Source organism: Cavia porcellus, unplaced genomic scaffold (genome assembly GCF_034190915.1).
Source record: "Cavia porcellus strain 051 isolate PalLab524CR breed Dunkin Hartley unplaced genomic scaffold, mCavPor4.1 scaffold_23, whole genome shotgun sequence".
NCBI lineage: Eukaryota > Metazoa > Chordata > Mammalia > Rodentia > Caviidae > Cavia > Cavia porcellus.
In genome coordinates this window covers 54,135,821-54,198,362 of record NW_026947506.1, presented here as the reverse complement: position 1 = coordinate 54,198,362, position 62,542 = coordinate 54,135,821, and the positions used below count along the sequence as shown (strand labels likewise).

Sequence of the window (62,542 nt, the reverse complement as noted above, 5' to 3'; positions counted from 1 at the left end):
GTGCTAGGCCGGTCAGGGGCGGCAGAGGGACAGGGTAAGTTCCAGATTGTGAGCCTTCCCTTTGCCACCCAGTAGCAACTGGTCACACAGGACAATGCCCCAGCCCCCTGAACAAGCAGCTTCGATGTCACCTGGGTGGCTAGCAGCTGGGGAGAGCTCCAAGGGACACCTGGCCTCCTCCTCTGCCCTTCCCACCCTGTCTGCCATGCCTGATGAAAATGCAATGCTGGACATGGAAAAGCGCTTTCCAAGCAGGCCCAAGAATGCCACCTCTGCCCCCAGACAGCGCTTCTCAACTGGCTATGCTTCCCTGACAGAGGCCATAGTGCCACCCTGAGGCGGGAGCAGGGAGGGCACTGGGGACTGACCCGAGGTGGGCACACAGCGGCTTACCTGCACTAAGGCTTCAAACAGGGGCACGTTGAGCCACCTGAGGAATGCGAAGGACGTGGCACACTGTGCCATCTCACCGGGTGTCAGGCTGGGCACGAGGGGCAGCAGGTCAGAGGCCAGGCGCTGGCACACTTGGCCCTGGTGGAAGCTGAGTTTGCCTGCGGGATGGAGCAGAGCACAGGGTTCAGCTGGGAGGGGAGCGGCTGGCTGCTACCCACCTCAACCCTGAGGCATAGGCTTCAGCTGTCTGTGACTGAATTTATCCCTGCATCCGACAAGGGGCGCAAGGCCCATGAGTCACAGTGTTTCTGTGGCAGCCTCCTGGGCCGGTGCCTGCCATGCAAGGCGGACCCCGAATTTGACACGGCTGCAGGCACGCAGATGGGCCCTTGGCACTCACCGTAGGCGTAGGCCAGGTCCAGAAGCATGCCTTTGGTTAGCGGGAAGGGCTTCTGCACCAGGTGGTAGGAGACAGCCCGCAGCAGGGGCACCGACCGCCGGCTCTGAGCTGCCAGTGTCGTGAGCACCTTCCGCAGCTCTTCAGGGCCGAAGTGCTCCATCAGCTCCAGGCACTGTCAACCACAGCCGTGCGGGAGTGAGCTCGATGGCCTGAGGTGGCAGGGACGAACTGGGGGCAGGGGTCCCATCCAGTGCAGCCCCTGTGAGACAGCAACTGGGCCTGAGCTGACTCCACACAGCTTGTGTGGAGCCTGCTGGGAACCCCAGGACCGCGATGCTCTGTCCGCAGCCAAATTCATCCCCGGGGCCAGACAAGGGAACCGGAGCCCATGAGCGGCGGAGCTCACTGTAGCAGCCACTTGGGCCAGCCTCTGCCACAGTGAGACGAAGGCTGAATTTGACTCGACTGCAGAGTACAGCAGCATTGGGAAGATGAAGCAGATGAGAGCTGGATGGGGGGATGCGTGTCTCCAGGAGAGGCCCAGAGATGGGCCTGGCTAGGACCTGTGCTAACAGCAGCAGCTGCCTGGCTCAGACTGCATAGGCTCAGGGTTAAGAGAAAGAGCCAGAGCCGGGCATGGTGGCTCATGCCTGTAATCCCAGCCCTTGGGAGGCTGAGTCAGGAGGATTGTTTCGAGTTCGAGACCAGCCTGGGCTACAAGGTGAGCTCAAGGCCAGCCTGAACTGCATAGCGAGACCTTGTCTCAAAAAGATAAAAGAGAAAGAGCCAGGAGTGATCTGGGGACGCACCATACACTACAACACAGCTGGTAGTGCTGCTGGACTAAGGTGGCCATAGAGTGACCACCCGTGGCTTCCTGGAGGCCTCTGGCCGCTCCCTGCATGACACCAGCACTTCTGACCAAAGGTTCCAGGGTTTCTGTGGCTAGGCACACGAAGCCCTTCTGCCAGCTCTCAGCCCGTACCTTGTCTTCCAGGCGGGTCATCAGCAACTCCGAGAGATGGCCTGCCTTCGTCATGATGGCCACCAACATACGGCTGTCCTCGATCTCTGTCCAGCGCCTCTCCAGGTGCACCAGGAGCTCGGCCAGAAGCTTGCTCGAGGACTCTGTCTGCATGGATGCGCAGGACTCTGCCAGGAAGGCCAAGTGCTTGTATCTGAGCCTGCGCAGGCGCCAGCGCACCTCCTGCTCCACCGACTGCAGCTCCCGAGTGCTCTCAGGCAGCCTCAGCAGGTACAAGCTCCGCAACAGCTTCACAAGAGTCCCGTGCCACACAGAGGATATCTGGGTAGAGAAGGACATGCAGCATCCTAGTCACCCTGTGTCTGGCTACAGCTGCCTGCAGGGCAGGTGTCTGGAGAATGGTGAGCACCCATTTTTCTGACAGCTTCCCAGGCCTGGATGGCCATTTGCAAAAACATTCTGCCTAGCGAGGCCAGGGTGGTTTGCTCTTGTCTGTGAGCAGATCAAGTCCAGCCCTGGTTTGCAGCAGTGAGCAGCCCAGGGCTATGACTGATGGTGGAAAGGTGGCACTTGGGCTTCCTCAGGTCAGTGTGTCACCAGCTAACTACTTCTACTATCATGACAAACACTTAGCGCCAATGTCTGGCACTGCAGGGCGCAGCTCCAGGTGTCCAAGAGCTGCCAGACCCCTAAATCAGTGTGGCCACGGGAGCAGGAAAATGGGCAAGCAGACCCCTCCATACCGACCCCAGCCTGTCTTTCTCTTTTTTCTCCCTGGTGCTGCGGATCAAACCCAGGGCTGGATTATGTGGAAGCATTTAACCTAATAAAAGTCCCAAGAGAGGGCTGGGGATTTAGCTCGGTGGCATAAGCGCCTGCCTTGCAAGCGCATGGTTGTGAGTTCAATCCCCAGTACCAAAAAAAGTTCCAAGAGACTGCCACTGCATGTCTACCTCACTGAAAATGAGCTGTGGGCTGGGCGAGGTGACAACAACAGCCTGTAATCTCAGTACTCTGGGAGGCCGAGACGGGAGGATTACAAGTCTGATGCCAACCTGGGCAACTCAGGGACTTAGCACGAGACCCTAGCTCAAAGGTGGCTGGGATGTAGCTCAGTGTGCAGGGGCTGGGTTTAAAACCCAGGACTGATGTTGAAAAACGCCTAGCATAGCCTTCTCCTCCACTTGCCTAATGCCCTCCTCGAAGTGCAAGCCGGGAGCTGCGGGCCAGGAGCCCAGGAAAGCATGGGTATGAAACAGGCTTCTGTAGGCCAGTGCTGCCTGCAGCTCAGCCACATAAACATGCCTGCTTTCTTCTCCATGCTCATGCCTGCAAGGTCTGAGAGGGGCCAGATTTTGCTCACAGTGGGCTCAAACTCCAGGGAACCCCCATCAGTCTCATAGTGTCTATTTCAGCCTCCAGGGCTGTGCCCAGTCAGCAGCCTGACACTGGGTGGAAGTGGGAGACCAAGCCAAGGCCACAGGTTTAGGAGGAAAACATCAAGGAAATGAGAAGAACCAGCCTCATCCGCTCAACATCACCCTGTGTTTTGGTAAGATGAGCATGACCTAACGAGGCTAGTGAGGACCTTTTATTTACAGAGAAGAGAGACACACACAGACAGACAGACCACAAGACACAGGGGCTCCTGTCCACAGATGACAGTCCAACTGCCCCAGAAAACAGGCAGCACCAACCTGACTGCAGCCTAGACGGAGAAGCTGCTGAAACCGCCTGTCCTCTAGGATGGAGGCTTTGTCCTCTGACTTCTGAGACAGCAGGCGAGACAGTTGAATGAGGATGAGGGTAGCATGATTGCGATGCAGGCTGTGATCCCTGCCCAGCAGTTGGAGCAGCTCCTCTGGCCTGGTGGCCTTCTGGATGAATTGGTCTATCTCCTGCTGCTCTGGGTAGGGGGTGAACACTGGCTCCTTTTCCACCTGCTCCTTCAAGGAACTCTGGGAGCAGGCACTGGGGGAGGTGGCTGAGGAGGTCAGAGTCTTATGGGCTACTCTCGTAAACCGCAGCTGACCAACCGGAGCCAGGGCAGGGGCCAGGCGGGCGGCTTCTCTCAGCAGGCAAGAGCACCGCTTTACCAGGTGCGCGGCCATGGTTGCCCAGGGGGCAGGGAGGTGAGACTTCTAGCAGGTGATGCCACAGCCCTGGAAAGGGAAAGGAGAACTAGAGAGGCAGTTCCTGACCCACAAACTTAGAAGAAAAACACGACAAATGTCTCAAAGTCACAGTTACGCTCTGCCTTAAGCCAGCCTTCACCTTTCTTCTTTTGGCTATTCATACAGATGAAATGGTACTTTCTGAGGTGAAAAATCTCACGGCATGGGGCTGGGGATTTAGCTCAGTGGCATAAGCACCTGCCTTGCAAGCAGGCGGTTGTGAGTTCGATCCCCGGTACCAATAAAAATGAAAAAGACCCAAAAAAAAAAAAAAACAAAAAAACTCATGGCATTTATTCCAGTAAAAATTCAATTGGATATTGAAACTTGTTACAGCTTGGAATGGTTCAACTCAGATTTTAAGTCTACTATGCTATAAATATAAATCTGATTCATTTGTAGTAAAATGGATGCACCTTGAATCCATAATGTTAAGTGAAATAAATCAGACACGTAAGTTTAAGTACTGAATGTTTCCTCTTATACCAAAAATCCAATGTATAAATAGACCAAAGTGTAAAATAAAAAATAAGCAATAGAAATGAGATAGGTCTTTTGCAAATGTGAAATACACCAAAGTGTTGAGGAGATGAGAGGGATATAAAAAGATTCAGATGCATCATGTACACGTACCGATTACCACAATGAACGTATTATGTACTGGAAATGTGTAATTAAAAAAAATCAGATTCTATCCATCTTCCCAAATGGGAATCTCTGCAGGAGGCTTAGAAAGCATTGCTATTTTCCTTTCAAGGATGGGCAGGCTTAAGAATTACTGATCCACAGGGAAAGCAAGACAGGATTCTAAATCTTAAGGATTCTACAAAACTCAGGACAAATAACCGACATTCCTCAAGTTTCTGAACATTACACAGGAGAGAGATTTCCCAAACCGAGGTAGTACCTATTTGGAAAAAACCAACCCCTGTCTCAACTCGAGAGCACAATCTCCTAAAGCAATCGTAAGAGAGCTTCCTAATATTCCCGGTTTTCTCTCTCCCTTCCTACAAAGCATGCCTCACGCTAACCAGGCTCCGTCCTTCCACTCCACCTTGCAGGGCTTGCTACCTCTCGCCTCCATCATGGGGCCTGGCGAAACATATCTCATCTTTGCAACCCCTTAAAACGCTGCCTCCTTCAAAAAATGTCATACGTCCCTATGATGCTGCTTTTAACAATTCTGTCCGGTAGTCCTGCTCCCTAAAGTGTTCAACCTAGGTGGACTGCATGATCAGGGCCTGGCTTTTGCCAAAACGAAAAGCACCTCTGCTTTTTTATCCATTTCCGGAAGTTGGTACACGCCCGACACTTTTTTTTAATACAAGTCTAAGAGTAACTTACACGAGAAAATTTAAAAGCTGGACTTGATTTTAGGCAAAGATAACCCTCAACTGTGGTCCTAAAATGCGGCAAGAAAGTCGACTGGAAGGAGGTCACCGCGGGCAGCGCCTCGCAGGCCGGGTCTCGGCACAAGGGCGCGTGCGCAATAACGGGCAGGCGCCGCATCCGCGCACCACTGGGCCCCCCCCCCCCGCCCACCGGGCTCAGATCCCAATGCTTTCCGGACCGGCCCTCACTCCTCCTCCTTCCACCTTTACTTCCGTGCCCTTAGTACTCACGCTCAGCAGACCTTTTTCCTCTAGCACGAGACCTGCGCGGCGACAGCCGCCGGTGACCTCCATGCGTCTCCCAGGCCGTCCCGAACTCACGCGGCAGGGCGCGGCGCGTTTGTACGTGTGCGGAGCGACGCCGGAACCGAGGCGCGCGTTCAGCGTACGTCATCGGAGAGCCACCGGAAGTGAGGCTCTCAGGCCGCGGCATGGCCGGACGGAACCTGGCGCCTCTCTTCCGGTTTACTACCTTGGCTGCGTGCACGAGTCACACACGGGGAAGTGCACTGAAAAATGGGTGATGGAAAACCTACAGCTAGGAAGGAGAAAAGATAAGGAACTAGAAATGAAGGCGGGAAAGCTTGGGTTGTCTGGCGGGTATTTCGTACCTATGCGGAGCTAGGGATCGAATTAAGGTCTTCAAATGAAGACCTTAATACATGAGTTTTTGAAACTCGAGTTCTTCAAACTGAGCTCCACTCCCAGCCATCACGCCCGCTCGTTATTTTTAAACAAGGGACAGAGTATCGCAGTTTTGTCTTGGGTGGTCTCCACCTCGCAATCTTCTTACTTTTAGCCTTCCGGGTAGCTGGATTATAGGAGCGCATCACCCTTACCTGGTTTGCTTTGGTTTTTCCTGTTTGAACTGAGACTTGCACACTTTATACAAAAATTAAATGGGTCCGGAATATAAATGTTAGAGCTAAAGCTATGAAACTCTTAAAAAGAAATACAGATGTAAGGTTTGGTGGGGAGGGTATGTAGCTGGATCGAGGCATGTGTGAGTCTGTGCATGTGATCCCCAGAGCTGGGAAAGAAAGCTTCCCAAATGTTCATGTTTTTTGCCATTTGGGGCGTGATGTGAGAAGCTGCTGCTGCTGGTGGTAAAGAGTTTAAGTCAAGGGATATAGAAAAGTTGAGTTTATTGATAACACTTAAAGGAAACAGTGGGCAAGTTCCAAGAGGGAAATGCATAGACTGGGAGAAAAGCAGGGATCCTTATCTTTGATTTTAATGTAAGGAAGGGAGGATGGGAACGTTAGCTCAGGAATGCTTTTGCTGAGTCTTGATGGTTTTATTATCCACCTGTCTCAGTGCAGGGGGTAGGCAAATGTTCGAAGACAGCGATGGCTTCTTTTGATAGAATTTAGTGTTCTTAGTGTTTAAGAAAGAGAAGAAGAAAACAAAACAATTCTTTCCTGAGTAGGGTTAACACATCTTTATAAGTTAATTAGGGTTGTGGGTCAAAGGTGTTTGGAAAAAAATACATATATTGTACTAAAAGGGGCCTTGGACATGATATAAAGACAGGAGGAAAGGGTACTCCCTAAGGCATTGGTGGTGAACTACATGCCAAACAGCTCTTGGCATCCCTGAAAGCTCTGAAAGGTTTGTGGTCACTGCTGTAAGGCAAGCCAAATGATTAGGTCACCTGGGGATGTAGATGGACTTTGCAGCCTCCAGGGTGGAAAGTTAGTTTTACTGCAGATTCATTGCTTAGCTGCAGTTAGGCTAACTGTGACTTTAGTCCTAAGGCTGGGGCTTGGTCTGGGCTAGTGAGTCACAAGGCTTTGACTCAAAGGCGTGGCTGAGGGCTGGGGATTTAGCTCAGTGGCTGGCATAAGTGCCTGCCTTGCAAATGCATGGTCGTGAGTTCGATTCTCGGTACCAATTAAAAAAAAAAAAGGCATGGCTGAAACTGGAGAGCCAGCCTATCAGGATCAGGCAGGTGCCAGGGGCCCGGCAGGTGCCAGGGGCCTGCCAGCTGCCTTCCCAAAGCCCCCTGGTAGCTCACATCCTTCGGTTGGGAGCTATGTAGCCCTAGGCAGCACATGTGAGGCACATCTGCCCTGTGAGTGGCCAACAAGGAGTGGTTACAGGGCTCAGTCCCTAGCCTAGTGGGTCTAGACTGAGCCACTGAACCTGTCTCCTGCTCATCTGTACCCAGACCTGGCCTGGCCTCACTTAGCAAATATATACACATGCACACATTCGCACACCTGCATGTACACAGATCAAATCCACTGGACTCTCGTGGTACCGCCTTAGTATTGGTGCTGGAATAGGCCTGGGAAACTCATGGCCTATCTGACCTGACTGGGGATAGAGCTCTCTGTTTAGGAATCTGTCCTTCCTGCTTCTAGGGGCTATGGCCTGTGAGAACAAAAAGAGTTAAAGATCAGAGGCAAAGAAAGTGGGGTGTAGTGGAAAACACTTGTTTTTCCAGCGTTCGGGAGGCTGAGGCAGGAGCAGGATTGCTTCAAGTTTCAAGGACAGCCTAGGCGCGCGCGCACACACACACACACACACACACACACACACAGTGCTTCTGGTCTGTTGGTCTGGGAGATCTTAGAAATTTATTTTTCTTCTGGATAAAGGCAGTTAGCAGACTCGGGTGGCTGCCTCCATGACCAGGTAGGTAACTGCCACAAGTTCTAGGAGCTCCGTGGCAGGAAGTACAACAAAGGCCCTTGTAATAACCTCACAGTGTAGATGGTCCATAGGAGTGCCCCTCTGGGTCAGTTCAGTTCCTGCTGTTGGGAGCCTTTGTGGCCTTGGCTTCTGTGTCTGGCACTGCACTTGTCACCTGGGTCCACAAGAAACTGACCCCAGCCCAACCCTGAGCAAGCAACTCATCATGGGTCCTGGAGCCTGGCTCTGTGGGTGCTGTTGTCTCTGGGAACATTTGAGTCAGCAGTAGCCGGGAGTGCAGGAAAAGAAAGGAAATTCTATGAATGTGGCAGTCCCTAGAGGAGTAATCTCCAAAGTTAAGGCACTGATTACAGAGTTTGTCTTTTTTTTTTTTAGGGTGGCAAGCAAAAGTTACAAAAAACACTAGATCTGCATAGCTGAAGGCCATGGTACAATGGGTATCTTGTGAGCAGAGCTGTGTGTAGCAAAGTTGTTAGCACATTCACGGAAGTTTACTTTGATGGCAAATCATATGATTTAGCTGAGCTTAGTGGCAGAGAACAGAATGGCTGCAGCTGTATTGAACAAGATTTCTGTTTTAGTGTGATGTGTGAATGAGCTAATGGCAGCTCCTCTGTGGCTGGCAGCAGGGGTCGCTGAAAGATGGGACAGGAGAGGAACTTCTGGCCCCATCCTGATGTTGGGGGCAGCAGACGATGCTGGTGCTAAAGGCCTGTGAGCCAGTTGCCAAGCCTGCTAAGGAAAAACCTCTCAGTGCTTTGGACATTGGAGAATGGGACAGCTTCTGGGTTGGTGACACTTGTCAGTGTGGAGAGAGGGTGGCATAGCCCTGTCCCAGGGGGGATAGACTGGCCCATAAGCCCTGCTCCTCGGCCTCGCCCTGTGTGTCCCCTTCCTGCCGGCCTCTGATCTGAGTCCCCGATGATAAAGGGTTTGGTCACAGTGCAGCCCTCATGGTGGATCGGGCATTGTGGGATTCTCCCTTCGGAAGCACAAGCAGCTTTGGCTTGTAGGACTGAGACTTCAAGGAGTCTGACGACCTGGCTGCTAGCATCAGGGACAGGTGTGTGCTGCAGGACACTCAGGCCCACTTTGGAGCGGACACATGCTCTGCTGGGATTGTACAGCGCACACCCTTTCCGCCTCCTGGACCCTATCCAGGACCCATTAGCCGTGCCCTCTCCATAGCTCAGCTCCAGTCCCCTCCTAGGGCTTGGTCACCCAGAGCAGGGTGGGGCAGCCTCTCCCGGTGCCATAGGCCAGAGTGTGCCCAGCTCGTGCCTGACTTGGGGTGGCCTGTGCCCATGTACCTGCCCCAGCTTCCTGAGATCCCAGGGGCAAGGCCCTGGTTGTCCCTTTTTCAGATACCTGCTTCTGACCCTGGCCACTGCCAAGGGCTGGAGTCCCGCAGGGGTCCATGGGGTTGGCCAACATCCCCTTGAGCCTTGGGCCCTGCCCCCCACCCATGACCTGAAGGAGGAAGCAGGGCGAGTGGGGTGTAGTCCCATGGTACCTGCGACGCGGTTCATACACCACATGGTGCACCCGTCAAAACAACACCACTGGTTTGCCCCACCGTCATTTCTGGCACACTGGTTCTGTGCCTGACACTGCTCGGGTGCCAGGGCAGCCTGTACCCGGGGGCAGTCTTGTATTTTCTGGACATCTGGTAAGCAGAGAGAGGGGTTCCCATGTCACCGGAGGCCTTGCTGGGTCACCTACGGGGCCCCACTCGAAGAACTCCATTTTACCGATAGGAACATTCAGTGTGGAAATCCCAGGCTGAGAGAATCCCTGGGCCTCCCCACCATGGCAGCTCTGGTGGCCTGCAGCCCTTGGGACAGGCAGGGCAGGGGGCTGAGAGGCCAGAGGCCTGGGCACAGAGCTGGGGTGGGTGTCGAGGGAGGCCTGGGGCCCCTTCCTGGCCTCACCTGGGATGGTTGTGCAGGAGCCGCAGCAGGCGCTGGGGCAGCATACAGCGTTGCCGGAGCAGTCCTGGCTGGTGATGCAGGCTTGCGCTCAGGCACAGGACATCTCATCGGAGCTAGACTTGGGGCACATTGCCTCAGCTGTAGGAGGATGGGGGTCCCTGTGGTCACCACTGGGCTCCTCCAGCAAAGGTGTGGACAGACACCAGGGACTCCAGCCCCCGGAACCCCAAAACAACATTTCTCAGAGGGGGAAAAGCTTCTACCATATGTGTGACAGCTGAAGATGTCTTAAGAAGTCAGCTGTGGAAATGAGGGAGTTGGGGTATGTGGGGCTGTACACCTGCCATCCCAGCACTGGGGGCGGGGGGTGGGAGGGCAGGAAGATGTCAGGTTTGAACCCAGCCTGGGCCACTGAGCAATTTAACAAGACCCTGTCTCAGACCAAAACAAAAAGCTCTGGGTGTGTAGCTTAGCATGGAGGTCGTGGGTTCAATTTAGCACTGAAAAGAAAAATTAGGAAGCCAGGTCACAGGTCCACTGCAGGAGGAGCCTGAGTGGAAGGGACCTCAGTCACCTTGCTCCTATCCTGGGCACCTCTCCCCTGGGAACTGTGGCCTCCCTGTTATCCCTGGCCCAGGCCGGCTGTGCCCTCTGACTCTCTCCGCCTCGCTCCTGCAGCAGGGTGACAGGGCAGCAGTGGCATGCACTGGGCAGTGTCAGGAGGGAGGTCACCTGCGTCCCTCCGGGGCTACCTGATGAGATGGAGGCCAGGTCCTGTGCCAGGGCCACCTCCAGGGCGAGCAGGCCGAGGACGAGGCTGAGGAGACAGCGCATGGTGGTAGTTGGTTGCAGACACAGGTGGCAGGTGGAGGGGGCCTGAGAGCATGGGGTGCATTTAAAGGGGCAGCAGGAGGAAGATGGTGGGGGGGAAGGGGAAGAGAGGGAGGGGAACTGGCATGGCCCCAGCTGGGGCAGGCCAGGTGAGGCTGGAGGAAGGAATGTCACAACTGGGTCATTTTTCTTTATTTCATTGCTCTGGATGGAACTGAGGGGCTGGCACATGCTAGGCAAACACTCTACCGTTGAGCTACACCCAGCCCTTTTAATTTTATTTTTAGACAGGGTCGCACTAAATCGCCCAGGCAGGTCTGGAACTTGAAACTCCTGCCTCAGCCTCCTGAGTAGCTGGTAGGCAGCTGTGCACTGTTTCTGATGGCCGTAATAATTCTAAATTTTTTTAAAGGTCCTTTGTAAGATGAGCATGGCCCCTGTGCTTTAAAAGTGGTACATGTTTATGAACAGGATGAAGGGAGCTGAGAAAGGAGACAGAGGGTTTGTGACTGTTACAGCATAGCTCTCCTTTCCAGGGGTTCTGTGTGGGGCCTTCAGCGGCAAAGAAACTTACCTGCCCCAGTAGTCACTTAGGACGCTAAGCAGGAGGTGAGGGCGACCTCTGAGGTGACCTGCTTCCTTTGTGGTGTCCTGCTGTCCTTTGTGGTGTGGTTTTCTGCACTTTCTCCGGGGCTGGGCCCTGGTTCCTGGCCAGGCGTGGGGCCTAGGGCCTGTAGGGCGGATCTTCCTGGAAGGCTGTGTGGGTGCCAGGGGCAGGGGCTGTGGGGTGTCAGGTGCCATCTTCTAGGTCCGGCCTTGAGTGTCTGCCTGCGGGGGCCAGACAGGAAGAAGGCGTGGACCCCAGGGGGTGAGGGCAGCCCCAGGCCAGGGACCCTCTGGCAGGGACCGGAGGGCTCTCAGCTCAGGACACAGAGCCCCTCGGGGCAGGGGAGTGGGGTGGGTGGGGAGCTGACTGTACCTCATGGCCTGGGTGTGCCTGGCTCCCGTGGGCCCTGAGTCCCTGCAGGATGAAAGGTGGGCCAGGTGATACCACCTGGGGGGTCCTCTCTGTGGCTTGCAATTCCCATGCCTGGCCTCATCTTGCTGGGACACAAGTTGGAGACACAGGCTGGATGGCCCCTGCCTGGCCCTTTGCTGACCACGCTCTGTCCCTTCCCACCTATGCCAAGGACAGGCCAAGCTAGGAGGCTGAGTCCTCCCAGCTCTGTGCCGAGCAGTCCAGGGCAGTGCTCACTGTTGCTCAGGGACCCCTGAACCCCCATGCTATGAGTCTCTTGCCCCCATCCTGTGGTCCAGCCCGTGACTGTATCGTCTGGGCCAGCTATGCCTGAGGATCAATAAAGGTAGTAAAAACTTGTTTTCATTTTGTTTTGATTTCTCTCTTTTTTTTTTTCTTTTTTATCGGTACCGGGGATCAAACTCACGACCGCCTGCTTGCGAGGCAGGTGCTTATGCTGCTGAGCTAAATCCCCAGCCCCTTATTTTGATTTTTGACAGAGGGTCTCACTATGCAGCCCAGGCTGGGCTTGACTTTTGATCCTCCTGCCTCAGCCTGCTGTGTGCTGGGACCCCAGGTGTGTGTCCTGCTGGGCCAGCCTGTGTTTGTGTGGCCCAGAGCCGCAGCCCTGCTGGTGCTCACAGACGCTTTGCCCGCCCTTTCCCCTGACAGGGGGCCATTTTAGGCCACTGTGAAGGGCTGTGGACTCCCATCTGTGAGTCTGCACCTGTCCTGCCTCCACCCACAGATGGAGGATGGAGCCCTCGTCTCTTCCCCTTCTGCTTGGCATCACTGCTGCTGGCACCCAGGGCACAGCAGGGAAGATCCCAGCGGGCACCTTGGTTCTCCACTTCTCAGAAGGCTATGGTGAATTTTTTTTTCTTCCTCCTTCCTTTTTTTTTTGAGACCAGGTCTGGTTATGTAGTTTATTTGGCCTTGAACTCACTCTGTAGCTCAGACTGGCCTTGAATTCTCCGAGGTTCTCCTGCCTTAGCCTCTCCGCATGCTGGGATTACTAGAGTGTGCCACCAGGCTGGGCTTCGCTGTAGTTTTTGTTGTGCAATTTTAAAAGTCTCAAACGTTATGACATTGGGTCCTGCAAATACTGTCGCGTGGGGCTGGAGGATGCAGGCATTTCCCTAGGCATAAAACCTTCTTGCAGGAGAAGGGACCATCCGGTTGCCCCTGACTCACGAGGGTGCGGGGTGGGCCTGGTCCCCACCCCCCTGCTGCAGAAAACGCACTGTGTCCTCTTGGTGCCGCACCCCTGCTCCTCCCTGATCTCTCACTGGTGCATCCGTCCACTTCCTACCCCAGTTGTCGAGCCTGTGGGGCGTGGAGGAGCCAGGGCATGGCCAGCAGGGAGCCCGGGGTGCCTTCCAAGAATGCAGCTGCCTGGCCCGGGGCTGTTTCTGTGCCTGGCTCTGCGTTCTTCTTTCCAGATGCCGGCGCTGTGTGCCCTGGCAGATGAAGGGGACACGGAGACCTGAGTCCTCTGTGAGTCTTCCCCTCAGTTTGAACCCTTATATCATCTTTCTTGGCAATGTGTCTTGTACTGTAATAAGTTTTTTTAAAAAAACTAAGCTGGGAGTGGTGGTGCACGTCTGTCATCTACTACTCAAAAGGCTGAGGCAGGAGGATTTTTTAGAGTTTGAGGTCAGCCTGGGGTACACGGTGAGTTTAAAGCCAACCTGAACTACCTAGAATTTGTGTCAAAAGAGTTCACTGTATCTTTTGGTCATCCCTCGATTCACGTGGCCATACAGTTCTCCTCCAGTGTTGGGTCCCGTGACAGGTGACACCATGCCCAGGCTCAGTCAGGCCTGAAATAGCCTAAAGCAACCTCTGCCTGTTGCTGCGAGGCACTGCAGCTTCTTCGGCTCAGCCCCGCGCCCAGCCTGACTGCGATGCGGCAGCAGTGAGCCTTCGCGCCTGCGCGCCAGGGGCGGCTGCTGCCTTCGGCTGGCCTGGGGGTGCAGAGCCTTCCTCCTGCCCTTCCCTGCCCTTTTCCTTCTCTCCTTTCCCGCCCCTGTGCTGCAGATCGAACCCAGGGCCTTCGGGTGCATTTACACCGAGCTGCGCTCCCAGCCCTTTTTATTTTTTGTTTTTATTTTAAAAACAACACAAAACAGCAATACAAAATTTTAAAACAAAATAATAGGAAATTAACACTGGTTAATATATTGTGTATTGTTATCTTCAAACTAGTTGTTCAGATCACAGGACATGAAAAAAATGATCAAAAAATCGAAAAATGAAAGCATAAACTTATTTTTGATGAACTAACAGAGGTTGGTAGTATAGTTATCTATCCTGTATAGATATACATGTGCATATGCATGAATATTTATACAGGCATTAGAATCTTTTCCTATTGACATTTTCTTCTTTCCCCCATCCCAGTTGTTCTTTCCTTTTGAGCAGTTTTTTTCTTTTTCATTGTACAATATCTACTGTACATTTTGGAACATACAAAGAGTTAAAAAAAATCAGGACCCCAGATTCAAAGACCCTATCCAAAAATGAGCGTCTGAGATAAACACATGCTTCTCAAATAAACACATGCTTCATACAAATGGCAAATAAATATATGAAGAAATGTTCAACATCACTGGTCATCTGAGATGGGTCCATCTCATTCCAGAGAGAATGACTGTCATCAAGTAATCAACCAAAAGGGGGCCTGGGATTAGCTCAGCAGTGTAAGTGCCTACCCTAGAAGTGCGAGGTTGTCAGCAGACTGGTGCAACCACTGTGGAAATCAGTGTGGAGACTCTTCAAAAACTAGGATTGGAGGTCCCATTCTACCCAGCTATTCCCTTCCTGGTTATCTTCACAGAAGAATTGAAAACATCATACCATAGCGATATATGTGCATCCATGTTTATAGCAGCACAGTTTGCAATAGCTAAATCTTGGAAACAACACAACTGCCCATGTGATGGTAAAAAAAGATGTGTTATTTTTATTTTGAGGCAGGACCTCACTAAGTTGCTAAGTTACTGGGTTGGGCTTGAACTCCCAACCCTTCCCTCTCAGCCTCCCAGAGAGCTGGATGAGAGGCTTGGGCTGCCCCACCAGGCTCCAGTTGGAGTTAAGGCCGCCAGCCGGCCTTGGGGACTCTACCTGATGTGACTTCTTCTAACCTGAGTTTGCACCACAGGAAATGGGGCCTTCCGGTGGCTTGGACGGAGCAGAAACTAGAATTGAGATGCTGGTGGCTCAGGGGCGGTCAGTTTAGAAAGGCCAGGGACAAGTGAAAGTCACTCCGGTCGCACAGGTAACTCATGTGGGCCCAGTGGCCTTTGGGTGGCCTGCAGATGGCGGCCAAGGATTGGTGTCCTGGGGGCTCCTCAGGCAGACTGGACTCTGTTCTGGCTGGAGCTGGCCATGAGCCCAGCTTCCTGCTGGTATGGCCAGGCATAGTCCTGGTGGACAGGTCTTGAGTCTCTGTCCATATCTTTCTTGGTATGGCTGTCATCTGTTCATATGGCAGCCCAGCACTTGTAAGGTATAGCTGAGACTGGCCTTGAATTTGGGGTGATTCTCCTGCCTCGGCCTCCCAAGTGCTGGGATTCCAGGAGTGTCCCATTATGTCCACTCTGAAAACATTTAATTATGTTTGTGGTCACTTGGGTAAAAGTCACTGCTTTTTCACTTGTAAATTTTGTAACATTGAGAGATCCTAAGATATTAGTCCGAATTGAGGTTTTTTTTAAACTTTTCCCCCAAAATTCATTTTATTTCAAGAAAAAGAAAAATAAAGAAAAAGAAGAAAAAAACTAAAACAAAATTTCAAAACATGTCAATTAGGGGGTAATAATGGCACATACATTGTGCATTGTCATCTCCAAATCATTACCCAGAGCACAAGACATTCAATTATCTGAACAATATATATATATTTTTTGTCTTTTTCCTTTTTATCGGTACCAGGGATCGAACTCACAACTGCCTGCTTCAAGGCAGGTGCTTATGCTGCTGAGCTAAATCCCCAGCCCCTATCTGAACAATATTAACACAGATCTTTCTCTTCAGTGAACTTAGACAAATCAGTACTATAACTATCTTAACTATTTTAATATACATATACATATGTATATACATACACATATACATATGTTGTTTGAGCTTCTCATACTGAGACAATATGATGCTTACACATGTGTGTCTTATTTATTTCACTGAGTATGGTCTCAAGTTGTACCCATTTACCTATAAAAGTCTCCAGTTTATTCTTCTTTATGGTTGAGTAATACTCCATTGTATAAAAACACCACATCTTTTTATCCATTCTTCACTCCCTGGGCTTTTAGGTTGTCTTCATGATCTGGCTATTATAAACTGTGCTGCTATAAACATGGGTGCACATATATCACTGTGGTATGATGTTTTCAATTCTTCTGTGAAGATACCCAGAAGGGGATAGCTGGGTGGAATGGGACCTCTAGTCCTAGTCCTAGCTTTTTGAGGAGTTTCCACACTGATTTCCACAGTGGTTACACCTGTCTGCACTCCCACCAAGAGTGGGCAAGGGTTCCTTTTTCCCCTCAGCCCCTTCAGCATTTGTTATTGGTTGGTTTCTTGATAATAGCCATTCTTTCTGGGACGAGGTAGACTCTCAGTGTTGTTTTAATTTGCATTTTTCAAATGACCAGTGATAGAACGTTTCTTCATATATTTATTTGCCGGTCAGACTGCAGCCCTTCCAGGAGGAGAACTAGCAGTGTCTCCTGAGATCCACGCCATGTTGGAACTTAGGACTCTGGGAAGCCAAGCCAGCACCTCCAAAAGAAAATTATAAAAAAAATAAAAAAAACCATATATTTATTTGCCATTTGTATTTCTTCTTCTGAAAAGTAGGCATTAATCTCATAGAGTCCTTTTTTTTGGTCTTTTTGAGACAGGGTCTCACTACTTAGTTCAGGCTGGCCTTGGGCTCACTTTGTAGCCCAGGCTGGTCTTAAACTTGCAGTGATCTTCCTGCCTCAGCCTTCCAAGTGCTGGAAGTACTGGTGTGTGCCATCACGTCCACCTTCATATAGTCATTTTTGGATTGAGTCTTTAAATTTGGGGGCATCTTTTTTTTTCAATTCTTTATATGTTGTACATACTAGTCCCTTGTCTGAGGGACTACTAGATGAGATGCTTTTCCCCATTCTGTGTGTTGTCTTTTCACTCTCGTGGTGTTTTCTATGGCTGTGCAAAAGCTTTTTAACAGGATGAGATCCCAGTTTAGATTCTTTGTAGTGTCTCCTGAGTGATCAGGGTTTTTTGTTCGTGAAATATTTCCCTGCATCTATGTCTTTAAGAGTTCTGCTTATTCTCTCTGCCAGCAAATTTAGTGTTTCTGTTTTAATATTTGGATCTTTGGTTCACTTTGATTGTATTTTAGTGTGTGAGTTTTAGTCTTTGGCATGTGGAATGCCAGCAGGCACTATGTTTTGCAACAGGAAAAGACAGACATTTGAGGGACTTCTAAGATGAAGCACTGATAAGCAGTATCACCATGGAAACCGTGGAGTGGCAATAGTTATGTCTCAAAGTCCTGGGAGTTCCTGTCCCAGGTATAAAAAGAGACGCAGAGCGTCGCGCAGACCCCTCTTGTGAGCCAGCTGCCGTGCTTCCCACCCACCCCTCTCTTAAGGGGCACTTTCTCCTTGAACTACTTTTCTTTGCAATAGTGCTTTTCCTGATTTCTTCAGCGTTTTAAGTCCACATTGGCCGTACATAATGATCTTGCTCACCGCGGGGAGCTGGTATATCTGCACGGCAGCTTAGTTTTTGCTATGACCTCTTTCCATTTCCACCCTCACGTCTAGGTCCCCTTCGCATTTGCAAAACATCGGTCTTATTTTGTATCATCTATTTTTTATTTTGTTCTTTATTTGAACTTGGATGTCTCATGCAGGAGAAACTGTATGACATTTAAACCTGTGTGTCTGATTATTTCAGTTAACATTATGCTCCTGAGGTGTAGCCATTGTTCAACAGATGACTCAAGTTTATCTTTTTTAATGGCAGAGTAGTACTCCATTGTATGTAAATGCATTTCTTCATCCACTCCCCTGTTGATGGACATACAGGTTGCTTCCAAGATTTAGCTATTATGAATTGTGCTGCTATAAACATGGGTGTGCATGGAACACTATAATATGACATCTTTCACTCTTTAGGGAAGACACCCAACTGATACCTCTCCAGCCTCTTTTTTTTAATTTTTAAAAACAAGTTCTCACTAAGTTGCTAAATTCCCCAGTCAGGCTGGGTTCCGACTTTTGATATTCTTGCCTCAGCATCTCTGATGTGTTACAGGTATATGTCACCATGCTAGGCTAAACAAAAATATTTTAATGAAAATAATATATTAGAAATCAGTATTTTTAGCAAGGCATGGAGGCACATGCCTGTGACCCCAGGACTCGGGAGGCTGAGGTAGGAGGATCACCATGATCTTGACACCAGTTTGGGCTCCTTAGTGAGCTCAAGGCTAGCTTGAACTACATAGTGAGACCTCGTCTCAAAATTTTTTAAAATTTAGTTTTTTAGTACATATTTGGCATAAAAAAACAAACATACACATTTTAGTCCTTTTTACTTTCCCTTCTCTTCCTCTCTTTTCCCTCTTTCTATTCCTCTGTCCTTTCTCCAAAAATCTAGTTTTCTGTCTCCTGTCAGAAGGCTTTATTGTAGACCAATTCAGACCAATCAACAGGCTTGAATTTGGGCCAATCAACAGGCTTGAATTTGGGCCACTCGACATGCTTGAATTTGGACCAATCAACTGGCTCAACTCTGGATCAATCACAGGCCTGTCACTGCTATATAAAGAGTATTCCCCTGGTCCCTCCTGGTTTGAGCCTGGCAGGCTGTCTTTGGTGGTTAGGTTCTGTGCAAATAAATCCTTTCTCTAGCTGTGTCGTAAATCTATTTAAGGTTTATTTCTCGGGCCTGTAAGTCTAGTTGGGACTTCTATCCTGAGTAGTGTGGTCACAGTGGTTCTTTAGAAAAATAAAGCTGTAAATTCTTGGGGCTGCTGACCTGCAGAGCTACAGAGGCCGCGTCCTTCCGAGCGTCGGGCCCAGAGCTGTTGCGCTGAGGACCCTTGTTGGCGCTCAGCCCAGGGTAGTGTGCAGACCTGCGCTTTGCTGACTCCTAGGACCCAGGGCCCGGGCCAGACACCTGGCATCTCACAGAAACCCTCAGTTCACCACACTCTGTTTGCCTGTGTCCTTCGCATCCTCTGTCAAAGTGCCAGCTGGGTGAAGAGCGGTTTCAAGGGGGTCCTTATGGGACTGGAGAAGGCAGAAGGGACCCTCCCCGGCAAATGCTGTGCACTGCACTGGTTCTGCAGAAGGGCGTGCTGGGAAGAAGTGAAAGCACATATAGAGAGACTACCCGGGTTCCTGGCTGGGAGGTCAGGAGGGGAAGCAAGAGTGGCCCTGGGTGCCTCCAGGCAGAGATCTGAGTCTAGGTGGTGGCCGCTGCTTGGGAGTGCGTGCGCCTAGGAAGGGAGGAGATGCTTGCTCCACAGGAAGCAACCAAGCATAGAGAACTGAGTCCTACAGGTCCCCACGTGGGTCTCCATGCCAGGTATTTCCTCCTGGTCTTTCTGCCTCGGGTCTCATGGTGCTGGGTGAATTACTCAACCCTCACAAATTAAAGAAGAGGCTTATACTGTCTCAGTTTCAGAGGTCTCAGTCCACGGTCAGCTGTCTTCGATGCAGAAATGTCTTGGTGGAGATGTGTCATGGAGCAAAGCCATTCACTTCATGGCATCCGGGAAGCAGAGATCAGGGGAAGAACCAGAGAGGAAGGATTTAGGTTCCTGTGACCCACCCAGAAATATCCAGAAGTGTGCTTTGCTAATCTTTCAACTGTCCCTCAAGCACAGTGACCTAGAGATCTGCCGCCAGGTCCTGCTTCCGGAAGCTTTCACCACCTCCCATTAGCACCAAGCTGGGGCCTTTGAGGGAGGCAGGCCTGATGCAGACCGTATTGTTTGGTTTCCCGCGGCGCGCGACAGAAAAGAGAGAAGAGAAAAGGCCTTTATTGAGGGCATAAAGGGCTGCTGAAGAGACTCACACACCCTCTGGATGAGTCAAAAAACTGCGGGTTTTTATTTGGAATTTTACTAAAGGGGCGGGCAGAATGACTCATTGATAGCAGATCGGAGGAGCCTTTATGCGCGTGCGCGAAAAGTGGGCCGTTTGATGTGGGTTTGCAAGAAGAACACAAGGGGGCACTGTCCAGCGCCAAAAGGAGGCGCTTTCCAGGAAAAGCCTGTCATACAGCACCCAGCTTGCAAAGCTCTGTCATGGGGATGGAGGGCTGTGGTGGCGAGGGACCTCCTGCTTTCCCTTGGATACTCATTCTGCAGAGCCCACAAAACACCTCGGGACATACATGCTGTGTTCATGCTCTCTTCTTTCCACTGTCACCTTCAAGCGGGTTCGGCAGGACAGCCCCATGCTCCAGCGGGGGGCGTCTCTCTGTAGAGTCTCATGCAATATGGCCACGGTGGCCATTGCAGAGTGTCCTGTCCATTTGTCGTGTGCCACAAGCCTGTCTGCTCCACCTGGCAGCACACGATGTAGGATCTCACGCTGGTGGCTCATTGCCATGTTCGGCTCCGGATGATTCCGAGGGGCAGCTGTCCATTGGCCAGCAGCAGCTGAGGGACTTGCTCAGGCTGCCTGACCCTATCCACACCAACTTAATGCTGAGCGTTAAGTTAATGCAACTGCCGCCCCTAAGCCTGCCTTCTGTTGCAGACTCCTCTCTCTGGCAAGCTGCCTTCCAGCCACCTGGTTTCTGGCTCGGAGCCCTTCACACATGCAGGACTGCGCCCCTTCTCCCCAACATCCAGAGGGGTTTGGCCACATGTCTGACACCGTGGCTCAGCGGTCAGCCTCAGGAAAGGGGTTCTTGCACCAGTGTCGTGTGGGAGGGGCTTCCCACCTCTCCCCACTCAACGTTGTCTTCTCAGGAGCTGGTAGAGACTCCCCAGAGAACACGCTGGCCCCAGGGGGTCAGCCCAGTTTGGTGTCCACTCCTGACCAGCTCCGACGTGAAAGGCTCCATTCCAGGGGCAGCGCTGCGTCTCTCAGGCACAAGAGCGGTAGCTGTTCTCCCTCTTCGGTCTCTTTATGGCTAGGAGCTGTTGCGTATTGTTTACAGCTCTCTGTGCTGTCACACAAAATGGCATTAAAAACACTGTAGCATCTTCCACTCGGGTCTCAGGGCCCCAAGCAGACTTCTTTCCCTGTGGCCCAGCAGCGGCAGGAACTCCCTGTCCTTGAACCCACACTGTCAGTTAGGAACAGATGTTTTTATTGGTGCATTTAACTCTGGACTCGCTAAGGATCAAAGAAGTGAAGAGCATGCCCAGGGCCACAGTGCCTGCGTACCGGCTGTGACCTTTAACATGTGTCACTGGGCGAGTGAGGGGGTCAGGCAGTTGAAGGTAGGCTGTGTGGTGGGGGAGGGGAGGGCGTGTTCTGGGGAATCACCAGGAATGTTTTGTCCAGATTGGGGTCAGTGAGGTTCTTACTGAAAACACACTCACACACGCATACTCACACGGCACATACGACTTTAGCACTCACAGCACACGCATCATGCATAGCCACAGGGTCACATGTGTGACACACAGCACCCACTCACTCATTCACACCCGTGTAGCACACATGATACATGCATACATCTCACATGCAGGTGTTGCACATGCTAGAAACACTCAACCCCTACCTGTGTACATGTGAGTGTACACACACTCACTCTCACTGCACACATATCTGGCTTGTGTTAGGTGATGTGCACATGCGCCATGGGCTCCCTGCACTGACATATGCTGGAAAGAATAACTTCCTCCAGTCTTTCCAGGAGCAAAAGACAGGGAATTCTGAAAGCTGGAAGACAAAAGTTCAGATCTCATAGGAATTTTTCACTAGCTAGCGGCAGATTTCTCAATAGAAATCTTACAGGCCAGGAGGGAAAGAGATGATGTGTTGATCTTGGGCTAAAATTAAACTATGAAGACCTAGAAAACCTGTACAGACCAGGAACAAGTAACAAGGCTTCTCTGTATTAAAAAATCCCTTGACAAAAAGAATCTCAGAACTGGATGGATTTGCTGCTTCAAACTTTTGAAGATGAACTAACATAAATTCTTTTGAAACTATTTCAGAGTACTGAAAGGCAGGGAACCCTTCTAAATACACTCTGTGAGGCCAGCATCACTCTGAAACCAGACAGGCATATACTAAAAAAAGGAAAGCACAGAACAATATCCTGATATCAAGCAGCGCATGAAAAAAGATTGCGTTTCGTGGTCAAGGGGGAGTTATTCCAGGATGAAAGGATTGTTCACTATGTGCAAATTGATACACAAAATACAGCACATCAGCAGAATGAAAGCTAAAAAGCTGTACTGTTACTTCAAAAGATGCAGAAAAGACATTGGATAAAGCTTAGCATCTCATCATGGTAAAAGCCCTTAAAAAATCAAGAGGAGAAGAAATTTTGTTATGGTTTGTGTCTAGATGTCCCTCCAAAGCCTCCTGCAGCCATAGATGGGGTTTTTGGAGGTGGCTGGGTCTAGAGTGAGTGATGCTGGGATCCAGGATGTGATGCTGGGGTGAAGGGTGGGTGGCCTGGTAAGATACAAGGGACACACAGAGGCTCGTCCCTTGTGGCTTGCCAGTGGCTGCTTGTCCCTTGCCTGCTGTGCTTCCCACCATGAGCTGTTTCTTCTCTGCAGTGCCCTTCTGCCATGCTGTCCTGCCTTGGAGCCAGCAGATTATGGACTGAAACCTCTACATATTGTGAGCTAAATAAACCTTTTTTCCTTTAACTTTGGCTGTTAGATATTTTGTCTCAGCAATGAGAGAAAAGAAACTAAGACAGAATTTGGTACTGGAGAAGTGATATCTTGACTGTAAACCCTTTGGGAAAGGCTCGTAGGAAGAGTTTGGAAAGTTTCAGAGATGTCACCTGAAGAAGTATAGCTAAATTCCTACAACTGTACTTGATGGGAGATACTGGCCAGAACTCAGGAGACCAGAAGGCTGACAGAAATCCTGCCAGTGAAGAGCAGGCTCAGGAGGTTTCTGCTGGGAAGAAGGACTGCCTTGGCCGTTGAACTTCAGATGATGTGTGTTATACTTTGGCATTTTGCTTATGTCCAGAGACTTTACCTGAGGCTAAGATTAAATGTGGTAGACTAATTAATCTGGTAGAAGAGATTTCAGGGCAGTCTAATGTTGAGGTGGTGGCATAGTTACCATTGTGGGTATTTATTAACTTATTTCAAACAGGGTCTCTCTATGTAGCCCAGGCTGGCCTTGAACTCATGGTGATCCTCCTGCCTCAGCCTCCTGAGTGCTGGGATTACAGGCATGCACCACCATGTCTGACAATTGTTGGCTTTTAGTCAGATTTATGTTGGGAATCGAGAGAAAGAGCCCAGAAACACTGTAAGTTGGATCAGGAAGGAGGCTCCAATGAAGCTGTGGCCTGCGAAGATGGAATAAGGAAAAATTGGTCCCTGAAAAGATTAGCAAGAGAAAGCCGAGTATTTCAGATGACAACAGAAAAGGCAACCTGAGGACATGACAACTGATGGGACTCCAGCCCTACAGCCTCAGTGTCCAGGGTGAGAGGCTTTGCTTTGTGAAGGGCCCAGAGCACCATGTTCCAGAATAGCAGTGGCCTAGAGAATTTACTGCTCCAACTCAATTCCTTACCCATGCTTCATCTCTAAGTAAAAACAGTAATCAGTTCATGATTCCACCTACCATAACAGGACTCTCCTGTCTACAACTGGAGATGCAACAGTCCCTTCCTCAAAATCCCAGCAGTTCCAGGATTTTTTGAAAGTTCAAATCTAAGTTTCTTCTGGGATCCAAGGCAAATTCATAGTTGTGAACCTCCATAAAAATAAAACAAGTTTTGCAATCCCTAAGTACAATGGCATAGGACAAACATTCCTGTTTTAGCTGGGGATATAGCTCAGTGGCATAAGCCCTTGCCTGGCAAGTGCAAGGTCCTGAATTCGATTCTCAGTACCCCGCCAAAGTTCCTATTTTAAAAGTGAAAAATAGGGTAACATAAAAGAATTGGATCAGAGCAAATGAAAAACCCAGCAGGAGAAATAAGTCCATGGCTCCATATCTGTCATCGAGGCCACAGTGGAAAAATGTGAGTTCCAAAGGGCTTGGGCATCCCAGTTAAAATCTGCATGGCCTCTGTGTTGGGCTGGCTCTGCTCACAGCCTGCAGCTTTCTTTGACACATGTTCCATATTCCTGGCGTCTCTTGGGGTATTGGCAACACTGTTCATGGCACCAGTTATTGGGACCCCTGCAGTGAGTCTCATCTCCTGCCTGGAGTTACAGTGCACAGGGAGGAAGAAAAAGAGCAAAAGACAAGAACTGAAATGAAACAGAGGAGCTGGAGGTTTAGCTCAGCGGCATAAGCACCTACCTTGGAAGCAGGCAGTCGTGAGTTTGATCCCCAGTACCGATAAAAAGGAAAAAGACAAAAAAAAAAAAAAAAAGGAACAGAATTCTGGGATGATCAGTGTTCTCTGGGAACAAAGATCAAGAGTCTCCAGCTGGCCACTATTTTATTAGTCAGTGTGCTGGTGATGGGGTTTACGGTGCTTTTCCTGGAACAGTGTAGAATCAGGGATTGAATGGGCAAGTTTAGTATAATAAAAAACAAGTTAAGATTCATCCCCATCCCCTGTATTTTCCTCAGCCAACTTCATCCTGCTTTGGGAGTGTCACAGCCTCACTGACCATCAAGACCTCAGTGGTGCCCGAGAGGAAGTGGGATTTCCACATTCCAAAATCATCCCACAGGCTATAGCAAGGAGGGCCCAACCCTGGGGTCTCCACACACCTTCTGCTTTATTCCTACGGCTTCATGCGCTGACCTCTCAGGCCTCTTTACCTGACCTCTCAGCCTTCCTTTGAAATCTAGGTGGAAGCTGACATGATACCACAACTCTTGTGTTCATATGGGTGAAGCCAAAGTCTACTACCAGCAGGAACAGCAGCCAGGCCTCCCTGGACCATGACCGCAGTGGCTTTTGTGTGCCTGGATGGCTGAGCCTGATGAAATGAGAGAACAAATTCCCTGTGGGACCCTTCATGAGCAGAGCACCTAGGAGCTTTCTTCTCAAATCAAAGGTTTATGTTTTGTATCCTTGTGAAATGGATGGAGTCTTTCTTCCTGAACCATTCTTGGAGATCTTTTTTTCTTATTTCTGTACAGACTATGTAATGTCTTTTTAATGCTACTAATCTCTCCAGCAACCCTCAGTTTACATTTGGGGCAAAATTTAAGTTTTTCTCATTTTTCAGCACCAATTTGCATAATAAATCTGGCCAAAAGCAGCCATCAATACCCATATTCCATCTTGAACATTGGGCTATTTTGAAATTTCTTCCACCAGATTAGTCTACCACTCTTTATGTCAGTCTCCTGCATAGGACAATGGCAAAATGTAGACAAATTTTCTATCACAGCATAATACAGGTGGCCTGTAATCCAACTGCCAGTGAAGTCCTTATTCCACACTGAAACCTCTTTGTTTGTTTTTTCTTTTGTCTATTTTGCTTTTATCGGTACCAGGGATCAAACTCACAACTGCCTGCTTACAAGGCAGGAGCTTATGCCGCTGAGCTAAATCCCCAGCCCTGCACTGAAACCTCTTAAACCTGGCCTTTACTGTGTAAGTTCTTATCAGCTATATGATTATCTGAACTCCAACCAGAATAACCCATCAGGCTCTGCTTATAGGAGTCTAAGGGTTCTCTAGCTTGCAGCTCCAGGCATTCATTCGTTGAAGGAGGAGAGGTTTAATTTAGGTCATATTTTAAGAGGATTCAGTCCATGATTGCCTGACTCCAAGGCAAATACATCATCATGGAAGGATGTGGCAGAACAAAGCTCTTTAGTTCACAAAAGCTGGGCTGTGCAGGGGAAAAGTATGTTTCCTCTCATATTTCAACACAATGGGGGTTATATATGACAGAGCCAAAGCTTACATCACATTAAACAGAGAGAAGCTGAAATTGTTTCCTCTAAAGTCAGGAACAAAATAAGGATATCTACTCTAACCCTTTCTTTTTTAGTGCAGTGTTGGAAGTCTCTGCCAGAGCAATATGGCAAGCAAAGGAAATCAGGGACATCCCCACAGCACAGGATGGTGTCAGTCTCTGTTTGTAAATGACATAATTTTTTTTTTATCGGTAGCGGGAATCGAACTCACGACTGCCTGCTTGCAAGGCAGGTGCTTATGCCACTGAACTAAATCCCCAGCCCCAAATGACATAATTTTATACACACAAACTCTACTAGAATTGATAGATGAACTCAGTATAAAACCAACATACAAAAACAAGTTGATGCCAAGTATTTCAATGATGAAATTCTTGAGAAAGAAATTGTGAAAGCAGTCCCATGTTTACAATAACTGCTTAGGAATAAACTTAAAATAAAATAAATTTAACTAAAGAAATGAATAAAAGTTACAAAACGGTGATGAAATCGGTGGAAGAGACAATGGAAAGACATTCTGTGTTCATGGATTGGAAGGAGTAGGAGTGTTAAAAGGTCCCTATCTGCAGGAACTGACCGGAAGACTGACCTAACAGATACCGTGGGGAATAAAAAACAAAAAGAGAAATTTGCAAGCAAGAGGTCCTGGGGCAACTTCCACCGCAAGAGGGCAAGAGCCCTGGGAGGTCCAGAAAGTCCCATTTTTATTTGTAAAACCAGGAGATGTAGCAATTATGCAATCAAGAAACCGTGAGTCACAAGGAGGAGGACACGGAATTGTGATCTTCTTTGTTTAGCCTTTGGGTGATGTTGTCCTACCCTGGGGGTTGTGAGCATCTGCATTCCTGCACACAAACAAGGGGGAGCCTCCCACCCCCTCTCCTACCACCCAGGAAAAGTCAACAAGGTCTCTGTGTCATAACCCGATCTCCCGATCTCCCACACCTATTCCCCAAAACTACCTACAGATTCAGTGAAATTTTCATCGAAATACCAATGACATCCCTCACACAACAGACAAAACACTCTTCAAATTTGTATAGACCTACAATAGACCTTCAATAGCCAAAGCAATCCTGGGGGAGAGGGAGGGAGAACAAAGCCAGAGGCATTACGGTACTTGACTTTGAATCATGCTACAAATGATAGTGACTGAAACAGCATGGTACTGGGATGAAAACAGACACATAGGCTAATGGAACAGAAAAAAGAACCCAGATATTAATGCATATATTTACAGCCAACTGATTTTTTTTTTTTTTTTTGTCTTTTTCCTTTTTATCGGTACCGGGGATTGAACTCATGACTGCCTGCTTGCAAGGCAGGCGCTTGTGCCACTGAGCTAAACCTCCAGCCCCACAGCCAACTGATTTTTGACAACCACAGCAAGAATATGCATTGGAGGGAATCGTGGTGGAACATACCTGTAATCCTAGCACTTGAGAGGCTGAGGCAGGAGGATTGCTGTGAGTTCGAGGCCAGCCTGGGTTACAAAGTGAGTTCAAGGCCAACCTGGACTATATATGAGACGCTGTCTCAGCAAAATAGACAAACAAGCAAAAACATACATTGGATAAAGAACAGTCTCTTCAATAAGTGGAGCAGGGAAAACTAGATGTCCACAAGCAGAAGGAAGCAGATCCCATCTTTCCCCATATACAAAAATCAACTCAAAATAGATTTGACTTAAATAAATGCAAGCCCCTAAATTATGAAAACACTAAAAGAAAAATGGGCAAATGACATAATAGCTGTTTTTTTTTTTTTTTTTCTTGTACTGGGGATCAAACTCACAACTGTGTGCTTGCAAAGCAGGTGCTTATGCCACTGAGCTGAATGCCCAGCCCAACCTGATAGTTGTTGTTATGGCTTATATCTAGATAACCCCTAAAGCCTCAAGTGCTCACAGGTGGGGGTTTGGGGAAGTAGCTGGATTATGAGACTGGAGTAAGAGTGTGATAATTGGGTTAGTCCCTTAATGGATCCATGGCCCTGGATGTGGCTGAATGAAGAGGAAAACCCCACTCTAAGTGTGGCTGGCATCAACCAATAGACGTGTAGTCTGGATGGGATATAAGGAGACATGAAGAAGGCAGGCTTGCTGTTCTTTTCTGCTTGCTTGCCATAGACTCCCTCTCCTTGGTCAGAACCCAACAACAGACTGCTCTCCCTGGGAACCAGCTGACTGTGAACTGAGACCTCTATAAACTGTGAGCCAAAGTAAACCTTTCTTCCTTTAACTTAGGAATGTCAGGTATTTTGTTTCAGCAATAAGGAAGTAACTAAGGGTTCTCCCCAAGAGGTTAACACAGATAGCCAAAAAATGCATGGAGGAAACACTCAATATTGTTAATCATCAGGGAAATGAAGATCAAACTTACACGGGGATATCATCTCACCTCTGTTAGGTTAGTAGCAAAAAGATAAAAAATAATAAATGCAGATGAGAATGTAGAGAGAAGCAAGGTCTCATACCTGGTCAGTAGGAAGGTGAATTAGTATAGCCATAAGGAAAACAGTGTGGAATCTCTTTAAAAACTAGAAAGGTGACTGCCCAGGACCCAGTGAACTCACTCATGGGTTTCTGTGTAAAGGAACTGAAATTACTATGTTGAAGAGACACCTACACTTCATGTTTGTGCAGCACTAGTCACAGGACTCAAGGAGGGCTGAGGTGCAGCCCAGCGACAGAACAAACACTTGTCTGTCATGTGTCAGGCCCTGCTCAACAATACCAAAGATAAGCACTCATCAGTGGGACAGTGGATAAAGAAGAATGTGGTACGCCTCTGTAAGCGTCTTAGTTACTTTTCTCATTGCAGAGGCAAAATACCCAGCACCCACAGTTAAAGGAGGAAAGGTTGCTTGGCTCACACTTTGCAGAAGTTTCAGTTTGTAGCCTGATCATTTCGGTTCCAAGGTGGGCTTGCATGGCTGAGGTGCATCGCAGAGGAGAAACAGTCCATGGCAGGCAGATGGCAGCAAAGCAGCAAGCTAGCAAAGGAACAGCCAGTGACAGGTGATGACAGCAGCCCCCCATCCCTCCTGCTCCATCCAAGCTACCCACACACCCGCACTCATACCCAGGGTGGGCTTTCCCATGAGCCACGCTCAGAACTACGCCAGGCCAGTCAGTGCATGAGTTTAGCAATTACACACCCGAGATCCCAGGACCACACACTGTAGATCCACCCACCTGTGACCACATGAGGCTTTGGAGAGGCATCTAGGCCCAAGGCATCACAGTAAGAGAATACTATTCATTCACAGAAAGAATGAAATTCTACCATTTATAGCACCCAGATGGAACCAGAGGACATCATGTTATGGAAAATAAGCCAAGCACTAAAGACAAATACAACATGAACTCACTATAATGTGGAAGCTAAAAATGTTGATCTAAGAAAAGCAGAGAGCCTGGCAAGCATGAGGTCGTAAGTTTGATCCCCGGTATCTTCCGTCCCCCGCTAAAAAAATCCCAGAAAAACAGAATAAAGCAGCAGGCAACAGAGAGGATGGTCAGTGGTTACAGAGGTACAATTGGCTGGTGGCGGGGTGGGAGAGAGATGCCTTGATCTGTGGTACTGGGGATTGATCCCAGGACCTTTCTGTTGAGCTACATCCTGATCCTCTTTTTCTTCCTTGTCTTTTTGAGACAGAGTCTCACTATGCAGTTCAGGCTGGCCTGGAGCTCACTCAGACCAGTTCAGGCTGGTCTCAAACTTGCAACAATCCTCCTACTTGAGCCTCCTGAGTGCTGGGATTACAGGTGTGCCCCGCCATGCTCGGCATCCTGGTCCATTTAAAACATTTCATTTTGAGACTTGGTCTCACTAAATTGTTAAATTGCCCATGCTAGACTTGAATTTGTGATCTCAGCCTTCCAGACTGCTGGGATTGGAGGTGTGTGCCATCACACTCAGCTAGGAGGGATAATTTTGAATGTTCTGTAATATTATAGGCTGACTATGGTTGACAACAATTAATTATTTCAAAATAGCTAGTAGAGAGGGTAATGGGTGTTCACAACACGAGGAGTTAGGCACACCGGTTCCCTGGGCTGGAATCATTACACAGCGACATGCACTGAATGAAACAGGTACAATAACTGTGTGTCAGTTTCAAACAATGTTTATTTTCAAAAGAAACACAGAGTTTTGCCTTGGGCTGGAGGCAGGTGGGAAACATCTGGGGGTCAGAGGGCCCCCTCTGGAATGCACTGTCTGCCACCTTTAGTCCGGGTTGGAAGTCCTCAGCCTTGATGGGGCAGAGGATGCGCTTTGGTCAGTGAGCCGGCTGCCCGGCAGGGGGAGCCTCGCCTCCGGGCACCGCTGTCTCGGAATCCTAACCGCAGGAGGAGCAGAGCCCAGGAAACCTCAGCCTTCGGATGCGGTGTGGACTCACGGGCGCCAGGAAGAAGCATCTACTTGATATCTGATCGCACTGTCTTGGTGTTAGAAAAGTAGCTGACACATCCTGGCCCTCTAGGAAGCTGAGGCCGGGTGAGGGTGAATTCAAGGCCAGCCTGGGCAACTTAGTGAGAGACTCTGTGTCAGAAACAGGCAAAGGAATGAATTAAAAATTTAAAAAAGGGTTGGGCATGTAGTGTAGTGCCAAGACCCCGAGTTTAAGCCCCAGTACCAGAAAAAAAAAAAGCTTTTCAAACTATTGAAGAGTAAGAATTGCAGAATAAATCGATAATGTATCAGTGCCTGATCAGAACAGACAGTGTCCAATGATCTAAATCAGAATTTTTGATTTAGAGCTGTGAACCGTGCCAGGATGTGAGAATCTCAAAGAACTCAGGGAGGTGGACCTGGGCTGGGCCACCTGTAGGTCACAGGGACTGGCTGCCCCCCCCCCCTTTGAAGTCATGTGGGGCTCAGGAGTGGGCTGGGGTGCAGCAGCCGTGGTGGGGTGTCCCTGTCTCAGGATGACATCACTGGTGCTTCAGGGTGCCTGCTTTGGGTAACATACTGTTGTCCTCAGACGACTTCCTAGCCCTGTGCAGGGCAGCTGGGCCCATCTTTCGGCAGACACTCTGCCTTGGCATTCCAAGAACTTGATTCTGCTGTATTTCAGGGTCACAGAGATCCTGGCTCAGGGTGAGGCTGGGAGTCAGGCTCTGGGTGGACAAGCAGTTGTGAGTCAGTGATAACCTTGACCCCTCCCAAGGTCAGCTCCTCTGCTGAGGAGCTCTCTTTCCATTGGCAATGCCATCTGGGCTGCCAAATCCTCTCCTGTGGCCCCATTCTGCAAATGGGCTGCCCACGGTGGCACTAGCCCTGACTGTCCCCAGCTAGGGCCAGGTCACTGCATTTCCCCAGAGTGTCCTAGTGGCGGAGTGTCCTGAGTGGTGCAGCATGGGAGGAGGTGAGGACAAACAAGGGGGCAAGAACAGGCAGTGAAGGGTGTGGGGGGCAGAGGGGTGGCCCCTCCACTGGGAAGGCTCTGAGGCCCACGTCTGCACTGCCCTGCAGCAGGAGCTCCTGGGGGATGTGGGACATAGGTGAGGCCCTCAGTGTGCTCTAGTGGACCTGAGGTGCTGGGGGTCCCCAAGCAGAGCAGGGAGGATGTCACCATCACAGCAGGCCAGCTGGCCCTGGTGTTGGTCAGCACTAAGCTGCACCCCAGCCTGGCGGGGCCCTCAAGGCGCTGCCTGCCCTTCCCACAGGGGAACCCCCATCTCCCTGCTCGCAAGCTGCCTGTAGAGCCCTGCCTCAGACTCTCGTTGCCCTCTGGGACACGGGGTGGCACCTGGTCCTGGATCTCCCTTCCTCTGTTCCCAGCCTGAACTGCAGCCTCCAGCCCACACCCGACTCTCACTCCCAGCCCAGACTCCCCAGGGGTCCCCTGAAGCTGGCTGGAACAGCCAGGCTGCCCAGGGGTTAGGAGCTAGCAAGGCAGGACGCCTGGGGAGCTGGAGGCGTGGCCTGGAGAGGACGGGCGTGGCTTAGGGGGTGGGATACAGGGTCTGAGGGGGGACAGGACGTGATCTGGGAGCATTGGGGCACGGCCAGGGCAGGACTGGGAGGGAGCCAGGGAGGATGGGTTGCAATATGGGCGTGGCCTATCCAGCCCCCTCCCCTGTAGCCACGCCCACCTTCCTCCCGGTCCCTCCTCTCCCGCCCGCCGACCTCCGCAGAGCAACAGCAGACACGCACACTGCCGGGCCATGGGGACGCGGTCGCGGCGGCCTCAGCTGCTTTGGCTGCTGCTGCTTTGCGGTAAGCCGGGATCGGCCCGCGGCGCCTCAAGCCCTGAAATCAGCTCCTTTCGCGGGGCTGGGGAGGGGCTCGCGGTGACGCGGTCCTTGGCCGCCCCGCGCTGGGGGTCGGATGGAAAACCAGGGGCTGCGTTGACTGCGCTGCAGGCCTGGGGTCTGCGGTCCCATCCCTCCCTGGGGAGAGGTCTGGGGAGGTGGGCAGCGCTCTGCCAGGCCCGCCGCGCGTGCGCACTCCGCAGGCGTCGTTGAGGGGGAACCGGGAGTGGGTGGTCTTGGGCTTCGTGAGCCCTGAGGGAGAAGCCTTGCTTGCCAAACGGGAAAAGCTTATTTTGAAAAATTCGACAAAGAAATTATCCAAGAATAAGAGGATGAGTGGATGCGTACATGCGTGCATGTATGTGGACGTGTGCGTGTGTGTGTGTGTGTGTGTGTGTGTGTGTGTGTGTGTGTGTGTGCGCCGTGTGTGTAAGGGCTTTTACCAGAGAGTGCTTGCCAAAGTCTGGGGGTCGCTGGGCAAGGCCTGGGCCTGGCAGGTTCTGAGCTCTAAGCTGGTGACAAAGGCCCAGGCCTGGGTATCAGGGACTCAGGGTCTCCCTTCTGGGGCCACTGTCCCCTGGTCCTGCAGGATGGGTCCTCTCCTGTCCCAGCCTCCCCGGCTGCAAGCCTGTTTGCAGTTTCTCCCTCAGCTCTGATGACTCGGGATTCGGTAAACAAGGTGGGAAAGGTGGGCGGACTCAGTGGTGACATCCCTTCCTTCCTACCCAGGCAGAGCTCCGATTTACGTCATGTTTCTCAGAGCCGCAGGTGGGGTGGGCTTTCAGGGCGCGTGACTGATCCAGAAATCAGTGTCCTGCTTTGGGATTTCAGCAAGTGCCTCCATCAAGTCCTGTCTGATAGGCTGCTACTCCTTTCATGGCAGGGGAGATTGGAGTCCCTGCTAAAGACTCCAGCTCTGGTAACTGCCCCAGCGTGGGGTGGGGAAAGACTACAGGCAGAGCGGCACAGAACCCTTCCTCGTGTTGCTGGGTTTTGTGGACACAGTCCCATCTCCTTGTCCTGTTCTGGTCCTCATTGTCCCTTCACCCAGGAGATAGGCTCCCTAGTGGGGGTCAGCTGTAGCCCCCCACAGACCTGCCTGGTGTTGGCTTGGCCAGAGCAAGAGTTGCACAAGCTCATGGTCACATGCAGTGTGCAGGCAACACAGAGCCAGCTCTGCCCTCTGGAAGGGAGAACTAATCTGCCCAGCTCCCAGAAACAGTGGCCATCTGTGCTCCCGTTCCAAGCCCCTGCTGCGGGGGGCAGGGCCAGCAGCTATGGTTCCTCCTGACCAGCCCTGAGGACCACTTCCCATCCAGGAGGGTGCTGGCCTCTGGCACTGTGCAGGGCTGTTGGGCAGGGACTCCAGCAGGTGTCCACCCAGCAAGAAGCTCTTGCTCAGATCCTTTTGGTTAGGGTGTGAATCCAGCACCATAATCTTAAGATCAGCATGATCCAGCCTCTAGCCTCAGTTTCCCTGACTGCAGTGTAGATGCAGCTCTAGCAATCTGTGGAGAGTGGCTATGATGATTGTTCTGATTGGATTTTGTTCTGTCCCCCACCCCCTGGTGCTGGGCGTGGGATTGTGGGGCCAGAGGGCTCATGTGTAAGCCGGTGTGTGTGTGTGGCAGGTGTGCTTCCCAAGGGCTTGTGCATGACACCCCCTGCCATGCATGCGTGTGTGCCCTGAGTGTGAAAAGATATCATCTTTTTTTTTTTTTTTTTGTCTTTTTCTTTTTTATCGGTACCGGGGATCGAACTCACGACTGCCTGCTTGCAAGGCAGGTGCTTATGCCGCTGAGCTAAATCCCCAGCCCCGATATCATCATTTTGACCGTGAGTGGGAGTAGCAATGACTTGCCACTGTGTTACCTGTGGTCACACTGATCACCAGTGCTGTAGTCCTATTGGTCACCAGTGGGCCCAAAGGCAGGGCAGAGTGGCAAGTGGCTCTGGGAACTTAAGAGGAGGTGGCTTGTCAAGCTTAAGGCCATGGGTTTTTAGCATTGAAGATGCCTTGTAGGTCATCTGGCCCTACTTGTCATTTTACAGATAAGCAAACTGAGGCAGAGGCCAAGGAGGGGAATTTCCCAGATGAAAGGGACCCGCTGTGACCCACTGCCCACCTCGCAGGCTCTGGTACCAGCTCTTTTACTTCCAGGACGATTTGGCACTTGGATTTCATGGCTAAGTGACATTCTCCAAAGGTCTCTCGGAAGTGGATGTCTGGCTGTTTATCATCTCTGAGCATGTGGAAGTCCCGGGGACAGAAAGATGCACATGCCTGTTTGTCCCTTGTTTCCTGGCGGAACTAACCAAAAGGGATTTCTATTTCCATTCAGTTCCTGAGGACTTTGCAGATGCAGCCAGGAGTTTGGGTGGGGGTGACCAGCTACTGCCTGGTGTTCCAGGGCTGTATCCTTACCCCATTGCTATGCCTTGGGTGGTGCCACAGTGCCTGCCTGTGCTAGCCTCAGGCATCCCCACAGCCCCTTGGTCAGGGACGTTGGGTATGGGGCCAGGTGTGAGGCTTTGATGGGACTATCCTCACCACCTGGGTCAGGCTCTTGCTGCACTGGAGATGCAGGATTCAAGGGCACAGGGGCCACCAAGATTCTGGGGGGTGCAGAGATTCTGGGGAACACAGATTCCAGGTTCTGTGGAGGTGCATAGAGATTCACAGCATGACAGGCATGTTGTGAGGGGTCTCTTGTCCTCCTAGGCAGCCATGGCAGAGGGGATGGAAGCCAAGGGCTCAGAGACAGTGATGGGCCCTGCCAGGGTCTCAGGTCAGATGCCTGGGGACATGGCATCCCTGGGCCTGTGTGGGTTGGTCATCACCCTGGCCAGTGGGAATATCACCAGCATTGCAAGAGTGGGCATCTGAGTGGAGATGCCAGGCCCTCTGTCCCTCTCCCAGCGGGCTGCACACTGCTGTCACTTAGAAAACGGAAGTTCCTGGGTCCCTACCCCAGAGGCTCCCCCACAGTGGGCTGGGCTGCAGCTGGCGGAACTGATGAAAAGCACCCAGGATCAAGATATTTTCTTTCTTTCTTTCTTTCTTTCTTCTGAGACAGGGTCTTGCTGTGCAGTTCAGGCTGGCTTTGAGCTCACTTTGTAGCCCAGGCTGGTCTTAAACTTGCAACAGTTTTCCTGTCTCAGCCTCCCAAGTGCTGGAATTACAAGTGTGCACCAGCACGCCTGGCTCAATATTTTCATTTTTATTGTACTTTTTTTTTTGGTACTGGGGATCGAAATCATGACCTTGCATTTGCAAGGCAGGCACTTACGCCACTGAGCTAAATCCTCAGCTCTAAAACAGTTGGACAGTTTTTTTTCTCTTTTTTTGGTACTCGGAATCGAACTCATAACCTCTCATTTGCCAGGTAGGAGATTTTGCCACTGAGCTAAATCCCCAGCCCCAATATTCTCATTTTTGAATGAAGGTGTTTCGAAGTTTTCCTCTGGTAAGCCCAACATTTGGACCTTCTCAAAGATGACTTTTCCTACTCTCTTCTCTATATGGGTCACTTTCATGATTTTTTTTAATTAAAAAAGTTTTAATTTTTAAAACCCTAAGGCAAAACTATAGCCCAAAGTTAACTCTTTACAGTCACCAGTCTTACAGTAGGATGTTCCAAACATACCCTACTTTTTCAATATTTAATATTTTAAAAAACCATCAGAATTGAGGATAATGTAGCGACTCTGGGTTAGATTTTCCCCTGGTGCTTCTCATGTTGTCCATTAGGGTTCTTGGTCTGACTCGTAGGTTTGTGCAGCCTGTTTTCCTTATAGCATAGGTTGAAAAATATGATGAATGTTAAGACTTTAAAAATTATTTCAAAGGGCTGGGGTTTAGCTTAGCGGCATAAGTGCCTGCCTGGCAAGCCTGAGGTCCTGAGTTTGATCCCTGGTACAAAAAACAATTATTATTATTATTATTTTGGTGCCAGGGATCAAGCTCATGACCTCGAGTTTTCCACGCAGGCACTTACGCTGCTGAGCTAAACCCCTGCCCCCCCCCCCAATTGTTGCAGTAAAACACCCATTGACATCACTTTCCCCCAAGACGCTCCCCCTTGCTTGAGCACACTGATCCCACATTCTTGCTACTTTCTGCAGCAGCTCTGGAGTCCTCTTTCCTGAGTGTCTGCTTAAGGTGGGATTAAAAAAAAATACCATGACTGTTGCGCTGAGGGCCATGCAACAGACAGGCGGGCTCATCAGAACACAACACTGTGTCCTTGTCCCCGTATTCACCGGATTTGGCACTGCGTCCCTTCCTGTATTTCTTTCCCTTAAAGACTCTTAGTGTAGATTTCTAGGGTTGGTGAGGCCATGTGTTGGTCAGAGGTTGCCCTTAGCCAGTTAGGTTTTCACCCTTTACCGTTGACTGGGTAACGTGGCAGACTGATTTCACAGTCCAAGGAGTTCCTTCTTTTGCGACAAGCTGTGCCAGAGACTAGGACCTCTTTGGTCACTGTTTGGAGGCCACCAGGGTTCTATGAGGGCTGCAGTCCTGGTAGCTGCCTCTAGGGGTCGCTGGGCTGTGCTGCTGCTGGACCTGTCCACAGTCATTTGACGCCCAAATGCAACCCGGGTTTCCCTGGAGAACCGCCTCCGGCGAACCTGGCTGAGCCCTTAGCCTGTACTGTGACCTGGGGGTCCTCCGCCCTGCTCACTGTCCACCTGCGCGTCAGCCCACCAGCGAGGGTGTGGTCGTCTCTGGGTCATTTCCTGTCGGTCGTCTGTTTACGCAGCACCTTTCCTCACGTCACTAAGGCTTCATTTTTCCTCTGCCCTGTGCTGCCCCTGGCAACGCCCCCCACTTCCGGTTCCTGTCCTCGCCCTTGTCCTCTTGATGATTTGATGACTTTATTATTTGCATTTTGCTCTGGACTTTCAGTCTTTTTCAGGAGAAAGTTTTCTTGTTTCTGTCTTATGTCTGGACATGGAACTAGATCTACCTGTCTTTATGCCCAGATAGTGAGGCTTCTACGCACTTTAAAAAACCCTGAATTTAGCTGGCTGTGGTGGGGCGCACTTGGAATCCCTGCCCTCTGGGAGGCGGAGGCAGAAGGACTGCAAGGTTGAGGTCCAGCCTGGGCACCTTAGCGAGACCCTGTCTCAAAATGAAAAATAAAAAGCAACTTCAGCTTGGTGTGAAAGCCCTGGGTTGAACCTCCGCTACTGCAAGGAAAACAAAAAAGAAAAAATGTGAAGTCATTTTGTACCAGCTGCAGGTAGCAGCTGTCAAAGCCTTGGGCTATGACCAGGTGTTGGGTCCAGGCTGCCACTGAGAAGCTGTGGTGTTAAGTGACATGGCCTCAGTGACCTTGTTTCCGAGGAAGGAAGGGCACACATCTTGTTGTGGCCTTGAGGTCCCTGTGGGCTGTGCTCTGGTGCCGAAGGTTCCAGTCCCTTTGAGCCTGCCCTACCTCCTGAGGATGCGGGCCAGGATTTCACAGCTGTCCCCTGCCCATGTCACTGGGTGGAGTGGGCACAGATCTGTCCTGTCCCAGGGAACACAGACCTGGGAGACAAGAGGGCTGGGCTCTGAGGGGATATCAGCCGGAGGGGCTGCTGAGGTCCCGCTCGAAGAGGAGCCTTGGCACTGCCTAACTGTCTCCTCTGCAGGCACCTGTGCCCGCGTATGCGGCTGCAACGAGACCCGGATGCTGGAGAGGCTGCCCCGGTGCGGGAAGACTTTCGCCGAGAGAATGCGCGAGGTGGCCGTCTGGAAGTGGTGTGACCTGTCCCAGTTCATCGTGTGAGTGCCCTGCTGAGTGTTGCCCTGCTGGCGCGCTGCCCATGCGCTGCTGTGTCCTGTGGGTCCTCCTCAGGGTCACCTGGCCTTTCTTTACTCAGCGCTCTGGGGACGGTTGTCATGGAGGGAGTCCCGGGCAGCAAGGACTTGGAGACATGGAGGGTCACAGTGTGTGGCTGCCCTTGTCCTAGCTTCCCTGGCCAAGGCTTTTTCCAGGAGGCTCCCCAGCCTCAGGTCTGATGGCAGGTGGAGGTGGGTGGGCCGTACAGTCTGCGGCCCTGCAGGACAGATGGGGTGGGGGAGGCAGGAATTGTCCCAGGTCTGGTTGCTGTGGTGCGCACAGGGCCTTGGCAAATGCAGGGACCCTTTAGCAGCTCTGGGTCTGACCCAGGATCCCAAGCCCCTGTACTTCCAGCTCTGCTCACCTGGGCAGGATGGGTGTGTCTGACCTGTGTTTCAGCATCCGTGCTTCCACCCCCAGGTGAGTGGGGGACCCTGCTGGCAGGTGGACAAGGAGGGCCTGGGCCAGCTGCTGTGTTCCCCACCTGTTCTGACTCTGGGAATGCAGAGCAGGTAGTGTTCCCTGTGAGAAGCTCTTCCTTCCAGGTCAGCCAGTCCCTCCAAGGACAGCCCAGGAAAGAGGAAGTGGCCCCCTCATTGGACCCCATGGGGAGCCAGCAGGGCCTCTCCTGTGCTTTCCTTCTGTGGCATATGGAGCTGCTGCAGAGCATCTTAGACTGTGACTGAGGGCCCTGCCTCATGGACCTCGTAGATAGGGAGGTCACCACCTCCAGATGCTGGGCCAGCTGATCATTGGGAGATCCTTGTAGATGCTGGAGTGAGTTCTGGACCCTGGCAGCTGGAGCCCTTGGGCAGTCTCAGGAAACCCATCCAAGGCTGCTCCTGGGCAAACGAGGCCAATCTTGGGGGCACTGCTGAGATCACAAACAGGGGACTGTCCCCTAAGAGAGGCACCCTCCCCGCAGGACATGGAGAAAGGTGGGCCTCTGGGGCTTCCAGCTGTGACTTCCCTCTCCTCCTGGCCCACAAGAACAGGCCAACCTAGAAGGCTGTAAGGTGCCTGGCTTGAGGCAGATCTTCCTCTCGGGTTCCTAGAGTGTCCCTGGATGGTGACCACCTGGTGGGACATGTGGCCACAGCCAGATCCCTGTGTACCCTTGGCCCTGGACACGCAAGGCTTGGCATGTCCATTTGGCAGGTCATTCTGGGGTCTCCAGGAGCTCACGCCCACAAGAACACAGTCATAGATTAGGCAGGGACCCATGTGGCCGGCAGTGTGGATGTGACTTCCAAGGCCATGCTCTGGGTAGGTGTCCAGTGTGACTGGGCCCACAGCGCCCCCTGCCTGTCCTCTTGCCTGCTGAGGGGGTCACCTTTTGTCCCTGCAGTTTCTACGAGAGCTTCACCAATTGCACTGAGGAGGAGACTGTTGTCGTGGGCTGCTACTGGCCCAATCCGCTGGCCCAAGGCTTCATTACCGGTGTCCACCGGCAGTTCTTCTCCAACTGTACGGTGGACAGGACCCACTGGGAGGACCCGCCCGATGAGGTGCTCATCCCGCTGATCGCTGTGCCTATCCTGCTGACCGTGGCCATGACCGGCTTGGTGGTGTGGCGTAGCAAGCGGACGGACCAGCTGCCGTGAGCTTGGTCCAGGCTGGGCCGGGCCTGCTGGGAGAATGTCCCCGGACCCGAGAGCTGTGAACACCATCATTGCCTGTCCTGCTTGGTCCTGGCAGACCCCCCTCCGCCCAGGCCCGCGCAGTCCTGGTGGCTGGCTGGCTGGGACTCCATGCTTGCTCTTACGTTGGAGCTTGTGTGCTGAGTGCCGCATCTCATGCTGTCTGCTGCTGAGCCCTGTGGGCCCCCGAGCTGGGCCCCGGTCCCCAACCATGTCACAGCTGAGTCCTGGCCCCAGCCCATGTCAGCTGCTGCTGTGACTCTGCCTGGTCACACCCGGGGGAGACATTGAGTGAGGACAGTGGGTTGAGGGACAGGCTGGGGCCCCCAGGACCCTGATGGGACCCCTCATCTGCTCCCTCCCCACTTGGACTGGTGGGGGGAACCGGCCCCTCATAGAGGCTCCTGTGGCCCTGTGCTGTCTGCTGCCACCTGTGCTTTCTCTGAGTAAAGTGTCTGTGTCCATCCCTTCCTGGCACCTTGTTTTATTTCAGAGTGGTCAGAGCGAGTCACTGCTTTCTAGGGACTGATGAGTCTGCTGAACCCGTGTGATAAGCGGGGAGCCCCAGAGGTCCCAGCACCCCAAGGTGTCTCACTCAGAGGCTAAGAGAGCTGCCGTGCAGGGTGGTGTGGCCCCAAAGGGGCCCCTTTCTGTTCCTTTTCCTCTTCTAGGCTGCCTGGGACCTTGGGGGAGGGAAGTCCCTGGCTGGGTCGGATGGGGTGGGGCAGATGCTGGTCCTGAGACTGGGGGGCAAAGCTGTCCCAGAGGGCAGGGAGGCCTGTGAGTGCGGCGTGCACTCAGGTCCTGCCACGGTGGGTGGTTATCACTTAGGTCAGGCTCTGAGGGGCAGGATGAAGAATCAGCAGAGGACATGTGTGACCCCAATGTGGGGGTCCTTTGTTGAAAGCACTGTGAGGCGTGAGTTGGAGTCGGGGCTCCCTGGAGCCAGCACCACTGTGGGGGAGTCCGAGGAGGGCTGAGTTTCCAGGTGAGAACCTCGGGGCCTTGCTAGGCACTGCCCTTGCTGAGGTGTCTGGGCTGGTTCTGATGTTCCTGTCAGGGAGCTGCTGTCCAGCCAGGGGCTGCAGTGTGGGAGCAGGTAGGGACCACGGGGCCCGTGCAGGGACTCTTCAGCCCCTTCAGCAGGCTTACAGGCCTGAGGGGAAGCAAACATCCACTCCACATGGATCTTGTGTGGGAGAAGTAGTCATCCAGGGTGTGAGCGAAGTCTCCAACGGCTGCTTGTGTCCTTTCCCACATTTGTGCTGATTTACCTGTTTTCCCCAGGGTAGTAAAGGGCAGGGCACACACAGGGAATGTGGATTGTGTACGCGTGTGCGTGTGCTTGTGTGTGTCAGAGGCAGGGGTACACTAGGAGCTTTGTTCCCAAAGCTCTTCTTTGTTGCCTGTAAGTTTGGGGGTGGTTGGAGTGTGACCTTGACAGCCTCAATCAAGGTCAACCAAGGTCTTTCTCTGGTGTGTTCAGAGCACTGGGCACCCCGGCAACTTGCATGGCACAGCATGGGTTCTGGGTGCGTCCGCAGTGGGTCTCAGGAGGCTGTGTGTGTGTGTGTGTGTGTGAAAGGGCCACAGTGGCCGGTGCCTTCCCTGGCCCTGCACCCTAAACCACGGGACAAACCAAGCCAGGAGCCACATGCAGCTGCTGCAAGGTGGGGACCCTCATCCTGGGGCTGAATGGTCACTGCTGAGGCCACTGCGGTGCTAGCCCGGAGCTGGAGAATGTGACTTGGGAAAGGACCATGTGGCCTTTATTCCTGAAACTGCCCCGCCTGGCTTCTGCTGGCTGTGCCTTTCACTTGAGCAGGTGACTTCCACTAGGCTTTGCAGAGGTCACGTGGCTGGAGGGACATCTCCAGGACAGATGGCCTGAGACCCCAGCCCCCACAGTCCTGAGGGGAACCCGGGTGATAGTGGCAGTGTGGGAATTCTGAGGACGCAGATGTCCCCCTGGAGAGGGCTCGAGTGGGACTGGGAAGGAAAGCCCTGCCCTGTCCTGTCTGAACAGGCTTTGCCCTGGAGTGTCCTCAGCTGAAGACATGGTGACATGGTTGGTGACACCACCCAGGGCATCTATCCCGGCCTCACCCCTCATGGGGAAACGCTGCTTCATTAAAGACATTCTCAAGTTTTCCTCCAGTGGAATTCTCTGTAGCTTTACAACTACACCAGGGGTTTGGAGGGCTGTAAGAGATCTCAGGGTTTCTTTTTGGCGTATGAGAAGCAAAATCCTAGAAAACAAAACAGTGTAGAGCATTGTCCTGTCCACTTCAGGACAGGACAGAAAATCTTCCAGGACCAAACCACTGTGACTGGTGCAAACCATAACAAAGAACAAATAAATAAGCCACTTAAAGTCTCTGGAAATTGACCTGAGGCCACACAGCCAAAGAGGAAACATTTATTATAGGAAATGGGCCAAATCCACATCAAGACAGACTGCAGCACTTGAGCCATGGCCCCAGCGAGCTCCAGAGTCGCAATCTTAGTGTCTTAACAAGCTGACACCCCAGGAGGGCAGGTGGCCTGGTTGTGCAGAGGCCACAGTCCCTGAAGGTTTAGGTCAGCTGCCAGTGGGTCCCTGAGAGGGAGACCCTTGTCCTTGGCCTTGTGGCTGCTGACTGCCCAGCAGGCTCTGGGGGCACCCTGACCCCAAGATGCTATCACTACACAGGCTTGCTGGAGGGAGGGCCCTGGTCCCTCTGGAAGGAGGGAGAAGTATCCAAAAGAAGCCAGAGCTGGGTGGAGGTAGGTAGGCCCGAGGATGCAGAGCCAGGAGGGAGGTGCTGGCGGTGAGGGTGTGGTTAGGCTGTGGGCTGCGCAGTGAGTGACTTTAACCTCGGGGTCTTGGAAAGAGGACCCCTCCTTTCCTCACAAGCAAGGGGTGAGACGCTGGGCCGTGGGCAGTTTTATACCACTTTCCTCTGGATGGATGAGCCTTGGACAGAGAACACAGCATCCAGGGACAGAGTCCCTTCCCGCACGGGTCTCACAGCAGCCACCGGGCAGCTGCTCTCCCCAACAGGCATTTTTGATGCCCTGTGTCCTTCCTTTGGTGCTGCCAGCTGTCTCAAGCCAGGTCAGCTGCTTCCCCTGGTGGCATTTGCTGCCATGGATACACTGAGACCTTTCTACGTGGGGCAGGGTGGATGTTCCTCTGTCCCCTTAGCAGCTAGGGCTGAGACTCCATGGCAGATCTGCTGTCCCCAAGAGCAGATAACGCCTGGGGCTAGCTGGCAAAAGCGGGGACTGGTTATTTACAAGGTCCCCTTCCCAGCCCCAAATCTTAGGGTCCTGTCACGGTGATGTCCCTGGAGGCCAGATCACTGGACTGAAGCCAAAGTACAGGAACACAGGGCTCTGCAGTCACAATTCACCATCCCATCCCCCGAAATCTGCTGCCCAAGGACATCCAGGGGGTTCCCCAAGAGTGGTTACCAAGGAAATGAGTTAAAGAGAGAGCTGGGTGGAAAGGATTTCCTGTTCTTTTATTTAAAAATCAAATTCAGTTAAAATAGGATTTGCTCATCTCAAACGTAGCTGAAAGAAACCAGGGCATGCAAGGTGAACAGAGCGGAAGGTGGAGGAGGGGCCCCTTGTGGGGAGGACTCTTGGAGGACTCCAGTGCTCAGCAACCAACCCAGCTGGAAGATGGAGAAGACGGCAGAGTGGTGTCTGATGCCCTGGATGCCAAGTGTTTCCGTCTTGGTGCTGTGTTGATCATGCCTGCTGAGTGCCCAAAGGATGGGGAAGTGGGTCAGACCCACAATGGACTGGTGAGTGCCCTGTGTGATCCTGGGACCCCACCTCTCTGCCCTCTCTCTGGTGACACCCTCTTTCTGATGGCCTTCTCGGTGGCCATTTGTCTGGCAGAGCTGAGCCCCACCGCTCTGGGTGTCAGGGTGGCGGCAAGGACATTTCAGGCTGACAGGGGGCATAAGAGGCACGGATGTGCTTGCCCATGATGAGACTTCCTGATTTTGGCTATGACAGGGCCCGCAGCACCGGCCCTGCTCCCACTAGATCCAAGGAATTGTTAACTATCCCTTCACTTGGCTCGGGTGGAAATGGCAAACTAGAAATCACAGAGTCGGCCAACGGCCCTCAGCTGGTGGTGCTGCAGTTCTGGACAGGGAACCCACAGTCCTTGGCCCTTAAGAGTTACACTCTGGGATCTGGGGCTCCCCATCGACCCCTCAGTGGTCAAGGTTTAACCCTGTGTCTGTCCGGTGATGACGCCAGTGCTCCCGTCTCACGGATCTCTTCAGATCCCTGATTTCCATCCAAAGCTGGAGCTCTTCAGTGTTACCAGCCCCTACTGTCACAGCTACCTAGTTTAAAGTCCGCTCCGTCTGCACTATCTTGGGTCCATCTGGAACAAACCCAGACTCCAGGTTGTGGAAGTCAGCCTGCACCCACCTAAGAAAGCTGCCGGAGAGCTACTTATATAGAGCAGCCTCGGGCCTGTGATTGGCTCAAATTTGAGCCTACTGATTGGCTCAGTTCAATTTGAGCCTGTTAATCAGTCCAAATTTGAGCCCGCTGATTGGTCCAAACCTGAGCCTGCTGATTGGTCTAAACTGGTCCAAATTCAATCCTGCTGCTTGGTACAAATTCAAGCCAGCTTTGTTCAGGGATGCAGGTGTCCAGGATGGTGCTTTGGTAGCAGCAGAGTGTGTCCCCTTCTGGCTGTCAGCAGGAAAAGGGACAAGTTGGGCTGTTTTTGACCTCAGTGGCACTGATACGATTGGTATCGCCCTTGGTACCACGCCTGTAGCCTGGCTAGTTCTCTTCCTCTTGCAGCGCTGGGCATGGAACCCCGGGGTTTCTGCTGGACTCTCCCGCACCCCTCCCAAAAGCCAGGCTCTGCTTGGAGCTTCTCAGGCCATCTCCGAGGCCTGAGCTGGCCAACTTGCCTTCCTCCTGCACTCTTCCTCCCCAGACCTTCTCCCCACTCAGGGTCCTCAAAGGCTGGCCTGGAGCCAACCTGAGTAAACGCTGAAGGCTTGGACTGGAGAGAAAGCCGCTCCTCTGCATATGCATTTCCGATCCATCCATCGTATGCTTTGTTTCTAAACCCTGTGTTTGAGCCCACAGGCCGTGAAAGGGCCTCTGTGCCACAGCAGCCAAAGCGGTTCCCGGAGAACAGCGCGGTGCAAAGACTGGATGCTGCTTTTAGCGACCTCCCAGTGGGACACAATGGGTTGCATTCTGCGAAGCCTTTGTCACAGAGATTTGCTTTGCTGCAGGTGCACCATTTGAATTTAGCAGGTGTTAGGCAGGCGCGCTGAGACACCTGGGGAGCAGACACCTTTATGATTATCCCCCCCCCCACCATTACACAGTGTGGGGAACCGTGGGGGGGTGGCATCAAGAGACAGAGCCAGGTGGGTTCCGGGGGTGGGTGGGGAGGTGTGGCCGAGAGTCCTGGAGTAGGTTCTGCTCCGTGCCCTGGAGCCCGCGGAGGATGCGGTGTTTCAGCCAGGCACTCTGGGAGGCTGAGGCACGAGAATGGCACATTCAAGGCCAGCCTGGGCAACCTAGTAGTTTAACGAGAACCTGTCCCAAAATGACAAATTAGAAAAGAAAAATAGAGTTGAGACATAGTTCAGTGTAAAGGCCTTAGATTCAATTCCTAAAAGCGTTCTTCCTTCCCTGTGTAGAAAAGGCAAAAGAGAAAAAAATTTTACTTGGAAATTACAAAACAAACAAAACAAACAAAAACAAAAGACCCCTTCAAAACTCCAAAACACAAACAAAAAGAAACTCAGTTGTAATTTTGGATTCAAGGGCTGGTAATTTAGCTCAGCAGCATAAGCACCTGCCTGGCAAGCGTGAGGTTGTGAGTTTGATCCCTGGTACCAAACAAATTTTCTTTTTTATTGGTACCAGGGATCGAACTCACGACCACACACATGCAAGGCAGGGACTTATGCCGCTGAGCTAAATCCCCAGCCTCCAAACAAAACATTTTTTTAGGTTCAAGAGGAAATAAAAGCAAAAAAATCACAAACTACTTACAAATTAATAATAATAAAACACCCACCAGAAATCAAAATACCCTGAGATATGTTTCCACAGGCACACACATCTGACTGGATGTGTCATCCAGCAGGACTCATGCAGGGGCATGGGGCAGCCAGTGGGGAAAATGACATCTAACTAACTAGGTGTTCAATGCCACAGGCTGGTTAAAAAAAAAAATAGCAAAGAAGAGTAGAACAAAGAACTTTAGGTTAGGTGCAGTGGTACAAGCCTGTGGTCCCAGCACTTAGAAAGCTGAGGCAGGAAGATCACTGCTGGTCAGAGCCCAGTCTTAAAGAAACAAAACAGAACACAAGACAAATAACAAACAAACAAAAACAAATAATGTTAAAAGCAAAAGCGATGAAGTGGAAGAGAAAGGGAAGATTCAATCAATGAATATGTTTATTTCAAAAGAACAAAATGAGATAGAATTCCTGAACAGAATAATAACCACAGGAAAAAAACCCTGCAATGTTCCTCACATATTAACTTCGTCTTTTTTTAAAAAACTATTTTATTTTAAAGAGAATAAAACCAAGCAAAAGTAAAACAGCATAAAACCAATCAAAACAAACCAGTATAAGTGACACAGGACTTCAAAACAATACGAAATCAACAATGGTCAGCATAATGCCTCTTGATGTCTTCAAAATAGCTGCAGATACCTTCATACATAATAAAAATCAAACAAAATAGAGCAGAATACAAACAATAAAAACAAAACAATGACTGCAACGCAGGACTTCAAAACAAGATGCAAAGTGGCTAGCATAATATATCTTGCTATCTTTTTTTTTTTTTTTTTTTTTTTGTCGTTTTCCTTTTTATCAGTACCGGGGATCAAACTCACGACTGCCTGCTTGCAAGGCGGGCGCTTATGCCACTGAGCTAAATCCCCAGCCCCCCTTGCTATCTTTGAAATAGCTGTCCATGCCATCAGATATAACAAGATCAAACAAAACAAAACAATAAAACCGAACCCAACAAAACAATGAAAATGATACAGGACTTCAAGACAAGACAATAGGGAGCTAGCAATGGCCACCACCTTCAGAAGGAGCCCCCCAACAGATGCCACACGGTGTACCCCTGAATAGATGAAACACCAAACAGAAACACCAAACAGCACAAGCATCAAATCGCATCTTGCCTCCATAGCTACCCTCTCAGCCTGTGTGTCTCTGGATCAGCCGGTTGCTTACAGGGGGCAGTGGTGTGTGTTTGACTTTCCTCGTTTCCCTGTCCATGTGCCAGAGTGGGCTGGGGTCTGGTGTTCCCCTGGTGGCGGCCTGTGCATGGTGCTGGTTCACAGGGAAGGTTTGCTTCTTGGTGAATTCTTATTCTCTTCCCCTGCAGTCCTCGAATGGTGCTGACTCCTGGGGAAAGGCTGGGGTCTGGCTGTCCCCCGAGGGCAGCAGCCCCAGATATTTACTTCTAAAAGGTGATGGGGGCTTGGTGGTTCACATATGGGCTCTATCCTCTCCCCCCATGAGACACTCCCTCCATTTCCCTACAAGGACTGTTTTACCTTGACCCAGGCCTGTTCTGTGGAGGTGCGTAGCACCCTGAGCCTGTGTCAGAGAGGGGTAGGGAGATGACCCTTCAGCATTCCGAGGAACACGGCCACATTCACTGCTGCATCTGAAGCCATATGTCCGTATCCCACGGGAAGAAAGGAGAGTTATCGGCCATTCATTTCCCTTCAGGCTAGGTCCCTTCTTCTAGGAAGACCAGCTTCTCCAGGGCTCCTGCCTACCTTGGTCAGTGGATTCATCTCACAAGGCTGCCTCTGGCAGCAAGGGAGGTGGGAAGAAGCCCAGGAGGGGGTGGGTCCCATTCAGAGATCCTGGAACTGAGAGCAGAGGGTCCCTGCCTCTCCTGGCCCACGGAAGATGAGAGAAACCACTCACTTCATCCACTATCAATTGCAGAAGCTTCATGAAGGATGACACTCATTTTTTTTTTAAAGGAAGAGTAATTACATGTCTGTAATTATAGCACTCTGGGAGGCTGAGGCAAGAGGATACTAAGCTTGAGCTCAGCCCAGGCAACGCTACTTAATGAGATCCTGTCTCAAAATAAAAAAGTAGAAAGGGGATGTAGCTTAGTGCAAAGGCCCTGGGTTAAGTCCTCAGTAGTGCTCTCCCACATTGCCCCAAATAAATGAATAAAACACCATGTGTAACTGAAGACCCTAGCGAGATGTAGCGTGTGCTGTAAGGATTAGGGGCATGGTCAGAGTGGGACCAAGGCTCCTGGGATCCCTGTCATTACCTGACCCTTAACCTGGGAGGCAGAACTTTTCCAAAGAGGCTCAGGCGTTGGAGTGAAGATGCCACGCTGTCTGGGTGACTCGGAGGCTCTGCATTTCGTTTCTTCTCTTCTTTGCTGCTTCCCTGAAAGTGCAGGAAGCGGCTGGGGACCCAGCTGTGACAAGAGGTCCCCAAGTGTGACTTGGGACAGGGGCAAGTTCAGTCTTGGGCCTGCTGAGGACGGTGACAGAGCTGTACGTGTGCTGAGGGCGGGGTGGGAATTGGATCTTGGCAGCGTCTTTAGCCAGAATCGAAGGTTTCCTGCCAGAAAGCTGCCAGGGGATGAGCATGGGATGCTGGCTTCCTGGAACTCACAATAGCAAACCCTTCCTGAGGGCTCCTCTGCTTTCAGGAGCCCAGCATCCTGTCACCCTGCCACCACTCTTGGAGCCAGGTACTTCTGAGACAGAGTCTCACTCTGTAGTCCAGGCTGACCTTGAACTCACCGTGATCCTCCTGCCTCAGCCTCCCAAGTGCTGGGATCACAGGTGTGCACCACCATGCTCAGCTTATTCCTCAGTTATAAAATAAAATATTTTTCCTTTTATTTCTTCATGAAAGTACAATTGGCTCTTTTTCCTTTCTCCCTATTTTTGTCCATTTACGTTCCCTGATGTCTGGGAACTGAACTCAGAACCTCAAGCTCTGTGCCACTGAGTTATATCCCCGGCTCCATATTTAGGTCTCTGACTCAGTTAGTTCTTCGTAGCTCTAAATGGGTATTTTACTCTATTTAAGTCTGTTGTGGGTGTGGGCTCACAGTTTTCCTCATCTTCACGCTGTTGTGAGGGAGAACAGTAGATTTTCTTTGCTGGTTTCTGTGTAATTTTGTCTCCCGATTTTTCCCCTCATTTGTTTTTGTGATACTGCACGAGATCCTTAGTTAAGGTTGCCTCTTTCTTTCTTTCTCTCTCTCTCCCTCTTTCTTTCTTTCTTTCTTTCTTTCTTTCTTTCTTTCTTTCTTTCTTTCTTTCTGCTGGGGATCAAACTCATGACCTCACACTTGCCAGGCAGGTGCTTATGCTGCTGAGCTAAATCCCCCACCCATCAATGCCCCTTTCTGTCGGTCCAGCACTGAACAGGCACTTGGGATGAGGGTGTGTGTGTGTGTGTGTGTTTTGGAGGTGGGGAAGGAGCGGGGTGCACATCCTCCAGTGTTGTGGTTTTCCTTTGCCCTGCAGGGTCCCGCACTCCCTTTTTCTTGCTTTTCCCTGTTTCCATGCTCTCTTCCTTCTTTTGTGTTTTCCTCTCCTGGAGGAAAACAGGCTACACTTTCCCCTCATGTGCACACCTGATCCTGGGCTGGAGTCTCTGGGACCCAAGGGAAGGGTTCAGGGTGGGGGCACCTTGTCTTCGCAGGGGTCCCTCTCTGGCAGCCTTGGTGGGGCCATCGGTGGAGGTAGGAGGAATATAAAGGATCTCGGCTGGGATTTGGTGTCTTTTTAGTGACAGTTACATCGTAGTCTTGGGAGTCTTCATTTTCCTATAATTGTGTAGTTTCACAAAGAAAACTTCCGGTTATTATGTGATATAGGAATTTTACCTTGACTTTTTTTTTAGTTCTGGGGTGAAACCCAGAGCCTTGGGCACGCTAACCAAGTGCTCATCACTGAGCTCCCCCCTAGCAGAGTTATTCTGTATCATTCGGGGTGTTGCATTTTGTTTCTAGATGTCCTCCCGAAGCGTCACTCTGGTCAGAGGCGGGGCTTCTCGGAGCCGGCTGTATCCAAGGCGTGTGATTCTGGGAGTAAGGGTGTATGGTGGTCATTCTCCCATTGACTGGAATTAGCATGGTTCTGGGTATGGTTGAACAGTTTTACTGAAAACAGAAGCCGCACCCTGGATGTGGATGGCGCCACCCAAAATGCTTGTGGCCTAAATGGGATAAAAAGGGAAAGATGGGAGGCAGGCTCGCTGCTGCCGCTGCCTGGCCGTGGACTCTCTCCCTCTGTGGTGCTCCTCTGCCTGCTGCTCTGCCTTGGATCCAGTCTACTATAGACTGAAACCTCTACCAGCTCTAAGCTGAAATAAACAGTGTTGAGTATTTTGTCTGAGCAACGAGAAAAATAATTAAGACATTTGGAGAAGAGATTTTTGAGTATGGTGGTTGGAGATTTTTAACATCCTTCTTTCATTTATAGACAGAACAACTAGTCCAACACATCAATAAAGCTACAGAAGATTTGAACTTTTCCATCTGTAATGGGTGATCTTTGTTGTCAGCCTGATTGGACGAAGCAAAGCCTGGGAAGTTAATGAGACAGATTTCCAGGTGTGTCTGTGGGTGTTTTCTGAGGTGGTTGTTGGATCACAGGGGCTCTGACTTCCTGGGGGATTAGTCTATCGATACAATCATGATTTGATGGTGTTTGCGGCAGCGATGGGGACTTAGGACTCAGGCCTGGCTGGAGGGAGTGGGTCCTTGGGGATTCTCCTCTCTGGCCGAACCTTCTGGGGCTCCTTCCTCCTCTCTCTGCTTCTCAGCTGCCAGGAAGTGAAAGCTTTCTCCTGCCACACCCCTCTGCTCTGCTGTTTCTGCTTTGGAGACAGCGACCTTGGACTGAAATTTCTGAAATAAACCTTTCCTCCTATAAAATGTGCATGTCAGATACTTGGTCACAGTGACAGAAAGCTGACCATCACACCCTCAGTCGGTGTGACCTAACCCACACTGGCAGCTGCAGAGACACACGGCGTCTCCATGGAGACAGACTTTCTTCCCCAGGATAAATCCCTATCTCATTCAGTTTCAAAAGCTGATCATTAGAAGCTCTGAGGAAGGCACTTTTAAGCTGGATGGTAGTAACATATTGAGAAAAATCTCCAAAATGTTTGGAAATGGAGAAAAATTCTTTTAAAAATCTACGGGTCAAGGAAAACATAGGTTAATTTTTAGTCTCAGCTTTAATGAAAGTAAAGCCACGACATGCCATGATTTATGAGGTAGTCAGAGCAGCCTTTGGTGGAAATTTATAATAATGAGTGCTTAGATTAGAAAGGAAACAAAAATTTATTTATTATTTCTGGTACTGAGGGTCACCTTAGGATCTCACCTTTGCCGGGCAGGCGCTTATGCCCCTGAGCTATATCCCCAGCCCCTATTTATTGATTTTTTGAGAAAGGGGCTCACTATGCAGTTCAGACTGACCTTGAACCTACTGTGGAGCCCAGGCTGGCCTCAAACTCATGACGATCCTCCTGCCTCAGCTCCCAAGTGCTGAGATTCCAGATGTGCGCCACCATACCCAGCAAGAAACAAGTTTTTAAAGGAATAATTTGCTTCCATTCTAACAAACTGGGAAAAGCAAACAAATCCCATAATATGTAGGAGAAAATACCCTGTAAAGAGTAGAAATCGATAACTCGGATAGCAGATGAGCAGTAGAATCATCATCGCTTCTCAGCCTTTTGGCTAAGATCAAGTGCAGTAGAATCATCAACCAAAAAAAATTGCCGTAAAAAAAAGAATAGATGAATCAAATTGACTAAAACGGTATGACTGGGGAAAGTGGAAAATGACCCTGAAATTCCCAGCGGTGCTGTAAATAAACCCATGAAAAAGCCCCGCTCTGAACATAGGAGACTTTGAGGGGTGTTTTAGGACCGAACTGTAGCAGCCGGTGAGATGCTAACACCTGTGCTCAGGCTCTGTGCTGAATCCTGGTCCTTCCCAAGCCTGGCGCCCGGCCTCCCAGGTGCTGCTGTCCCTTCCCTTCCTGCTCTCTGCAGCCGCTCCAGGAAGGTCTTTCCCAGGCCACACAGGGCAGCAGGCTGTCCTGGGAACCCCCTGCAAGGTCGGGTCCAGGCTCGATGGAGGCGCAGGGGCTGGCACATGCCTGGCTGTGTGTTCCAAGGACACCTGACGGTGTGGGAAGTGGCCTCTGGAAGGCAGTGCCGACGACCCCTTGTGTTCCCCTCTTTTCCTTTTAAAAAGTAATTAAGAAGTCTAAAGCCCTTAATAGACGTGGGGAAATTATAAGACAGCCTCAGGGAGTGGTGGAAATCGACAGTGAGTGTTTAAATTTAGACTCAAATGAGCACACAGTGTTAGAGTAAAGGACTGTGGCCATGAGTTCCCCTGGCTCTGATCACACTTACCTCATCTTCTGGCCACTTTCCAAAGGGAGTGCTCTGGAGCTCTCTTTTGTGAGCACCTTTGCAAGGTAGGATCAAAAATGCGGTGACCACAGCTGCTGCCATCAGGGAAGGTGGCTCCGTGCAGCTTCCCAGCACGGCCTCAGCCACCTCCTCCTCTGGGTCTCCCAGAGTCAGAGCTAAGGTCAATGGGAAACCTGTTGAGTCCACTGAGGACAGGGATGGAGTCATCTCAGTGCAGCGAAAGACACTCAGCAGAGAGGCATTCCGAGCAAAGAGAAGATTTGGAGGGATTCACAGCAATATGTCTTTTCCTGGAATAAAGTGTTTTCAACATTCACCGTAGTTTTTGATCACCCTGCCCATCCTTCTCACTAACACAAAGCAGAGATTGGATCCTTTCAGTCACCAGATCGGTGCCCTCAGGAATGAGCCACCAGCCCCCCATTGCTCTGTGAGGGCCTCGGAAGGAAACAGCTCCTCCAGGTGTAGAGGGTCCCCGGTGCCCGGAGGACTCTGGTGGCCCTGGGTGGAAGGCCTCCTGGCACTGCCTGCAGACTGGGGGGCCTACATGAGACCCAAACAGTACTGGGGAGGGGGCCAAGAACTGGCGAACCCCCGAGGGAGCTGAGGGACAGGTCTGGTGGGCCAGGACTCACAGTACCCTGGAACCCCGCAGGCTTGGCGTTCACTCCCTGGACAGGGCAGGGTCTGGCTCCAGGCTTGCTCTGGGGTTTGAGAGCGGTCAGCACTGTGTTCACTTCGAGGTAAACCATGCACCAGCTCAGTTGGCAGCACGCATGCCCACGGGGATCACCAGTGATGCTTTCCGGAGCTCTGCTCTCCCCAGGCCCCGGGAGTCCCTGACATGGGGCAGCAGCTAGGGAGCTGAGGGAGCTTCTGGTGTCCAGCCTCCCTGGTGACTCCGATCTGACAGCAGGGCTGAGGCAGACTGAGTGGATCTGCTCTGGACCACGGACACGCAGAGCTTATGGAGGAGCGTATTCCTGAGGCACCAGCACATAAACAGCTTAGTCATGCTGACCGAGGGGCCCTGCCTGTGCATGTGCCATGTTAAACTGAGGGACGCACAGGCACCCGGCTTATAAAACCACAGCAGGGAAACAGCCTGAGTCGGTTGGTCAGATACGCCAGGTGAGAGAGACTCTCCTGTAAGGCCCCAGAGAAAGGGGGCACCCTAAGGCTGTGTGTGGCCGCAACACCGACTGTCACCAGTCCCCCTCACCAGCCACAGCGATGACAGGCCAGGCTGCCCCCAGATCTGTGTGGTTTTTCTCACCTGGGGCTCATGGCCCACACTGGTCTAGGTCTGCACTTTGAGTTCTCTGGACTTCCTGGATTGCCCTGGCCTAAGCCCTTTTCTGTCGCCTGTGGTGATATTGGAATTTGTATCTACTCTCTGCCTTTTCCTTCTTTAAATCCTGTGGCTGCCTAATCCTTCTGTACTTTTCTGTAAACTGTATGTCACAGTGTGAAGTGTACTTTGGGTATCACGGATATTACTAATTAAGAATGGACTGGAATAAACAATTCTCCCGTGTTCAGAGGTGGGGCTTTTTCATGGTGTATTTACAGCATCTCTGGGAATTTCAGGGTTGTTTTCCTCTTTCTCTAGTCATACCATTTTAGTCAATTTGATCCATCTATTCTGTGAGCCAATTTTTTTTATTTTCTTGATGATTCTACTGCTCATCTGCTATCCATGTTATTGATTTCTACTCTTTACAATTGCCGTTGTCATGATTACCAAAGCAAACCACGAATTCTTGGTGGATTAAAGCAATGAATTATTGTTATTCAGTAAACTCAGATGTTGTGGAAAAACCATTGTTTGGTCTAAATGGTGGTACTTGTTATTGACAGGAGCTAGACAGAGGAGCTCTTCCAGGAAGTGCCCACGAGCACAGTCAGGCAGGATGGGTCCTGACCGATGGCTGCAGGTGATAATCTGGTATCCAGACCAGGTGGGTCAGATCAGTATCTCCAGCCACCACTGACTGGGACTCAGTGACACTTACAGATGACTTTGGGTCAACTTGTGCCTATCCAATGTCATTGTGTCATACTGGTGTCTGGGTAGGACAGTAGTTTTGAGGGAGACCATCTAATTAGATGGGGGGAGGTTTCAAGACAGCCCAACATTTAGGCAGTTGCATGGGTAATGCTGGCTACTTTACTCAGATTTATAGTGGGAACCAGGGGAAAAAACCAGAGCAGAAAGATTTAAAAAAACTTGAATTTTGGCACAGAAGGAATCAAAATTGGTGACAAAGGAGGCGAGGCTGCTGAAGAGATTAGTGCCAGTAAAAAGAAAACAACTATTTTGTGCGAGGACAAGAAGAGAGATGCCTTGAGTGCATCTCAGTAATCAGCAAGACCCCAGTAATTAGCAAGATCCCACCAACTGCAGGCTCAAGGCTACAAAGGTGTCAGCATTTCCTGGGGACCTCTAAGCACCTCTTGGAAAATTGGTTCCACGGGATTCATTTTGCTGTTGTTAGCCATCCAGGTACTGAGAGGTCACTGCAGCTGAGGTCCAAGGAGGCCTGGCTGCTGCTTCCACTGACAACAGACCTTGGAGTTGCCCACAGGATGCTGATTTTATTGGAATGCATAGTACAAGAGTTGAGGGGTCAGGAAGACTTCTGCCCAGATTTCAAAGGAAGGCCTGGGAGGTCAGGCAAGGAGCCACTGTAAAGCTGTGGGAATGAAGCCAAAGGTGCAGTGCAGAGCACAGGAAGTTGGAGATGCCAGGAATGTGGGACAGCTGTTGAGAAAGGCTCAAGATGTGAGCAGAGCCAGTCCAACAGAGAGGCTGTGAAGGCTGAAACTGGGCAGGCCACAGGGGTTAGTGCAGCAAGCTTCCAGATGTGTCAGTTTGGGTCATGGAGGCATGGCCTTGGGGTTTATGTCTAACCCTCCACTCTTTCTCTGGCATTCATCTCCTGCTCTGCCTCCCAGCTGCCATGGGCTGAGCAAGTTTGCTCCTCCTCACCTTCCTGCTATCATGTTTCTGTCTTGGAGCCAGCTAACTATGAACTGAATCCTCTGAGACCATACGCCCAATTAAAGCTCTACTTCTTTAAGTTGGGGGTGTTGGATATTATGCCTCAGTGACCAGAAAGGGGATTAATGGAGGCTCCATAATTCTCAGTTCTGTCCCAGGTTCTCTGCTTCCCAGAACTGGAGAGGTTGAGGCTCTGGACACCATCGAGTGACCATAAATGTTTCAGGATGTTTCTGTTTGAGAGATGGAAATGGAGTATGTTACTTGCAAATATGGGGCTGTATTTCAAGCACAGCCTGTTGGAAACTGGGTCATAAAAATGGCAACTTTTCTGTTCTAAAAACTGCTATGCAAGCTGAGGTCTTTGTAACCTCAACGCCTGAGCTCTCCCAAAGGCAAAGCTTGCTTCCCCCTCCGCTGGTATGCGTTTTTCTTTCCCCTTTTCTTTATACATTTCTGATTTCTTTTGTGAAAAATTTAAACATTGTAGCAACCATAAATAATGATCCTTTCTCTTTAGGAGTCTGACAGTTTGCCTGCTTGTTCATTTTCTTAGTGACTCAAGAGGACTGTGTTAGTGGAGTCACATCCCATGAAATGTGCAGCCTCTGACTTCCCTCCTCAGAGGCAGGGTCCAGGGTCTCAGCTGACCTCTCCTCCCTGGGATGGTGATTGTGCTAGCAGGGCACTGTGACCAGAGAGGCTGGATCCTGGTTGCTCTGGTTCTGTTGGCAAGTGATGTCCATCACCATCCAGTGATGTCGTCCAGACTGCTCTCTGATTTCTTCGTTTTTATTGACAAGCCCCCAGACACACTGTGACGTAGTCTGATCCAGTTCATAGGCTTCTCCGAGGCTGGTCTTCGGGTCATGCTCTGACCTCAGGAGAGCTGTTCCTAGCTATTTCTCTTCCTGTTTCTCTCTGCTGAATTTCTAGCTGGGGCCAATGGGCGACCTTGCACTGTGGCAGAGATGCGTGGTGGTGGGTGCCAGGGTGCAGGAGAGCGTGGTGAAGTCTCAGGACTGAACAGGACAATGGTCACCCTTGTCTGCTGATGCCAGGTTATGTACTGAAATATTGGAAGAAAACAAGCAGACCCTGTTATTTCACAATGCCCAGCGATCGGAGCTGAATCTTGGAGTCTGCTCCCTTGGGAGCTATTATTTCTTCCTCCTCTTCCTCCCTTTTTTCTTCTTCCTCTTGTTCGCTGTCTTCTTTTGAGACAGAGTTTCACTATGCAGTTTAGGCTGTTCTTGAACTCACTGTATATCCCAGGCTGGCATAGAATTCACAGTGATCTTCCTACTTCAGCCTCTCAAGTACTGGGAAAAAATTATTATTTAAGATGAATCACATTAATTCTTATTTTAGTAGCATTGAGGTAATACAACTAGAATTTATTAGAGTTTGTCTGATTTTTACCTTCTCCCGAAACAAAGGTCAACAAAATATTGCATGATAAGTAAATGATATATTATTTTGTGCTTTTTTCTCCTTTTCAGAAACTATCTTAAACATCGAAAAGAGACTTTGATAAAATACTGTTTGTTTAATTAATAAATCTAGAATTCTGCTAGCAAAGTTATTAGTATTTTAAAATCAGCTGCTATGTTCTTTAGAACTATTTCTTATATTTCTTTCCTATAGTATTTGGAGATTTTTGTCAGAGTCATGAAGAATCATTTTTAAAAATATTCCTTAGCTTTATCACAAAAGTGTCTCTTATAAATTGATTTAGTCTTTATTGTGTGATGTGGTGGCACATGCTTGTAGTCCCAGCACTCAGAGGCAGAGGCGGGAGGGTTGTTGTGACTTTCAGGCCAGCCTGGGATAAGTTCAAGCCCACCCTGAACTACACAGCAAGACCTGTCTCAAAAAACAAAACAAAACAATGACAACAACAAACACACTGATTTGAATGTTCCATATTTTTCTATAAGATTCCATTGAACTAAAGATAATGCTTCATCATCTGAGAGCGGTATATTCAGAATTTCAACTCTCAGCCCTATGGCAGTGCATGTGCTAATCTGAGCACCCTGGAGGCTGAGTCAGGAAGACTGCAAATTCCAGGCCACGCTGGGCTACATAGGGACTGCTAGGCAGGCCAGAGTTTCACAGGGAGACCTTGTCTCAGACAAACAAATCAAGACAAAAATCTCTTCTCTTTCTTAACTATAGAAACATCGGTGCCTTTGTTATTCCTCTTGAAACACCCTTGTATAGAGAATGAGGTTCAGTGGGTGGGGGTTTAGCTCAGCACCGTACCTGTTGGGATTAAGAACTAAATGAGATGCTGTGTGTCTAGGGTTTTGCTAGCTGTTTGACTGATTTAATACCTTTATTATTTTTTTTAAACAAGAAATTTATTTAAACAACAAGTCACTAGACTTAAAAGGAGCACTATCTAGGAGTCTTTTTTTTAAGGAGTAATTTACTCCTACTTGAAGATAGTTTGCCCTGCATGTAACAACTATGTACAGAAAGTTACATAAAATTGTTCTTGGTTTCACAGTAATAAATGAAAAACATTAAAATTCTCCAATCAAACGAGGTATGCAAGGATTTTTATGTTGTCTTTTCTGTTAAAACAGTGAGAGCAAAGTAACTTACCGAAACATAAAGATGAGAGCTGAGGAGCACGCTGCTGATGGACAGAGGAGAGATGAGTGTTTCCCCAGCCCACCTCCATTTGATGTCAATCAGAACATATTATTGGCCATTTGGTAAAAAGAAAAATACAGTCTTCCTGTGCACACCCCCAGATACTTTCTGTACAGTGCAGGGATGGGGAAGAGGTAAAGGAAAGAATAGAGAAAACTGTCCTGCAGCAGCCGGGATGGGTGGAACCGGACTGCAGCGTTCTAGCTGAGAATGTCTATCTGCTTGTCTGTGAGAACAGAGTCACTGCGGCTTCCTTTCTAGTGGATGCTCTGTCTGCTGCTGGGACTCATCAGCTGTGCCTTCATCCTCCATTTCCAGCTGTGCAGTTGTGTCTGCCTAATGGATCGGAGTGTGACCTGCCTCACTGACGAGCCCTGCCGCTCATGGTAGGCTGTCCTTAGCTTGCAAAGTGGCACGTGTCTTTTAATCTTAAACTGCCCCGCACACTGACCTGCCCCGCCACCTGCAAATTAATATGACCATTGTCCTCGGCCTTGGCACCTTCCTCGGGCTTTTCCTCGGCCACTGCAAGGGCCTTAGGTTAGGGTTAGGGTTAGGGTTAGGGTCACCAGGTCGGCCCCAGTGAGCGCTCAGGCAGCACCAGGAGCACAGAAGGAGGCGGCAGTGGTGGCTGAGGGAGAGAAAACCTATACTGTTGACTGTGCTCCTTACATACAGTACTTTTATTTCATTAATTGAAAAAAAAATGTTGCTATTGGATTTTTACTGACCAGTAGAGAAACCGCCCTGAATCTCCCTGGCTTTTGTCATTTAAAATAATTTATTTTGTGAAGGTCTTTTAGAGATAGTATTCTAAGTTCAGACTTCTCCCTCGCCTCCTCCTCTTCCTCTTCCTCGTATCTTCTTTTCCTGTACAAGGGACTGAACCCAGGGTTTTTGTACTAAGCTGTACCCCAGCCCTTTACTTTTTCTTTTAAAGAGAAGAAAAGCAAACACAATAGAATAAAGCCAATCAAAACAAAACAGTGAAAGTGATACAGGACTTCAAAACAGGAAATCAACACGAGCTGACCCTAAAGCCTGGATAGTGAGCACTGGCCACGCAACCAGGGAGATGAAAACCAAGGCCGGGCCTGGGGTGGTGGGGTTTTCCCGAGGTGTTGCGGGTCGTTGCGGAAGTAGGTAGTGGTGGTGGCATTGAGAATGTGCTTAACATCACCAGACTGTGGTGACGATGTGGGCAGGCCCAGGGTCTGCTAAGCCCTACGCTAGGTGATGGAATGTCCCTGGAAGATTTGTTTAATTGCATTGATGTTTAAATTTTATTTCTGTTTTGCTATGTACATTTCACCTAAAGAATACATAAATGCATTCTCCCTGTAAAGGAATGTAAATGAAAAAACGGTTTCCAGCTGGTCCCATCTTGCTGGTGCTCCCCTGGGGAGCGTGCAGTCTCTCATTTCCTTTCCACGCGTCTCAGCTGTCACACCGCTCCGAGGTCTTTGGTGGCACCTTGGCTTGGCTGTCTCCTGCTGTGCTCTCAGTGCAGTTGGGTTCCCTGGGAAGGAAGGGCTGTGGTGCCCTCCGCCCTCGGCTCTCGTTCTCCGAGATGGAGCCTTGTGCTGCTGCACTGAGGCCTGGGTCAGGAGCATCTCGTGGCGGTCACCTCTGTGTTGACTGGCCCCTCATGGTATTAAACCTCTGCCCTGGAGCAGAGCAGGTGGAGGAAAATTGGGCTTCCTGTTCTGGGCCAGCTGTGCCTCTGTGGAGCGTCTGTCCTTTCGGGCTGCGTCGATAAGAGATCCTTAGAGACCTCAGCCTGAGTTAGCGCATCTTCAACCGGTAACCTTTTCCTTCCAGGAAATAAGTGTAGCTCTAGGTTGGGAAATGGGGGGACCAGGACCCCAAGATTCCCCACCGCACCTGCTCCCAGTCTAGACTTCATCTCCTGAGCTCTGCAAAGGGACAGCGAGGCAGGGGGTTTCCCCAGTGCTGCAGCCTCTTACTGTGATGGGGAGATCTAGCGGACTCTTGAGTAACTGCTTCTTCGTGTGCTCCACAGCCCTGGGGTAGTTTCCAGAGGGCCTTGACAAGCGATGCTCACCAGTGAACGCACATTTTCTGTAGAGAAGGTTTGCAGCGCTCCTGGTGCAGCCACTGAGGTTCATGGAGTGTAAGACACTAGAAAACCAGAGTTGCTTTCTTTCAATTCTGGAAGGTCTTTAAATTGGGCACGGATGCCCATGCTATCTTTTTTGGCAGGCACTTTATTTTGTCTTTTTGAGATGGGTTTCACTATGCAGTTCAGTCACTCTGTAGCCCAGGCTGGACTTGACCTCACAGCAAACCTCCTGCTTCAGCCTCCCGAGTGCTGGGATTACAGGCGTGCACCATCACACCCGCCTCTCGGCAAGCACCTCAAAGATGCAGTTTCGCTGTCTGTTTGCTGGCTTCCTGTTTCCTGTCATCTGGACGCTCTTCCTTCTGGTGTCTCATGTCATTTCCTCTGCTATTTTTAGGTTGTTTCTAGGTGAGAACATTTTGGTCATGCTGTTCCTATGTGCATTCTTTTCCATGTTCCTTCATTACTTGCTGAGTTTCATGGATTTGTGAGACTATGACTTTCATTAAATTTGAAAAATATTTGGTTGTTGGTCTCTTCCTTCCTTCCTTTCTTTCTTTCTTTCTTTCTTTCTTTCTTTCTTTCTTTCTTTCTTTCTTTGTACTGGCAATCACAATTAGGACTTTGCACTTGCCAGGCGGTTGCTTGTACCACTGAGCTACATCCCCAGGTCGGTTACTGATTTTTCAAACTCCCCCTCTTGTCCATCTGGGGACTCCAATGCTGTCTTTTCGGGCCATTTGAAGTTGTGACTAATGGCGCTTTGTTTTTTGAGTGTTTCTATTGTTACTTCTTTTCATTTATTTTTCCTATTTGAACATTAAGCTGTTGTTAATTTCACTCAGCACATTTTTTCATGGCAGGTATTATAGTTTGCATCTCTGAAAGTTTACTAGTGAGTCTTTTCGATACCCCTGTGTTCATGCTTTCATCTGCTGAATCCTAGCTTTTTGAGCGTGGTTACGGTAACTATTTATTGGTATTTATATCATTATCTGCTTATTATAATATGTATGGCAGTTCTGGGACCCTTTTCATTGACTGATTTTACTTCTCACTGTGAACTGTATTATTCTGATTCCTGGCATGTCTAGTATTTCTTGATTGAATGCTAGATATTGTGAATTTTTCCTATGGGTGGTGGGTGCTTTTATACTCATGTAAGTGTTATAGACTCTTGTTCTTGGATTGTATCTTTCTAGAAATGATTTGAACTTTGTGAGTCCTGCTTTTAAGCCAGGACAAGCAAAACAACCTAAAGATGAGCAGTGCCCCACCGCTGGCTTAGACCTGCATGACGGACGGGAACTGTGAGCCTGTCCAGTACGGTGGATGGGCACAAGCATACCGCCAGCTCCTCGGCGCCTGGCATGTGAGTACTGGATGTTCTTTTCTTGAATTCTTTCCCTGAGATGTTTCCTTGCTTGGCCTCGGGCAGGTTCTTCATGCCTGCACTGACTGTTCTAAACTGCAGGCTGAGTAGGACCCTCAGCAGGTCTTCAGAGCTCTCTGGGTAGTTTGCTTTCCGTCTTATCAGACGTTCTGACCGCTGGACCCTGGGCTTCTGAGCTCCACCTCTGTGATGCTCCCTTCATGTATGACAGCCTGGGTGTCCCCTGAGTCGCCAGGCTGGGGTCAGCACAGGGGTCCTTTTGTTATCTGGCACCCAGGGACCATTGCCCTTCTTTACCTGATGTTTTGAAAAGTACTATCATTTGTAATTTTCCTTTTCTTTCTTGCTTCTTTCCTCCCTTTTTCCCTGCCTCTTTTTCTTCTTCTTCTTTTTTTTTTTGGTACCGGGGATCGAACTCATGACTTTGCGCTTGCCAGACAGGCACTTATGTCTCTGAGCTAAATGCCCAGCCCCAAATTATTCTATTTTTGTTTTTTTCTGTTCAGCCAAACACTGAGCCTACTGCATTAACAGAAGTTGTTCTTTTGAAATGATTTCTATACATATGAAAAAATATTTAAGCTAATGCAGATGTTACCGCTCTTCCCTGGCCAGGTTGGCAGGAATCTGAAAGGGGATGGGGTGGTACTCGGGGAGGATGTGAGGGAAGTAGGACTCTCTTAAGTTGCTTGGGTGGTGTGTATTACTCAGCTTTCCGGTTGCTCAGACAGCATCCTATACCCACAATTCAAAGGAGGAAGATTGGGGCCGGGGTATGGCTCAGGGGCAAAAGTGCCTGCCTGGCAAGTGCAGGGTCCTGAGTTTGATTCCCAGTACCAAAGAAGGAGAGATTTAATTTGGCTCATGGTTTCAGGGGACTCAGTCCATGGTCAGCTGCCCCAACGCAGGAACATCATGGCGGAAGGGCGACACAGAGCAAAGCTGCTTGCTTAGTCATGGTGCCCAGGAAGCAGATGGAGTGCCACAGTGGAAGGGGTGAGTGACCACACACAGACCCCAGAGCCACATCTCCATGACCAACCCTGACACACGCACAAACGTGCTTCCCTAATCCCTGGGGTGGATCCCAAAGCCAGCCTCAACCACCAGAGGGTGCAGATTGGAAAGGTCTTTGCACATTGGAACTGTCTTTGTGGATGGCAGTTTAACAAATTCTGTCAACTCAAGCTGGATGCACACATACCTCAGGCTTACAGAGCTAAAACTCACTGGTTTTCTTGCACATTGATATCTATAATCTTCCGAGTATGCTAACTGCATGGGAGTAGCACACTGCTTAAATACAAGGTGGTCACGGCTGGTGTGCTGATGGGGTGGT

The 62,542-nt window shown here is 50.4% G+C and overlaps 2 protein-coding genes and 2 non-coding genes across 7 annotated transcripts in view; 1 reads left to right on the top strand and 3 right to left on the bottom strand.

Annotated features, from left to right (window-relative positions):
- Tbrg4 (transforming growth factor beta regulator 4) overlaps window positions 1–5,742 on the bottom strand; it is an 8,250-nt gene extending 2,508 nt beyond the window's left edge. The window contains exons 1-6 of one of the 4 annotated variants that reach the window (XM_003465788.5): window positions 5,575–5,742; window positions 3,476–3,940; window positions 1,779–2,099; window positions 794–965; window positions 394–551; window positions 1–3 (exon numbers count right to left, since the gene is read on the bottom strand). The exon at window positions 1–3 is cut by the window's left edge and continues 108 nt beyond it. In XM_003465788.5, coding sequence (XP_003465836.1) covers window positions 1–3; window positions 394–551; window positions 794–965; window positions 1,779–2,099; window positions 3,476–3,889 — 1,068 coding nt within the window. In that variant the 5' untranslated portion in view covers window positions 3,890–3,940; window positions 5,575–5,742. Of the gene's footprint in view, window positions 4–393; window positions 552–793; window positions 1,053–1,778; window positions 2,100–3,475; window positions 3,941–5,296; window positions 5,316–5,574 lie in introns of those variants that run through there. The other 3 variants (XM_005001917.4, XM_023563329.2, XM_063234394.1) reach the window with 3 other exon arrangements.
- Window positions 635–765, bottom strand: LOC111755630 (small nucleolar RNA SNORA5). Its single transcript, XR_002790192.1, has one exon. It is a non-coding gene; the product is annotated as a small nucleolar RNA SNORA5 (small nucleolar RNA).
- Window positions 1,130–1,263, bottom strand: LOC111755631 (small nucleolar RNA SNORA5). The gene has a single exon (XR_002790193.1). It is a non-coding gene; the product is annotated as a small nucleolar RNA SNORA5 (small nucleolar RNA).
- A 26,267-nt stretch (window positions 5,743–32,009) lies between the features above and the next one.
- Ramp3 (receptor activity modifying protein 3) lies at window positions 32,010–40,050 on the top strand. Its single transcript, NM_001173011.1, is given in 3 exon segments — window positions 32,010–32,077; window positions 37,753–37,885; window positions 39,292–40,050. Coding segments are annotated over 3 exon segments (441 nt in total). The 5' UTR covers window positions 32,010–32,025; the 3' UTR covers window positions 39,548–40,050.
- The last annotated feature ends 22,492 nt before the right edge of the window (window positions 40,051–62,542 follow it).